Source organism: Tachyglossus aculeatus, chromosome 3 (genome assembly GCF_015852505.1).
Source record: "Tachyglossus aculeatus isolate mTacAcu1 chromosome 3, mTacAcu1.pri, whole genome shotgun sequence".
In the NCBI taxonomy this organism is placed as follows: Eukaryota; Metazoa; Chordata; class Mammalia; order Monotremata; family Tachyglossidae; genus Tachyglossus; species Tachyglossus aculeatus.
In genome coordinates, this window is record NC_052068.1 from 81233708 (window position 1) to 81305796 (window position 72089).

Genomic DNA, 72089 nt, shown 5'->3' on the forward strand with positions numbered 1-72089 from the left:
ACCACCTGGGAGGTAGTGTCACTCCCACATCAGTCTTATCTATTACATTCGCATGACTGGGTAGGATCTTCTGTCAGTAGTGTCATCTTTAAATGTGAAGGACAGTTATGTAAGGTGAGAGAAAAAGAGAGGGCCACAGTGAGACACAGAGAGATAAAGCTAGTAAGAACGGAGAGGTGGGGCAATGTGGTGAAATGGAAAGAGTATGGGCTTAGGAGTTTGAAGCAGTATGGCACAATGGAAAGAACAGGCCCGGGAATCAGAGGACCTGAAGTCCCTTGTCTGCTACATGAACTTCTCTACACCTCAGCTGCCTCATCTTCCTCATCTGCAAAATGGGGATTACATACCCGTTCCCCCCCTATTTAGACTGTAAACTCACTGTGAGCAGGAAATCTGTTTTTTGTTGTACCATTCTCTTCCAATCACTTAGTACAGTGCTCTGCATTACAATAAACACTCAATAATACAGCTGACTGACCTTCAGTACAATGAGGATCAGGGACTTTATCCAACATGATTATCTTGTATCTACCCTGGTAATTAATATAGTGTTTGACTTAGCACAAAATTAGCATTTGAGAAATAAAGCCATTATTATTGGAGGATCAGGTTGTGGTGCCAGCTTTGTCATTGCCAGCTGTGAGACCTTGTACAAGTCACTTAACCACTTTATACCTAACTTTCTTCATCTGCAAAATGGAGAGGATAGTACCCGAATTTCCCTACCTTACAGGGAAACTGTGAGGATAAAAATGAGTTAAGTAGTGTAAGAGCACTTTGGGAATACGGAATACAAACATTGTAAAAAATCCAGGTAATATTATAAATGTCCTGGGTTCTAGTTCCAGCTTGGCTCCTACACAATTGTGTGACCTTAGCCAATTCATTTAACTTCTCTGTTCTCAGTTTCCTCATTGGCAAAATTAGGATGAGCCAGATTGTGAGCTCCATGTGGGACAGGGGTTGTGTCTGATTTGATAACTTTGTACCTAATTGCTTAATGAATAACATAGTTATAATTCATAAGTATATATCATCTATAATTAGCACTTTAAATCAGTCAGTTTTAAAAACATTATATGCCACCTCAGTCCACAATATGCTTGATAGACTACTATCAGCAATTCTGATTTAAATGGCCCAGAATTCTCTGTTCCATTTGATTACTCCTAATCAATCCTTTTCCCTAAAATTTAAGCCAATATCAACATAAGGGAGAACTTTCTTGGTATGAGGCACTACTCATGGATCTCTAGGCAAGCACAGGCAGCAGGACTGTAATAAATGTGAGGTATGACTAAACATTAGCACTTGGGAAGAAAAGTGGAGAAAGTCCATTGACTCTAGCTCAAAATAGCGTGGGATTCAAGCAGCAAAGGAATTTGATCTTTGTTCTAAATGGTTTGCTAGCATGTCTGCGTAATAGTATGATATAGTTGTAGGAGAAATATACTAGGTTCTAGAACTATTCATTCTTTAGTACTTATTACGGAACACTGTCCTGGAGGCTTGGAAGAGTGTAAAGTACATGGTCCTGTAGGTTCAAGAGATTCTCGGAGGGTGGTGGGGCTTTCTGTTTTACACTGAACGAGGTCTAAAATTAGCAATAAAAACCCTCCTTATTTCCTCTGCATCTCAGAGGAAAAGAGTGGATAACTAGCATCAGTTTGTTAGCTCCACAAAAAGCCTGGTAACCAAGGCTGGAGTAGGTTCCCATACAAAATAATGTCCAATGTTTAATCGATATTACAACTGGAAATATTACAAACAGAAGGATTCAAATAAAAGTTACACACAAATGGAAATTTTCTTTGTACCTACCAGGGTTGATTAAAGGATAAAGAGGCTTGTTAACATGTGATACGTTAGACTCTCTTACCTCCAGTAGGCCTAGAACTCACAACACCATGGCTAAGCTTCAGTAAATCTGGAATAGGAGTGAACTTGTTATTTCCTTTTCCTCCCTGCAATTCCCTGGGCAGTTTTCCACCTGATCTGTTTGGAGGGTTTGAAAGCACAGCAGCTTGTTGTGGGCAGGGAATGTATCTACCAAATCTGTTGTATTGTACTCTCCCAGGTGCTTAGTACAGTCTCTGCACATAGTAAGTGCTCAATAAATATGATTGATTCATTAATTGATTCTGTCCAAGAAACTGACTGTGACCCAGCTACCTAGATAGCCTTCAATTTAATGAGGGAGACAGGTAGACACTCACTGCATGTGTACTGGAGGAGAAACCTTATGTTGAATTGGCAGCTGTGAAACTATTGAAACATGGAGTACATGAATTGATGCAATATGTAAGTATTAAGCATAAATAGGTAGACATAAGTAGAAATTTATGTTGCCTCAGTTACTCATATATAGGCTGAGGTCAGCTGAGTTCTTTAATGAAACAGGAACTACTCTTTCTATCTGGAAGGAAAACTGAAGGGACATCAAGTGATTGCTACCGCCCTTACTACTCTGGGAATAAACATCCTATACTCTCAAGTGTTTAGTACAGTATTCTACAAAAGGAAGTGCTCACTAAATATCACTGATTGATCCAGGATAAGCATGCCTCTAACTCCTTGATCACATCCGTATTTCTACTTCTACTACATAGAGAAGCAGCGTGGCTTAGTGGAAAGAGCCCGGGCTTGGGAGTCAGAGGCTGTGGGTTCTAATCCCGACTCTGCCACTTATCAGCTGTGTGATTTTGGGCAAGTCACTTCACTTCTCTGTGCCTCAGTTACCTCATCTGTCAAATAGGGATGAAGACTGTGAGCCCCACGTGGGACAACCTGGTTACCTTGTATCTACCCCAGCACTCAGAACAGTGCTTTGCACATAGTAAGCGCTTAACAAAACCCGTCATTATATTAGTGATAATAATAATAATAATTGTGGTGTTAATAATACTATGTGCCATGCATTGTACTAAGAGCATGATTAGATATAAGTTTATCAGGTTGGACACGGTCCCTGTCCCACGTGAGGCTCAGTCTCAATCCCCATTTTATAGATAAGGTAACTGAAGCACAGAGAAGTGAAGTGACTTGCTCAAGGTCACACATTAGGCAAGGGGAGGAACCAGCATTAGAACCCATGACCTTCCAACTTCCAGGCCCATGCTCAACCTCAATCTCTAATTATGTCTCGAATTCTATTGTACTCTCTTTAGTATAGAAGGTCTGCTTTTTGTAGGGGCTCAATAAATCCCACAGAGTGAATGATAGGAAATTCCTCCCAAGAATTCCAAGTTCACAGGCTCAAGACTACAGCAAGTAAAGTATGAATCTATCGATCAATCATTGGTATTTGTTGAGCACTTACTGGGCACAGAGCACTATACTGAACATGTGGGAGAGTAGAACAGAATGGGTAGACATGCTCCCTGCCCACAGCATGTTTACAGCCTGGAGGAGAGGATGGAAACTAATATACAAAAATCATTTATAATACAAAATTTATAGATATATACATAAGTGTTGTGGGGTAGAGAGGGTGGGGTGACTATTAAATGTCCAAAGGTCACAGATCCACATGCACAGATGACACAGAAGGGAGAGAGGGATCCAGGAAAAGAGGGCTTAACTGACGAAGGTCTCCTGGAGGAGATGTGAGCTTAATAAGTCTTTAAAAATGGGGGGAGTGGTGGTCTGGTGAATATGGAAGGAGAGAGAGTTTCAAGCTAGAGGGAGGATGTGGGCCAGGGGCAGCAGCAAAATAGACAAGATGGGGGATCTATACAGCCAAGCTAAGACTGCCTGGTGGTAAATGTTCATAAACAAGACCAAAAGGGGATTGGAAATTGAGACTGTGAACCCCATGTGGGTCAGGGACTGTGTCCAACCTGATTTGCTTGTATCCACCCCAGTGATTAGTACAGCTTGGCACATAATAACATTTAAAACTACCACAGTTACTACTAATATATATTTTTTTTCTCAGCACAATCCTAGGGCCCAGGGGCTGGGGACATACTGAGAATGTTGAGATAAAATAAAACTTGACATTACACTAGTATTCCAAGTCCCTCCATCATTCCCAACTCATGATAATTCTTTCATTCATTCATTCATGCATTCAGTCGTATTTATTGAGCGCTTACTGTGTGCACAGCACTGTACTAAGCGCTTGGGAAGTAAAAGTCGGCAACATATAGAGACAGTCCCTACCCAACAACGGGCTCACAGTCTAGAAGGGGGAGACAGACAACAAGACAAAACATGCGGACAGGTGTCATCAGAACAAATAGAATTAAAGCTAGATGCACATCATTAACAAAATAAATAGAATAGTAAATATGAACAAGGAAAATAAATAGAGTAATAAATCTGTACAAATATATATACAGGTGTTGTGGGGAGGGGAAGGAGGTAAGGCGGGGGGGATGGGGAGGGGCAGAGGAAAAAGAAGGCACAACAATGAAAAAGCCTGACAAGAATCCTCTGGGCACTTGTAAGATTTTTTTTTTTTTATATTACTGTCCCAGTTCATTACTTCAACCTTCTACCACCTTCTCTGCAACAGAAGTTCCTGCTCCTAGCAACAGTTCAGCTTTAACCCAAATAGAGCCATTGCAGGAAATCTTTTCCTAGGTATCAATCAATTAATGACATTTATAGAGAGCTTACTGTGTGCAGAGTACACATGTTTGAGATTCAGACAATGGCATTTCAGCATTAGGGAAACTCACCAAACATAGAAAAAACTTAGCTGTAGCTATGTTTTATAGTAATAGAAAAGCCTTAAGAAGTACCTATATTTTATAGGAATTATATTCCATGATAACTCCTAAATTTATTATTAATAAAGGCTATATTTAAGATTCCTGTGTCTACTGCTTAATAACACCCAAATTAGTCTCGATGGAATTAGCTGTAATTAAGGACATTGTGAAATATAGTGGGGGCAAACAGAATTACACTTTATTACTTTATTAATAATATTCTTTAACTACACTGTAAATTGCTATTAGGCCTGCATATTACTGCCTGGATATGGAAATAGTCTTTTGCTATGCTAATCTAACACAATTTTCTTTTAAATGTAAACAAATTATACTCTATTAATATGCTGTTCTACTTGCATAGTTAATTATTGTAACAGTAAGGAATAAAATTGTTCTGCTTTCTCTGTTTCTGGTGGAAAAAAGGGCTACATAAATAGTTTAATAGGAAACTAATTATGCAAAAAATTTAGATGCCGAAAATGTGTTTGTAATTACATTAAAATGGTCTTCTGTTCAAATATTGGAAAGCCTGCTAATTGGAGGCTAGCTGAAAATTTCAATATTGTGAATCAATGATTTTAATACAGTACATGTTTGGTACTGTTTCTGTTCATATTTGTCTTGAAAATGAAGAGAATATTTAGCAGTGTTTAATAAGAGAACTTCTGAAATTCATACCAGTGAAATTAGTCTGTGGCAGACATGAATTTTAAACACACATTCTGCAGTGTTATCCTTAATTTAGTCAAGGGGTATGAGCAACCTCTTGGCACTGTGGCACTGATAACAACCAGCATAAAATGCTCCCAGTGTAACTTGACATGAAAAATAAAAAAACTCCGACATAGACCGAATCGAAACGTACTGGAAAATGCCCCTCGGCAACTGAACAAGAGTTGATATGGCTGTAAATTACTAAATTGTTTTAGATAAATCAACACATGTAGCAGATCACCTGCCCAGCCTCCAAGGATTTTGAAGTGTATCACCTTCTCAAGTGGCAATTAAGAAGTGTTAGGGACACAGAGTCTTGTTTTAAATGATTCTTCATATTACCTAAGGTCTAGATTTGATGGAATCATACCACTCATCTAGAAAAATGGCTCCTAAAACAAACAAAAAATAAAGATATCTGGATTCTCCATTCTGCTAATGACTGTTTTGAAAAGAGAGTAGCACGTTTTTGACAGCTACACCAAGGATAACTATGTATAAAATCAGAAAGTAATTACACAGATAATTGGGTCCCAGAAATTTGAAGCTATACTGGCAACTGACTAGAGGGTATGCAGAATGTGAAAAGATGAAAATATAATTGTCCTCATGATGTAGCCACACAATTCTCAGGAACCAGTTTCGGTTTATCAGGGATTCAAATGTCAAAATTGACCAAAGTCAGAGGAATTTACATGAAAAAAACGATAAAAAGAACACCTCTTTAATCCAAAGCATTTATTAGCCTTTCCTGTTAGGAGAAGGGATATATTTCAAATAAATTACCTTATAAATAACTCCTTTGTTTAACCTACCTATGCAATGGGAAAACATAAGCTAGGTATCAAGCTGGTACTAATAAAGACTCAGAATCACGGTCCAATAGTCCAGCCTCTGAATCGGCACAACCTCTACTAGAATCCCGTGTTGCCCTCATGTCTGCAAGCTCCTTATCCTTATGCTATCAGTAGGGATACCGATAGTGTGTGTTCTCCTTACTCTTGTTTTCCAAATGGCATCATGGCCTTGGAGCAGGTGCCTTCCCCACCAGACTGAGGACTGCTGCTCAGGAGAGAAACTGTACTGTCTACCCTGTCCTGGCTGACATAAGCCCCTGTTCTGCTCCACCACAGCAGGGAGAAGAAGCAGCTTTAGACTGAGGCCTCACAAACCTTTAGAACACCAAAATGCTGTGGCTGTGGCTCTAACTGCTGTGTCTGTTACACCCTCAGCTGTGAGAAGCCTAAAACTGTTCTTTTAATCAAGTACCCTGTTGCTCATTTTGAATTTTTTGAATTTATCATTGTTTTCATTTTGTATGTTGCTAATGTGTTCTCATTGCTTTCTCTTTCATTGTGCATTTATCTTGTCCTCTCTCTCTCTTTCTCCTTTTGCCTTTTACATACAGTGATCCCCTTGGGGGCCAGAGACCATGTCTAATTCTCAAAATGATATGTCTTCCCAGAGTTTATTAGAGGAAGCTGCACAAAATAGATGCCTAGCAGATATTATTCTTACTATCGGAGTTGCCAACGAGATGTTAATTGAGCAGACTTTCAAGCACTTTGTAAACTAGTAGTGAGCTTCCCTGAGTGTCCACTGTGTGTAGAGCATTGTGTGACATTTTTGAGAATGTACAATAAAAGCAGAATGCATGAAACAGTGCTCATATCCCTTACAATCTAATGGGGTCCACAGATAGTGTACATAACACAACCCAGGTGTAACTGCTTAGTACGGTGCCTGGCACACAGTAAGTGCTTAACAAATACCATCATTGTTATTATTATTAACTAAGAAATGAATACACAAAGGAATTTAACAAGTGAGACAAAAAAATAATATCCGTGTAAGTGCTGGAGTGACTGATTATATGACATGACTGAGAACTCAAGGATGTCTAGGATGGAATAAAAGTCATTGGATATCGCAAGGAGGAGATCGTTGGTGATGTTTGAGAGGGCAGTTTCTCTGGAGTGAAGGGGTATAAATAAGAATGGAGGGTGTCATGGGTAGAATTGGAGGAACGGAACTGGAGACATGGGTGTAAACAACTCACTCAAGGACTTTGGAGAGGAATGAATGGAAGAAGATGGGGTGAAAACTAGAGGAGCCATGGAGTCAAGGGATTTTTCTGGAGTGAAGGGGTATAAATAAGAATGGAGGGTGTCATGGGTAGAATTGGAGGAAAGGAACTGGAGACATGGGTGTAAACAACTCACTCAAGAAATTTGGAGAGGAATGAATGGAAGGAGATGGGGTGAAAACTAGAGGAGCCATGGAGTCAAGGGATTTTTTTAAGGATAAGGGAGACATGCGCATGTTTGAAATCAGTTGGGAAAAGGGCATTAGAAAGTGAACAGGTGAAGATGGTGGTCAGCAACGGAAGGAAGAGGGGAAGGGAGGTAGGGTTGAAGTGCAAGTGGAGGGGTGGATTTTGAGAGAAGGCCGGAGTTCTACTCCTGAGATACTGCTGGAAAAGATGGGAGAGTTAAAGGAGCAGAAGGAGGTAGGGCTTGGAGAAGAGCAGTGGAGATTTTAGGGAGCTCATGCCTGAGGATTTCAATTCTTTCAATAAAATATGTGGCTAGATTATTAAGGGCAAGAGATGAGAGAGGCAGGAGGACAGGGTGTTTGAAGAGAGTTAAATGTTTAAAACAACTGGTAAGGGTGATGGGCATGGGAGTCAATAAGGATGGACAAATAATGTTTCTGGGCAGAGGAGAGGGCAAAGTAAAGCAGGCAAGAACGAACTTCAGGAGAACAAGGTCAGTTTGATATCGGGATTTCTGTCAACAGCACTGTGAGGTTTGTGCACAGGACAGAAGGAAGCAAAGTGTGGAGTTGATCCAGGGCTGTGGATTAATGAAATGAGATCAATGAAGGGAAAGGGGAGTGAATGAGATGAGTTGCATAGGAATATAGAATTCAAGAGTATAAATTACAAAAACACATATGGAATATTTACGGGTAACTGTAGTAGTTAAGCTGAACAGTGGGATCAGTGTCTATGGAAATTATTGGAAAATGCTTTGAAAATATGTTTTTAAATTAGTTGTGAAGGAGGGGAAGGATATAGTTTGGTAAATGGAAGGAATATGGATATTCCAAGTAAGAGCAATGATGTGTGAAATGTCAGTTGACCAGATTTCTCATTTCCTAAGGTGATGCAGTGCAGGGTTAGTTATAAGATGGTCTGAGAGTAGTGAAGGGGCAGAGAAGGAGGGAACAAAGAGAAAGGGGAGAAGAGGAAGAATGGAAAGATAGAAAGTCAAAGAGAGGGAGAAAGAGAAAAGGAGAAGGAAAGGAAATTGAGATCAAGAGAGCGGGTGACACACTCCTGCCCTGTGCTGTCATTCATTCATTCATTCCTTCAGTTGTATTTATTGAGCACTTACTGTGTGCAGAGCACTGTACTAAGCGCTTGGGAAGTACAAGTTGGCAACATATAGAGACGGTCCCTACCCAACAGTGGGCTCACAGTCTAGAAGGGGGAGACAGAGAACAAAGCAAAACATATTAACAAAATAAAATAAATAGAATAAATATGTACAAATAAAATAAATAAATAGAGTTATAAATACGTACAAACATATATACATATATACAGATGCTGTGGGGAGGGGAAGGAGGTAAGGCGGAGGGGATGGGGAGGGAGAGGAGGGGGAGAGGAAGGAGGGGGCTCATTCTGGGAAGGCCTCCTGGAGAAGGTGAGCTCTTAGTAGGGCTTTGAAGGGAGGAAGAGAGTTAGCTTGGCGGATGTGCGGAGGGAATCCATTGTCGTTCTCTGCATTTGCCACACCCTAATCAAGTGTAAGAATTAATGGTGGCATCAGCCTATCTCCCTGACCATTTTTTTTAAATGATATTTGTTAAGCACTTACTATGTGCCAGACACCGTACTAAGCATTGAGTTAGGTACAAGATAATCAGGTTGGACACAGTCCCTGGTCCCATCCTCGGCTCACAGTCTTAATCTCCATTTACAGATGAGGTAACTGAAGCACAGGAAGGTTAAGTGACTTCCCCAGGTGAAGTCATACAGCAGACAAGTCATGAGCCGGAATAGGAACCTAGGCCCTCTGACTCCCAGACATGTGCTCTTTCCAATAGGCAGCACTGAAGTGCTGGACTTCTCATCTTCCCTCCTGAACCCACTCCTCCTAACCTTCCCGTCATAGTGAAGTGCACCGCCATCTATGTTGTTGCAGAAGCTCCAACGTTTGTAGTGTCCTTGGTTCCTTCTCACATTCACTCTGTCACTAAATCCTGCTAATTTTTCCTCAACACCATTTCCTCATTTTCTGTATCCACCCCTTCCTTTCCATCCAAATGATTATCGTGACTGGTCTCTGCCCTCTCCAATCCATATTTCACGATGCTGCTTCTGCCATTTTTCTAAAATGCCATTCTACACACAGTTTTCCACTCCTCTAACACCTTCAATATGCACCCATTCTTCATTAACTCTCTCTCTTACTTGGCTTCTTTCTTCCCCTATCCCCCTATGTAGGGATGAATAGAAGAATAGTCTTCATTCTTCCCAAATTTATCTTGTAGTTAGAGAATGTTTGTATCTCTCTCATTCAACACACACATTCAATGTCACCAAATTCTGTCAGTTTTAGAACATCACTAAAATACACCCTTTCCTCTCCACTCAAACTGCTACCTACGCTGAGCCATGCACTCATCCTATCTCACCTTGACTACTGCATCAGCCTTCTCTGCGACCCCTCTTCCTCTTGACTTTCTCACTACCCTAGTCTTCATTTCACTCTGCTGCCCAAACCAGAGAAGCAGTGTGGCTTAGTGGAAAGAGCATGAGTTTAGGAGTCAGAGGTCGTGGGTTCTAATCCTGGCTCTGCCACTTGTCAGCTGTGTGACTTTGGATGTCACTTAACTTCTCTGTGCTTCAGTTACCTCTTCTGTAAAATGGAGATTAAGACTGTGAGCCTCTCCTGGGACAACTCGATAACCTTGTATCTCCCCCAGAGCTTAGAATAGTGCTTGACACATAGTAAGCACCCAACAAATACCATCATTATTATTATCAGTCCATATCTTCCCCATGCCTCAAAAAACTCCACTGATTACCTATCCACCTGTATATTAAACAGTAACTTTTCACTAGCAGCTTTCAGGCACTCAATCACCTTGCCTAGCCAATTTCCTGTAACCCAGCCCTCACACTTACCTCCTTTAATGCTAACCTACTCTCTGCACCTCCGTCTAATCTAAAGAAGAAGCACGGCATAGTGGATAGGACAAGGGCCTGAGAGTCAGAAGATCTTGGGTTCTCATCCTGGCTCTGCCACTTGTCTGTTGTGTGACTTTGGACAAGTCACTTCACTTTTCTGGGCCTCAGCTACCTCATCTGTAAAATGGGGATTGAGACTGTAAGCCCCAGATGGGACAGGGACGGTGTCCCATCTGATTTGCTTGTGTATTTAAAACAGCCTGGCACAGAGTAAGCACTTAACAAATGTCACAATTATTATTATGGTTATGATTATTATCTTGTCACTGACCCCTTACCCATATTCTTCTTCCAGCAGGGAACTCCCTCCCTCTTCAGATCTGACAGACTTGCCACTTCAAAGCCCTATCAAAATCAAAATCTCCTTCGAGAGGCCTTGCCTAAGTCCTCATTTCCCCTACTCCCTCTCCCTACTGCATTGCCTGGGCAGTTTGATCTCTTGCCTTTAGGACTTTGATGTTCATGGCACCCTCATTCCGCAGCATTTATGTACACATAGGTAATTTATTTTAATGTCTGTCTTCCCCTCTAGACTTTAGGCTTCTTTTGTGAAATGAATGTGTCTACTGATTCTGTTGTATTGTATCCTCCCAAATGTTAACTACAGTGCTCTGCACAGAGCAAGAACTCAATAAAAACCATTGCTTGATTGACAAGTAGAGTACAAGAAATGTGTGAGATACATTTGCTACAGAAGCAATTTATTTTTTTTAGTTTTTAGTTCATTCAGTTCATTTTCTCATCTAAACAATCATATTTAGAAATGTCAAATAATATAAAGTATGTGAATACCATGGTATTTTTTAAAAAATCAAGTTTTGCATGTTACTTGAAGGGAAAAATGTCTAATTGACATCCTGCCTTGGCCAACAGCACAAGATTGGCTGTCTTTTCCAGCTCTAATTTCTGTTATTCTACATTTTCTTGGTCTCTGAAGAGGAAGAATATAAATGGTGCCAATCAGACCTGAGACATTGGGGAAATTAGCAAAAGAAGAACAGCTTCCTCAACTTTCCTTTACTGACTCAATTCCTGGCACTGGGTAAATGACAGGATTTGTCTTAATGTTCCACTAAAATTTTCAGCCTGGGAAGTCTAGTAATATCATGATAAATTTTACAAATGTAAGAGATTAGAGAAATATATCTTGAAAGCTGTTATTTCAGGGATTAGAGATTTTATATGGCATCAGTTAAAAAAAAATAGCTAAAATGATTTAGAGGGATTTTTGTGCTTTGGGTAGGACTTTATGGGAAGTGTTTAAAGTTGGGCAAGCTTATGTAGGCTATATATTTGCCTATGGGCCTTGCCCTAGATTTCCATAATCCTATTATATAAGTGTTTGTTTTAAACTATGTGGATGTAGTCACAAAAAAAGTTTTACAGAAAACTCAAGCAATTTCTGATGAGGTTTTCACTCCAAATATTAGAAATTCCACAAATTATTAAACTTACATGAAAAATGGAAAGACTGATCATTGCTTACATTCACTAATGGGACATTTTGCATAAGAAAAAGAACTTCAAATGGTGCTAGTTTTTGAAATCAATAAATCACATTAGCAGGTTCAGCTCACCAAAGTCTATAAAATGATAAAATTGACTATATGATCATGTAACTATACACTATAACAATTCATGTTCAATGTTACTGACTGTGAAATACCTTTCTTAAATATAGGTGTGGATGAAAAGGTGTTTTTGTTACCAACAGGCCATTCTGCATAGTGTGTATTTCAAGATAGCTTCTTGCTGTGCTGACATATTTGCAAATACAGGGTCTGTCTCCATTTTCAGACTATCTTTTGATAGACTTGCCTTTGTAAAATCTCCGTCCAAGGAGTTTCTTGATTGGTGCTGCCCAGGCTGGTTTGTCTGGTGAGCACTGATGGTACTTATAAACATTGGATCAGGAGATACAAATGGTGTCAAATAGGTTAGCCCAAGCAAAAATTAAACAGATTAATGTAACACACTCTCAAATTTAGGGAAATAGGCAATTTCATACTATCCAGAGCTTCTCTATGTGGATTCCCTGAACCCCCTTCTTGCTCCAGAACCACTGCATTTTCTTCCCAAGTCAGTAAGAATTCCAGTACATGCCTAAGCCCTGGAATTTGGCAGCAGGAGAACTGACAGAGGGAAGCTTGGGCATAATAATAATAATGATGGGACTTGTTAAGCGCTTACTATGTGCAAAGCACTGTTCTAAGCGCTGGGGGGGATACAAGATAATCAGGTTGTCCCACTTGGGGCTCACAGTCGTCAGCCCTACTTTACAGATGAGGTAACTGAGGCACCGAGAAGTTAAGTGACTTGCCCAAGGTCACACAGCAGACGTGTGGCAGAGCCGGGATTCGAACCCATGACCTCTGACTCCAAAGCCCGGGCTCTTCCCACTGAGCCACGCTGCTTCTTCAAGCATGAATTTTAAAGTAGACAAGAAGAGCCCTACTCCATATTGATGCTGGGGAGAGACAGGCCAACTGAAAACCAAATGGTCTGCTTCAAATTGGATATTTGCTTGTGACAGATATTGTAGCTATTCTACACCTGTAGGCAAGTCAAACAACCTCAGAAATTCTTGGAAAAGAAGACAACCTTAAACTAGCCTTATGTAAGTAGAAGAGTAAAGAAGCCACTTATTTATCAAGGTGTAACCCTCCTCTTGGAAGAAAAGTGTTTATAGATTAAATGACTCCACCTGAATCACCAAGAAAAAAAGCCAGTCAGAGAGGGAATTAAGAAACAGAAGAGGGCTGAGCAAACAGGAAGAAGAGGGACAACCATGTTTTAAGAACCAGCCCCCGGGTAAGCAAGAGAGAGGGATCTGTTTTTTGTGGAGTCTTGAAGGCAGACTTCAGGTTTGAGGAACTAGAGCTTGTTGGGGGAAGCTGTACTCAACAGAACTGAGTGAACTAGGGAGACTTCAGGATATGGTGGATTCAGAAAGCTTCTTGTGGGAAAGTGCAAGGTAATTCAAGAAGGTTACTGGGGGTGAATGTGTTCTTGGAGGTGGCGGGGGGGGGGGGTTGTAAATTGAAATTGTCTTTCCTGTAGATTGTGAAGGAAATGCTACATGCATTAGTATGGGATTATATTACCTAATGTCAGTATCTTTGTGAAGGAGAAGAGTATTTGTTGTAGATGATGCTACTTTAAACTGGTGTGGACAGAGAAGGTGAGTGGTCTCTTTGTGCTCCCACAGTCCAGCCCTGTTAAAGTTGGATTGGCTGATAGCTCAATTAGCCAGTAATGTGTCTTTCAGGGGTGTGTAAAATTGTTCCTGATACTTGAAGAGCATGTTAAAAAAATAAACTTGTCCCTGCCCTTGCTGTACTTATTATCTAGTAGGAGGGATAAGACAGGTAAAATGAAATCAGTTAAAAAAAGTTTCAAGAATTATAAGGGTAAATTGTTCACAAGAAAACTGTGGCTTTGAGAGTGGGGAAAAGAGGGGTAGATGGTAGTGGGCAGAAATTGGGATTCAATGGAAAAGGAAAACTAGTCATGAATCTCAGTTGTTTCATACAGATTGTCCATCTTGCTGTTCTCATATGATTATCTTTCTGCTGAAAACAAGGCAAAAAACAAATAGCTTGTCCCTCATGGTGCTAAATATTTACTCCAGACTAATTGACCAAGGAATCAGTCTGAGATTGTTTGAGAGAGCTCCTCATTTAACAGGTGAAGAGTTTTAAAACTCTCAGAATGAGTGCCAAAAGGTATTACAGAATATAAATGTGCTTATGTAATTGAGAGATGAGCAATTATTTTAGGATACATGAAATGTGATTACTATTTGTAAAGGGAAAGCCTGACCAATTAGATTAAGCATAAAGCTAGAACCCTGTAGTCATATGTTCAGTTCCTGCCTCGAGAAGTTGTACTACCTATGTTTATTAATGTAATGTGGTGATTAGAATCATGGATCTACCAAAGAGATAGTGCAAGGATTCAGAGCGTTGAAAACCTTTTTGCAAATACAAAAGGGTTATGCACACTTTTGTACTATTTATCTTCAGTAATCTGTATTCTGTTTTTCATTACTTAAAAAAAAGTCAATTATCCATGACTTAAATAAGGGAAAGTTGAACTCGCAGAGCTAAAACAATGCATTAGGTTGGCCCTTGAGTAATAGCTTCCATAACAAATACCCTATAAAGAAAGCCTACAAAGATCTCTATATGTTGCCAACTTGTACTTCCCAAGCGCTTAGTACAGTGCTCTGCACACAGTAAGCGCTCAATAAATACGATTGATTGATTGATTACAACCAGATAGCCTATAAAAGCCCCCAGCGACTGCCTTGATAATTAATAACAGACTCTTCAAATGTCTTTGCAGAAACCTGTCAGTTCGTTCAACAGATGTCTCTACTGTATAGGGAAATATATTCATGCTCAGAATGTAAATAACTTTCCAATCCTCTTCAATATTCCCATTAACCAGAAACTAATGAAAATAAAATTTAAGAAATGTTTTAAGGGGCCCATAATGCGCAATTTAAGGGTTTCAATGTATCATAGCAAGCTGATCCAAAGAGGCTATCCATCTCACATGGCCAACATACTAAAATAAGAAGAATAGTTTGAATAAAGTTATACTCAATACTTTGCACTACTACCTTCTCTTTTCTATATTGTAAATGTTCCATAGTTGGCTATCTCACATTACCTAAACTTTAATTTATTCTAAATACAGAAACATGTATCACAGTGGGTGCACAATAAATATCAATAATGATGATGACGACGAGTTCAACAAATGTCAAAGTGTACATTGGTAAACAAGAGCACATTTCTATTTATCCCTCTATCATTACTAGCTTACAAAGTAGAGGGAAAAGATTATCCTTGGTCAATCATATAAAGGAGAAGAAATAGGCACTCTGGAGGTAATATTCTGGGTAAGGGGGAATGAAAGGCAATGGTGAATAATTAATTGGCTCTCATTTCTGTTGACCCTGACTCTCCACTGGGTGCATACGAGCAAGCTTTCATTTTTCAGTAAAGGATATGCTTCACTCACATGTGTAGGAATGGGTGAATCTCACTCCAGAAATAGATACATTCTGTACTATTTTGCACCCTACAAAGCACTGTGGGCATTTTCACCCCAAGAACTGAGCAACTAGAAAACACTGACATTTCAACGATAGGGATATTTGCTCTGTGCAGTCTCCTGTCTACTTTGTTTCCAAGCTGTTTTCAGAAGAAAACAGCAGAGCAGGCTTCTTGGCCAATTCAGGTTTAAGATTGCTTTTTAGTTAAGGATCAGCTAGGGGATAGAGTCCTTTTTCTACCCTTTGCAGATCTCATTGTTGTGTTACTCCATCCCAGGGAATACAATGATAAACAGCCAACCTGATTTCAGTCAATCAGCATGTTTATTGAGCATTTACTGTGTGCAGAGCACCGTACTATACATTTGGGAGAGTACAGTATATCAGAATTGGTAGATATGTTCCTTGACCACAGTAAGTTTACAGTCTAGAGGAAATTTCTTTCCAGTTAAACACTCCAGCTAGGGTCCACCTTAGCGTTGAGCATATTTCTCTGCAGTCTGTGGTGACTACATGACATTTGTTGATTAACTGAGTCTGCACATGACAAGGGTATTAAAGGAAAGTTCCTTGGAGGAATTTCTACTTTTGACTTAAACCTTCATAGGGGAAACCTAACATTAAGCATCTCCCCAATGTTACCTAGGATTGGGTTGGGCAGAAAAGGCTATTGTTTTGGGAATTTAGAACCCCACTTGATCCTCGGGCTAATCTCAGGAGTTACAGTGGCAGCAACTGTCCCAGCCCACCAGATCATTCCAGAAGCATTACTAATGTGAACATAGAGCTATCCTAGGCACTTAGAAGAGAATGGAGAAGTAAAAGAAAGTGTTCCTGCCACTAATAATAATAATAATAACAATAATAATGGCATTTATTAAACGCTTACTATGTGCAATGTACTGTTCTAAGCGCTGGGGAGGTTACAAGGTGATCAGGTTGCCCCACAGGGGGCTCACAGTCTTAATCTCCATTTTACAGATAAGGTAACTGAGGCACAGAGAAATTAAGTGACTTGCCCAAAGTCACAGCTGAAAATTGGTGGAGTCTGGATTTGAACCCATGACCTCTGACTCCAACGCCCGTGCTCTTTCCACTGAGCCACGCCACTTCTAAGGATCCAAAATATCATAAGGGTGAAAGCAGGCATAAATTAGCTGCATACAATGGAATAAGAGAATCAGTCAATCAACGATGTATGAATGGCTTCTGAATACCGAGCACTGTACTAAACGCTCAGGAGAATACAATATGACAGCACTGGTAGAAACATTCCCTGCCCACAGTTCAATTCAATTGTATTTATTGAGCACTTACTGTGTGCAGAGCACTGTACTAAGCACTTGGGAGAGTACAGTGTAACAATAAGCAGACCCATTCCCTGCCCACAACAAGTTTACAGTCTAGAAGGGGAGACAAACATTAATATAGGTATATATAATAATATTTATTGCTGTGGGGCTAAGGGTGGGGTGAATACCCAATGAAACAAAAGTAAACACAAAGTAAACAAATGGATAAATTAAGGAATAATTAGAATCTATCAATATGCACATATGTGCTAAGGGTACGGCCAGATCAGGGAGGAGGAAATTTCACTGGGGAATCCCTCATGCAGGGCTTTGAAAGTGAAAAGTAATGTGGTTGTGGCAGAGAGAGATTGCATTTGGACATTTTGCCCTGTCTTCTAGTACTGTCCATTTATCCCACATCCTACTGGGGGCCTTATGCCAGTCCTCAGATTCTATGTATCTCAGTCACCTCTTCTGTAAAATGGTGATTAATACTATGAGTCCCATATGGGACATGGACTATGTCCTACCTGACTAAGGTCCGTCTACTTAATACAGTGCCTGGCACATAGAAAGCGCTTAACACATACCATAAAAAAACAGATGGCTTCTGCCTCCATCTGTAAGTATTACCAGCACGGATGTATCTGGGTTGACCTTCACACTTGCTAGCAGTCTTACGGAAAAGAGGCCAAATTAAAGGTGTAGAGCAAAGTATCAATCATAATTATTGAGTGCTTACTATGTGCAGAGCACTATACTCAGCACTTGGAAGAGTACAATTCAACAGAATTAACAGACAAGTTCCCTGCCCATAACGAGTTAATAGTATCTGCCAAGGTAACCAGGCATAAGAATTACTGACAAAATTGGAAAGCAGTTAGATTAGGGCAGGACCCCCTGGCCAGGAATTCAGAAGATACAATTGTATACAATTCCGTCCCAGACAAACTGGGTGACAAATAAGATGCTTAATCCTTCTGGGAAAAAGTTTCCCCATCTTTAAAGTGAAAAAATATCTGCCCTCCTTATGTGTTATAATTTTTATAGGAAAAGGTGAGATGGCACCCTTTGGGAGAGAAAATGTGCAATTTTGAAATACAAATGCAGGGCAAAATTTTCATTTTGTTCTTCTGAAAAACAAAAAGAGAGAAAGTCAGAGACACAGAAAGTGAGGGGGATACTGTGAAGTAACCAGCAAAACTCCAGCAAATACTCTAGTTTTGTATTTTCCGTCCCAAGTGCTTAGTGCTTCAATAAATACAATAAGTTCAGTGCTTCAATAACCACAAGCTCAGTGCTTTAATAAATACAATTAATTATTACACCATGGTTCATCAACTGATGTAAATCAATGTCTACAATAGGGGTTCTTTATATATACTTTAAATATGCTTAAATTTCCCAAAACAAGGTAGTTTCAGGCTGAACATTTTTGTTATCTTGGACCTCATGAGCCTAAATGATTTCTAGAGTGAAACTCCTAAGGGGTGCTTCAAAATATATAACCAACCTGTGGACAGAGATCATGTCTACCAACTCCGTTATATTGTACTTTCCCAAGTTCTTAGTTTAGTATTCTGCACACAAAAAGTGCTCAATAAATGCCATTGATTGACTGATAATGCCTCACGGCATTTTGTGCAACTTTCAGTACTTTAGTATCTGCTTTTCAAATAAAATAAAACAGAAACCTCTTCTTCTCCGATTCCAGCAGTTATCCTACTGTGCCATCTACACTATGGTCATTAGGTTCATATGACTGCATGAGAAAATTACTACAAAAATGTAATCAGATTAATTGTCACCTTCAGGTGTTATTAATTCAGTCTTTTTTCCCATTTTGATACTCTGTGAAATAGTCAAAATTTATCTTGTTTAACGAAGGCGAATCTGAAAGATGCCAGAAACAAAATAATATATTTTCTCACTCGTTCCACTTGAGTCTCCTGTGGCATTGAATTACTAATTTAATAATTAAAAAATATTAAATAACTGTTACATTGTCACCTTCAGGTGTTATTAATTCAGTCTTTTTTCCCATTTTGATACTCTCTGAAATAGTCAAAATTTATCTTGTTTAACAAAGGCGAATCTGAAAGATGCCAGAAACAAAATAATATATTTTCTCACTTGTTCCACTTGAGTCTTCTGTGGTATTGAATTACTAATTTAATAATTAAAAAATATTAAATAACTAAACATGCAGCTAGGAATTTGGAAGCCAAGACTTGTTACCTCAATTTCCCTCTTAGAAAAGTCATTAAAGATTAATTATAAATCCCATTGTAATAATACTGGCTTTAATAATAGAACATCAACTTAACCTTAAGTATAGCAATTTAAGCAGGTTCCATTACATTGTAAGGAGAAGTCAAATTTGGAACTGATCCTGACATAAATCAAGAGTGTATACAGGAAGCAAAATGGGACTGGCCAAAATTTGTTAATATCGTTGTTTTAACCTGAAATAAATGAGGTCTAATTAGCTGAATCTACAAATCCGTGTAAATGATAAATGGACACTTGACATTTTGATATTTTTGAAGATCAGATGAATGTATTGGAAGAAAATTTATGACTAAATAATGGATTTCACTAACTGTGAAAATGTCTGTGATCCTCACTGTTCCTGGCTGTTCTTGCAAAAGAAAAAGGTGAAAATGAAGGAATCTTTTGCTCAATCTGTCTGTTTACAATTAGCTCAACTTCTTATTATGAGGGCATCCGACGGACTTTCTACAGCTGTTAGGGAACCATATGTCAATATTATTTACCAAAGTGATGCAATGATAATTATAACATAAAGTTCAGGGCAAAAGGCACACAAGCAGAATGGACATACATTCTTAATGATTGTATTCTCCAGCATTCAAAATCAGTAATAACGTGCTTGTTGCAGGAGACATGTTGAAGTATCAGCACAAGCTGTCTATGAAGAATTCAGCAATGACTGTATGTGGGATAGTATGCATTTAAAGTAAAAAATTAATTTACAAATGGTTTTCAGTGTTCCTACCAGATGGAAGAACACTAGAGTTGCAACCAGTCATCTTTGTCTTTTAACCCTTGGGTCGACAGTTTGTTATAGGAATAGCCAACTATAAAAACTAATCATCAGTGATCCCATGTACTGCTCTTTTAAATTGGTTACATTAAAACTCAAACACCTGTAGTTTTACTAGTTGCTAAGACAGCTTCTAATAGCACACACGTGAAACAGATGTGTAAGTAGAGCCATAGCCACTGGTTCAGATTATACAAACACAGGTGAATTGCAGACAGAGGAAGGAATGGGAAAACTGAGCTTTGTACACATTAAAATCTACTGTCTGAGATTTCATGTAAATCATTTTTTATTATTTTTATTCTACATTTATAGGTCTGTTTTGAAATCAGGAAATAGTCTAATGCTCTGCTTCAACTCTGACTAGATAATGACTGTGAACCCACCTAATACATATGTTACTTCAATAGTCATATTCTTTCTATTTGAATTGCCAGTTCTATGTAGGAGATTGAATAGGCTTGAGTTTAAGTGCTTTTGATCCAACCTTTAGATTTGCAAAAAAAGGCATTAAGGAAAGCTGGTAGACGCTCAATCTCTCAAACAATATGAACTAAGACAATGTCTTAGCTTTCTTGCTGCTTGACTCATAAAATTTACAGTATGGTATATCAATTCAGCAAAGACAGAATCATACTGCACACAACATAACACATGAGGGAAGTTATGTGAACCATTACAAAAATACATTTCTGTCAGGCTTTGGTTTGAGAATTGGAATTCAGAAGAACTTTAGGGGATTGTATCTAAACTAAAATGTTCCAAAATTCCGGTTTACAACAACAGCTGGGACATTTTGGATGTGGAGATTGGATATCAGTCATGGGAGTTTCCTAGAAAAGAATATGAAATATAGTCAATAGTAACAATCAACAAGGACTATCTTTCCAGAAATCCTCACCACACCTGGGTGGGGGACTGGGCGGGAGACCAGGCGGAGTCATTTCCTTTCTCAAGTCTTAGAAGGAGCAGCACAAACAAGCAGAGAGTGACTGACTTGGAGCAGATCGAGGTCTGTGTGAGAAACCTTTCTGAATTGAGAATGAAAACAGGATATGTGTTCATGGTCACATAACTCATAAGGAAAACTTGTTCCAAGTCATTCCCAGGGATGATCAGCTCCCCCAGAAGACTTTATCTTTCCTCATTTTTCCATTTTGAACATTTGCCTTAAAAAAAACAAAAAACAAATATTAAGCTTGGGAGAGGTGCAGCGACCTGCAGTTTTCTGGTGCAAGGTTCATTTTGAAGGGAGTTTGCACTGTTGGGCTGTTTAAGGGAAAACTGATTCTTAATCCATTCTGCAAACTAGGCATCTCTTTGGCATTACCTGGCTTGATATCAAGTAGAGGGATATAGAGCCTAAAATGTGAAATGCAGCTAGTCCCTTTGCAAGCTTACTTGAGGTACAATAGGGCAAATGTTCATAGAACCCATTTAAAGCAACCAAATTTGTTTGAAAGCAGGAAAGGGATATGGGGGTGGGAGGGGAGAGAGGTCAAAATTTTGACTGCCTTAAAGTCAATTATATTGGGGCCTGGAGTTAATTGTCCCAGAACCACAGGATGATACAGCTCATCCAAGAATGTGAATTGGACATTTTCAGATATGCTTTAACTGTTCAGGCCCTAAAGGATCCCCACCAAATTATTATTCCAGAATATTCTAATAGCTTTTTGGGTAAGGATAAATGTGGTATTCATATATGCTACATACACTCATACATATATAGTAATACACATAGACATCTTATATAGAAATATATCTCTCTATATAAATAATAATGATTATGGTATTTTTAAGTACTGAGCTAAACTTCTGACTTGTGTAACAAGGAACTATAACAGTGATGTGGATCAAATGAATATATGAATCAATTGTACTTATTGTATCTCTTCTCTTGGTAAAGCACAGTACTAAGGGCTTGGAAGAGTATAATAGAGGTAAAAGATTCAATCCCTGTCTTCAAGGAGTTTACAATTAGTGGGAGAGACAATCACAATTAAATTACACGTAAGAAGAGGAGGATGGAAAGATGATTATGTGATTCAATAGATAACAAAAATGGGTATGTACAAGAGAGATAGAGGAGGGATTACAGGACTAACCAGTAGGCCCAAATAACCATGCAACAATGATTTCTGGTTATTAAACCAGAATTCTGCAATAATGAACATAAACTCTAGGGCAACAAGATAAGTGGGTGTCCCTATCTCAGTGGCTTCCCCAAAGATCCCAGCAGTCCTACCACCTTGATGCTCCTCAAAATTATTAGTGTCCTGGGAAAAATCTACCTCTAGGGTGGCATTAATATTCAATTTGTATTAGACACCTGAAGAATACTGCTTTAACTACTGATAATGACCTTTATATAAATGTGACAGTTCCACTGTTCCCCACATTTAGGAGAGAGAGGAGGAAGCCAGAAGAGCCACTCACCTAGTGATGTGTCTCACTGAAAATGTAGCTGAACTAATTAGAGAGAGGGATTAGGGAAGATGGAATCCCTCCATCATCTTGAGGCAAGAGGTTAAGAAGCACAATGCCTAGGAGATCAGGACCTGGGGAGAGCTTGTGCTGGGAACACTGGATAGACAGAGGATACAGGGAAAGGATCCCTAGAGGTTTGGAGTCTAGAGGCTAAGACTCTATTTTATTTTATTTTATTTTATTTTCTTATTTTATTTTATTTTGTTAATGTGTTTGGTTTTGTTCTCTGTCTCCCCCTTTTAGACTGTGAGCCCACCATTGGGTAGGGACTGTCTCTATGTGTTGCCAACGTGTACATCCCAAGCGCTTAGTACAGTGCTCTGCACACAGTAAGTGCTCAATAAATATATTTGATTGATTGGTTGATTGATTGGAGGAGTAAGTTTCCTAGCCCTGAGGTGGAGAAGAGCCCCAGAAGACCTTTAGAAAAACACAAAGAGTCAGTCCTAGAGGGGGATATAGTAGGTTCCAGAGAAAGGTGGTTTGAACTTGGATAGAGAAGCAGGATGGTCTAGTGGAAAGAGCACGGACCTGATTGTCAGAGGACCTGGGTTCTAATCCTGCCTCCACCACTTGTCTGCTTTGTGACTTGGCCAAGTCACTTAACTTTTCTTTGTCTTTTACCTCAAATGTGAAATGGGGATTATGACTGAGACAATCAATCAAGCATATTTATTGAGCACTTGCTTTATATGTGAAGCACTGTACTAAGCACTTGTGAGAGTACTGTATAACAAAGTTGGATACATTCCTTGAACACAATGAGCTTTCAGTCTAGAGTGGGAGATAGACATTAATATATAAAAAAACCCTACAGATACATACATAAGTGCTGAGCGGCTGAGAGAGGGGAGAATAAAGGGTGCAAATCCAAGTGCAAAGTTGATGTGGAAGGGAGTGGTAGAGGAGGAAAGGGAGTCTTTATTCAAAGAAGTCTTCTTGAAGGACACATGCTTTTAATAAGGCTCTGAAGGTGGGGAGCGTGATTATCTGGCAGATATGAAGAGAGAGGAGGTTCCAGGGCCAGAAGCAGGGTATGGGAAAAAGGTCAGCAATAAGATAGATGAGATTGAAGTACAGTGAGTAGGGTGGCATTAAAGGAGTGAAGTATATATCCTGGGTTGTAGTAGGAAATCAGGGAGGTAAGTTAGGAGAGGGCAAGGTGAATGAGTACTTTAAAGCCTATGGTAAAGAGTTTCTGTTTGATGTGGAGGTGGTTGGGCAACCACTGAACCACTTTGTTAGGAGATGGATTCTGTCCAATCTAATTATTTTATGTCTACTCCATCACTTAGCATTTTTCAGCCTGGCTGTAAGTGCTTAAAAATACCATTCATTCATTCATTCAATCGCATTTATTGAGCATTTAATGTGTGAAAAGCACTATACTAAGCATTTGGGAAGTACAAGTCAGCAACATTAAAACGTTAAAGCTTGTTTTCCATTGTTGACACTAAATATTGTTGAGAGCTATGCTCTCTGGCTGTAGTAGTTGAAGGAGAATCTCTGGGTGCTGGAAGAAGTGCTGAGTAGACATATTTACCAAGGTGATGCGGGTGTAGGAAGGAGCACTTTCTCCACAGGCTTTCTGCAACCAGCCTGAGGAGGTGAGTGATAGGCTAGTGTTCAATGGCCTCTATGACTTTGGAGAGATACCTGGGCTTCAGCCATAGAGTGGTGGCAGCGATAGCGGTGCATGGACTTGGAGTGCAGTGAGGGGAACACCCCTAAAACCTTCATTTAAAATAGGAGAACCAGAGGCCTTAGAACCCAGCAGAGGACGATCACTTCTAGGTGTTCCTAAAGTAAACCTAAGGGCTCTTTTGGCCTGAATGTAGGGTTGAAACCCTCCAGTAACATCATGGAAATATTCTTGGAATTAGAGGTAGGTGATGTGGGTACAAATGGAGACCCAAGCTTAATGAGTTCATTCCACTTGAATAAGAATATTAATGTATATTTAGGGATTGTTAAATTGTAATTCCCTCAGTTGAGGTTGTATTGTGTAGTCTAACTCTACTCCTCAAACCCTATTATAGGCATTCAAAAGTCACTATTAATTGATAACAGGAAATAAATCAAAAGTAAAAGAAATGCCATTCTTTGTGGGTGTGAAAGAGAAAAAAGCAAACTATTCTTTTGCATCCATAAAATTTATTTCGAATGGAAATGAAGTTATTAGAGGTAGAAATTCATATTGTTATTATTTTAGCCAACACATATTTTCCCCATCATAAAGATAGACATTTTCCACTTCCAAAGACTTGCTAAAGAGTATAAACTCCTAAATTGGAAAGAAAGGCTGTCTGAGTTACTCATATGGGTCCTCTTATAAGGAGATTATTTTCCCTAATAGCCTTTTTAAAAAAATGTGCCTGACTATTGCTCTAATATCATTCATATTTTTTGAACATCTTAGTGATGGACATAGTTCTATAGATCTAAGAAATAAAAGTGAGAAATAACTTTTCTTGATTGATCCCAAGCAATGTGTAACTCCAAGGAGCTTTCTGTGGTCCTCCACTATGATCCATATTCTCTGTTGCTGCATTCACTATTTTATTCACCCTGAACTCCTTTTAAAACTTTAATTTTCATAATTCAATGCAGCTGCTAAGATGCTCTTTTTCTTTTGATCATTGTTATTAATGATGTGCCATAACATATGCAGTGCTAGCAATCCTAGCTACTTTTTCTTACAAAGATCATTGTGTACTCTTTTCCATTCTACTCCTACTCCCACCCTTTGCTTCCGACCCCCACACCCTCTGATGAAGCTCATATGTTTCAGGAAGTTCATTTCAGAGTTATTAGTCTAAGGCTTAAAACTATGTGGGCAGTTCCCCTCCGGTATAAAAAGTCAGAAAAGAATCTGTTGTTCTTTATTCCCTGAAGAAGCTACTTGGCCTTAATTTTGGTCTTCAGTTTGTTGTTAAATACTTTAGAGTTCAATCTTAATGTTATGCTTTGCAACGATGATATTCTGCAATGTTTTGAAATACCTCCAGTGTGTTTTGCAGTATGTATGAGTGTATGATTTTCTCTTCCAGTTTATGTAGATACAAAAAGGTAGTCCCTCATGAGCATCACTATTGATTTTGTCAAAAATTATTGGTAACTTGTCAGGTAATGGAGAGATGAAAAATATGTATTAGTGATCTCTATAAGATAATCAAGCAGTGAATACCTAGCTTCCTGTGTCATGCTAAGAAATTGACTTTTAATTTCACCACATTGCCTTCAATTGTATTGTTTCCCTTCTGGCTAATCAAGCCCAAAACTTTTAAAATAGATGAAAACTTCTGCTTAGGACAGTGATTCTTTTATGTTGCCTATCTTTTTAAAAATACTAATTCAAGATAGCTCCATCACTTTATGAATTATTTTTGGCTTAGTGATCAAGACAGCCCATTCCTTTAAAAGTGTAAATATAGTTATGGGTCAGTATTTAATAGCATGTCACTTTTAGCAATGAAGTTATTGCATTTCATTCATATGAAAAGCTGACATTTATTTTATAAACACACAAGTTATTCAGTACTCATTGCAAATAATTTCCTTTCTTTATGCAAACTCTTTGGTTTAGGAAACACAGATATTTATTGGAAGAATTTTTCTATTTTGAGAGAAATTTTTTAATGAAGGATTGAAAAGTTATGTAGTCCACTGCTAATACTTGTGATAAATATTCTAATGAATTTTAGTCTGAAATAGGAAAGTTCTTGGAATTGTTTTTTCCAGAAAAGCAAGTGAAAAATCTGTGTCAAATTTTAATCAAAAAGCTTTCAGATAAACAAGACATAAGGTAACCTTCTCCAAAGCAGCCATAACATTATCTTAGCTCTTGATTTATGTAATGTTAATACCATTTTCATGGCAGAGGAACTTGTTTGTTGAAAAAGAAGCATGTCAAAAAAAAAACAGAACATGTAAACTGTGCTTTTAGAAGGTTTTTTTGTAGCAATTTACAGACTCTGCCATGTCAGATTACTTTGTTCAATGTAGCTATTGGACTTGTGCATCTGGATTAATGCAGACTGGGAGATTCGAAGGTGTGAGAAGGGGAGGTTTTGGTAACTGTGGAGGTGGTCATAATTCACACCATTCCTCTTTAGTATTCCATATGGACAATAATATAATTCCAAGCAAACACTTCATGAAGGAGCCTAGGTGTTAGGAAGAGAGTTAAGGCAAATGGAGAATGCTGGTTTCCTAGACAAAATTATCATTAAAATGGAAGAGTGTGGAAACTAGATTCATAGGGGGAAAAAAACAACAAGCAGTTCTAGTTTTGCTTAAAAAGGCTTATTTCCTTTAAACACAAAGAGGGATCAAATGACTGATGGGAGAGATTAGTTGGACTCCTGGGTCTTCATCACTTTAACTTCTAAGATTGCTTTCCCTGGATAGTAAAGGGAGAGAAGAACACTTTGGTCTCTGGGCAATTGGGGCTCAAATAAATCCTATCCAGTTGGAAGCATGTTACAGAGTTTAGTTAATGGCTTGAAGTGCTGAATTTAGCCCCAAATTAATAATACCTACATGAAGGGATTTTAGCTTCTCTTTTCCCATCTGAAACATATATCCAATCCTATAATGACAAAAAACAAGGATATGAAGCTGCTTGAGTTCCCCTACCTGCTAATTCTTCCAAATCTAGGATCTCCAAAACTGTAGTTAAATAATGAGCATGAAAGTGTCTTCATGAGAGACCACATCATGAAAGAAGTTGTCCCAAAAGTGGTATCTCAGCTACATCTAACTCCAGGGCCTAATTAATAGTAATGGTATTTACTGAGCATGCTCTGGATGCAATGTACTACACACTAAGCTCTCAGGAAAGTACAACAGAAGCTAAAGACACGTTTCATATCCACATGGGATTCACGATCTAATCTTCATGCCTTGAACTTTGGCTGGCAACATAACTATTGGTCCAAGCCAGCAGGTTCAGTGCTTTCACCTCCAGCTAAATGTCAAAACAGAACACAGCCCAGGCCATGATTTAAGGTTAGACCAGAAACTAAGATTTTCTTTTACACTTTTCTCCCAAGAATTTTAATTTCCTGAACACTGTGCCCATGCATCAAATCACAAGGAAAGCATTACAGATAGGCAGGGGTATTATTACTCAAGGGAGTGTTTGAAGAATGGATGTGCAATATAGTCCCTTCCTCTAAACAATGGCAACCCCAACAGAAGGCATTTGCTAGGGTTCAATGACTGACTGGAAGGGACTGATGTGCTTTGGTTCATTAATTCTGGAGCTTCTTTAATCTCCCAGAAATGCCCAGCACTGCACTGATGCTTTCATCGCCATTTTTAAGCACAATTTTAAAACACAACAACCCCAAATCCCAATGGTAGAGATCAGCTTGATATGTGGTAGAGATTCAAGAGCTCCTAGAAGATTTTTGCTGAAGCGATTAGGACCTGGAATGCTTAACCAGTTATGTGACTTGGATCTGACTTATAACCATTGTCCTGTGCGTTTTAACATATTGGATGAAGAAATAGATTGATATGAACCTGGACATTTGTGAGGATTTTCAAGAATGGGGCCATTTGCAGTAGTTTTCTGCTCACATTTCCCTCCCCAAGTTTCAAAAGGACAGGAATGATACAATAATGAAAGAAAAATTCTTAACCACAATTTTTTTTAGAATTGCTCTGCCACACAGACAAAAACAGGTGCTGAAATGTGAAACTCTTCTGAGGAATGTTCTCGGCGGAACAGCTTGGTGCAAACAAGGACCTAAAGTTAGACATGATTTTATTGTCAGTATAGTACCATGGCATTACCTTTTGACAGAGGCTCCATACCACTAACTGCCAAAAAACAAAACAAAACCCAAAAAGCATGCTGTCGCTTTAAGAAAAAATAAACTAAAATATGAACTACCAAAAACCCTGCCATTTCCAGCCTGGGCTTGATTAATGATTTTTCTATCTAATAAAAGGTTCACAAACCATCTGTTTTTCTCCCTAATGCCTTGCCCAAAGGTTTTTCGTTCCTATTTCAGGCTCGGGGCCAACTGACATTCCACTCTTTTTTTTCCCAGCCTTGTAAACAAACCCTTCTCTCTTTTTAATCTTCCAGTGCTGTTTCCTACCCATCGTTATGCATATTCATTGCGAGTAAACATTTTTAGTGTCTACACTTAATCTCTTCCACTGGCAATTACTGTTCTATGCTGTTTTGTAATGCAGAAGGGCTAGCGTTTTCCCTTCTAATAACAGCTGGGTCGCAGATGGGGCCTGCAGTCATTGTAGAAAATAAAAATTTACAAGATGCCAGTGGAATTTATTTCAGTTTTATGGAGTCACAGGAGGAACCTTTCTGTTATCCGCCTTCAGTGAAATCTGCAGGCACAAGGCAAGCTTTTGACATTTAATCAAAGTGGGGGGGGGGGGAGGCGGTGGTTCAGGTAGGATCTGGAACAACACAAGGAAGAAAGCAGGTGGATCATATTAGGCAGTGCCATGGTTAATTTATTTAGAAGTGATTGGCTTAGATGTGTGCAGCCAATATTTGACATCATGTATATATCTTGTTTAGCATCCCTCTTCTAAATTGTTACCACTGTAGAGACCCTGGGCTGTCACTGCGGACCGAACCAGGTGTTAGGTTGGGTTGCTACTTAGAGGTACCGTAGCGTGCTGAATGAGTTGGCAATACGGTAACCAGAGATGAAGCATTTTGTGCGGTTTCTAAAGTTGATTCATTTTTACTTCACCACATCATTCTCTTAACTACTGTAAGTGCTTCTTCAGCAGAACCCTGGAGTGTGTGAATGGGCTTTTGAATACGGGCTGCAACCTTTAATTTAGCACTGTAGTTTAACTAGAAATTTCTGTTATGTGACTACACTATGGGAAAATGGCTTTGCTTGGAAAGCTTAAATTTCAAATTTACACTGTTCAACGGATCTGCAGTGGGATGAGGGTCCTGGTGTAGCATTTCGAGATGCCGATGTTCAGTGCTTAGGAACCAAATAGAAATCCTGAAATGAAAACGAAATTGTATCATAATGGCTCACAGACCCTACAAACCTAGGTCCAGTAGGAATACAATGCAGTCTCCCAAATACTTCACTTTAATACTTGTTAAGCCCAATCTTACAAGATACAAACCATTCCAACCAAAGACCAACTAAAAAAATTCACCTTAAGAAAAATTGCAATTAATTTATTAAATGATTCCCAGATTCTGATCTACTTGAAACCTATGCCAAAGGTGTTTATGTTTTTACATTTGGGGCCTTCTTCTGCCACACACCTTCGGTGGTTGCCTAGCAACTATAAGAGGTCTACTGAGCATGCGCACAGAGCAGCCTAATTGAAATTGCAATTCATTTTTGTATTTTTTTAAAAAAAAACCTATTAACTAAAGCAGAATGTTTTCTTTTTTGAAGAACAAGTAAGGTCTGCATCACTTTGGAAGGTTATGGCATAGCTTCCAAACTCAAATGGTTCATCAAGTTTCCTGTAAGACACAGTATGTGGATGTGCATAACAAGATTATAAAATTGAAAGATGATCACATTAGATAAAATGATGCTTTCTGTAGATTTAATTTGTCTTTTTCAGGGGAGGTGTCTTTGGGGGAAAAAAGTAACTGAATTGGAAAATAGTAAACTAAATTCTCATGTCTATTTTTGCCTTTATCAACTCAATTTAAATCTGTTTTTAGATAGAAAATTTCTATTATTCAAGCATATTCTTCTTCATTTTATTTTTCAGTATTCTCCAGGCCCAAGACTGAGAGTCCCTATTAATGAAAATTATTATGTTAGTTCACTTTATCTAAAGCCACATGCACATTGTGGGAGAGGGAAAAATATTATTGATAAAATTTTTTAATTGTTTGGTTTACATTTTCTGAAGTTTAGATTCAGAAATAAAATGTATAATTTAATTAAACCCTTTATTAAGTAGGGTACTGTTATTTCAAAGGTCATAAGTATTATTTAAACAGAAAAGAGACTTAAGGTAACAAATATGGTGCATTAAATAACTGCTATGTAATCTTAACCTGTCTGTATACAGATGGCTCACTAACATAACTGGATTTCCTGATTAATTAAAATTTCTTCCCAAATTTTTGTCATTAAAAAATTAAGCTGTGCTATCATTCCGTAATTAAAATGTGGGGAAAAAATCTGAATATTGATAGATGATGAGATTTAAAAAGCTTCTTGAACTTGATTGTTCATTCTTCATACATGCCAACTACTGGCTTTTTTCAATTATATAAAATATATTTTATGGATATGAAATTCTTATTTAAACAGCAAAATTAATTGGAAGTTCAGCCCACAGTACTTCTGTTTTAGTATCTCATCGAGTTCAGCAGATAAGGGAAAGAGAATTGGCCAGTACAGGAATTAAGGCTCTTAAACATGTGGCTGTTTAATCTGCGTCTTGTGCTCACCATGTCTTATCCTTATTTCATTCCCTAGTTAAAAAAAAAAAAGTGATTTTTAACAAACACAACTAAAATGCAATTTAATTTGAAACTTATTTGCTTGGAAGACAAAGCTTCTGATGTGTGTGTGTGTGTGTGTGTGTGTGTGTGTCTGTGTGTGTTGTGTGCGTATGTGTCCCTCTGACACTCATTAGTGCTAGTTTTTATGTATGACTTTATACTTTTACTCTGTTCCCTCAGAGATAACCAGCAGAGGGAGCAAAAATAAGCAAACAAGCCTCATTCCAAATACTGTCCAGACATAACTGAAGATGACGGCCCCCGTGTAACAAAATAATGAACTCAAACAAAAAGAATCATAGTCATTTCAGCTTTTGGCTATGAGCAAAGTCAGGAAAGGAATGTGAGAGAAAAATCAGTATATGCTAGTACAGACCGAGAAAGCTGAGAAACCCAGAAAAGTGGATTTAGTAGTGGTAGAAATGATGAATATAAAGAAATTTGTTAGAATTAAGGCACCCCTTCTTCCTGTAAAAAAAAAAAGTATAAAAATGAACAGTATGTATTTAAAAACCCCTGATAATATTAAGATACTTTAAGCACTTACTATGCTGTTTTTCAGGCATTTAACTCCATCCTCAAACCCCCATCCCTCGACTTCCAGCATTCATTGTACCTCGATCTACCCACTGTTTCTCATTCTACACTCTCTGTACCTCAATCTCATTTATCTCTCTGCCAATCTCTTGCCCACGTCCTGCCTCTGGCATGGAATATCCTCCTTTCTTCATATCTGACAGACAATTACTCTCCTCTCGTTAAAGCCTTATTGAAGACAACTCTACTTTGAGGCCTTTGCTAAGACCTCTTTTCCTTTCCTTCTGTTCCCTTCTGTGTCACCCTGACTTGCTCCTTTTATTCATCCCCTTTCCCAGCCCCACAGCACTTATGTACATATCCAAAATCAGTTTATTTATATTAAGGTCTGCCTCCCCCTCTAAAATGTAAGCTCAATGTGGGCAGGAAATATGTCTGTTATATTGTTGTATTGTACTCTCCTTCTCTGCAGTCTCACATCTCTTCATGGATGTCACACTGACACCTCAAATGTTACAGGTCTAAAACAGAATTCCTCATATTCCCACCCAAACCATGTCCTCCTACAGACTTTCCCATAGCTACAGACAGTACCACTATCGTCCCTGTCTCACAGGCCCGTAACCTTGGCATTCATTCTCTCATTCAACACACATAGTCTGTCAACAAATCAACCTTCACAAAATCACTAAAATCCACCCTTTCCTCTTCATCCATACTGCCACCACATTAATCCAAGTATTTATCCTATTACTTGGTTTCTGTATCAGCCTCCTTGCTGACCTCTATGTTTCCATTCAGTTAATCAGTCAGTGATACTTATTGAGTGCTTACTATGTATAGAGCACTTTACTAAGCACTTCGGAGAGTCCATCATAGTTAGCAGACAAGTTCTCTGCCCACAGAAAGTTTACAGTATAGAGGGAGCTTCACGACTTCAGTCCATACTTCACTCTGCTGCCTGGATCACTTTTGTAAAAGATATTTAGTCCATATTTCCCCACTCAGGGATTTCCAGTCATTGTCCATCTATCTCCACAAATGGAAACTCCTTGCCTAGTAGCAAGAATATGGGCTTGGGAGTCAAAGGATATGAGTTCTAATCATGACTCTGCCACTTGTCTGCTGTGTAACCTAGGACAAGTCACTTAACATCTCTGTGGCTCAGTTACCTCATCTGTAAAATGGGGATTAAGACTGTAAGCCCCATGTGGGACAACATGATTACCTTGCATCTATCCTAGCACTTAGAGTAGTACTTGGCACAAAGTAAGTGCTTAACAAATACCATCATTATTATTACTATTATTATTATAAGCTTTTAAGTACTCAATCCTCTTACCTTGCCTCCCTGCTTTCCTACCACAACCCAGCCTGAGTACTTCAATCCTCTAATCTCAACCTATTCACTCTAACTCGATCTCATCTATTTCGCCACCGATCCCTTATCCCCATCCTGCCTCTGGCCTAGAACTCCCTCCATCTTCATATCTGGCAGACATTTACTCTCCCCACCTTCAAAGACTTATTAAAATCACATCTTCTCCTAGAGGCCTTCCCTGTCTAAGCCCACATTTCGTCTTCTCCCTATCCCTTCTACATCACCCTTGTACCCCTTGCTCAGCCCTGTAGCACTTATGTATCTGTAATTTAAGTTACCTATATTAATGTCTATCTCCCCATCTAGACTGTAAGCTCATTGTGGGCATGGCTTGTGTCTACCAACTCTGTACTATTGTATTCTCCCAAGCACTTAGTACAGTGCTCTGCACAGAGTAAGCTCTCAGTAAATACAATTGATTGATGTGCTTAGCTCTGGGATAGGAACAAGCTTATTAGACGACACAGTTCTTATCCCATGTGGGACTCATGATATGCTTATCATTCATTCAATCGTATTTACTGAGTGCTTACTGTGTGCAGAGTACTGTACTAAGTGCTTGGAAAGTACAATCAGCAATAAAGAGAAACAATCTGGAACAATCACCTCCCTTCTCTCCTTCTACAGCCCAGCCTGCTCCCTCCGCTCCTCTGCCGCTAATCTCCTCACTGTGCCTCATTCTCGCCTGTCCCGCCGTTGATCCCCTGCCCTCGTCATCCCCCTGGCCTGGAATGCCCTCCCTCTGCACATCCGATGCCAAGCTAGCTCTTTTCCATCCTTCAAAGCCCTACTGAGAGCTCACCTCCTCCAGGAGGCATTCCCAGACTGAGCTTCCTCCTTCCTCTCCCCTCCTTCCCCTCCCCATCCCCCCGCCTTACCTCCTTCCCCACCCCACAGCACCTGTGTATATGTATATATGTTTGTACATATTTATTACTCTATTTATTTATTTTATTTGTACATATTTATTCTATATATTTTATTTTGTTAATATGTTTTGTTTTGTTGTCTGTCTCCCCCTTCTAGACTGTAAGCCCGCTGTTGGGTAGGGACTGCCTCTATATGTTGCCAACTTGTATGCCAACTTGTACTTCCCAAGCGCTTAGTACAGTGGTCTGCACACAGTAAGTGCTCAATAAATACGATTGAATTGAATGAATGAATGAACAATCCCCGTCCACAGAGGGCTTACAGTCTACATCCTTATTCTACAGATAAGAGGCTCAGAGTCGTTAATGACTTGTGTGAAGTCACACTGCAGGCCAATAGCAGACCTGGTACTAGAACCTAGGTTTCCTGACTCCTAGTGTTTCCTGACTCCTATTTCAGTGTTTTTTCCCTAGGCCATGCTTTATCTGTTGTGTTAACATTCTACAAATGTAAGTACACAAAGAAAGACATTTGACTATGAACTTTGGGGTCTTGAGATCATCCTTTAATTAATCAATCCTAACCCATAAGAGAATTCTCACATCAATTAATCATATTCATTGAGCACTTTATGCGGAACATAGTCTCTCCATTTTTCTAACACACCCAGATAGAAAATGTAAGTAGACATAGACAAAAAAGAGAGTTCTGAGTAACAAAGAATAATTCATCATTTCCTCTGCACAAGCCTTCCATTCTTTGAAATTATTAGCACTTCCTAGGAAAAATACTATTTTCAACTCCTGTTTTATTCTGACTAATTGGTGATTGACCTATAGAGGCTTATTTTCCCCAGGTTTTTTATAGATATACCTGACATCTCCACTTCTTCCCATCCAACTGAATTCCTGTTGACCTACAATCTTCACTGTGACCAATGACCTTCACTGTGTCATCAATGACCTTCTCTTTTCTGAATTTAATGGTTTCCATTTTATTCTAATCCTCAGTGTTTTCGTTGCTTTCCACACTGGTCTGTTATCTTCTCCTAGAAACACTATCTGGCCTTGGTTTCATAGACATAATTTTCTTTTGGCTCTTTTTTTGATTCTCTTTCCAATACTTCTCAGTCCCTTAGCAGCTCTTCCTTTGCTCCCTACCTGCTAACTGTAGGTGTCATTCATTCAATCATATTTATGAGCGCTTACTGTGTGCAGAACCCTGTACTAAGTGTCCCTTAATGTCCCATCATGGGTCCTCTTGTCTTCTCATTATATATTCTCATTCACTCATTCAATAAATCAATAGCATTTTTTTTTTTTTTGCTAAATCTGTCCATAGTACAGTACTAAGCTCTTGGGGTAGTACAATACAATAGAGTTAGCTGATGGACACAATTCCTGCACACAAGGAGTCTACAGAATACAGAGGGAGACAGACATTAAAATAAATTAGAGATAGGGGAAAGGCAGAGTGTAAGGATATAATAGTAATGATAATTGTGATATTTATGGTAGGCACTGGGGAGAATACAAGCAATTCAGGTTGGACACAGTCCCTGTCCCACATGGGGCTCACAGTCTTAATCCCCATTTTTCAGATGAGGTAACTGAGGCACAGAGATGTGAAGTGATTTACCCAACTCACACAGCAGACAAGTGGCAGAGCTGGGATTAGAACCTATGATCTTCATTCATTCATTATTCATTCATTCATTCAATCGTATTGAGCACTTACTGTGTGCAGAGAGCACTGTACTAAGCACTCGGGAAGTACAAGTTGGCAACATATACAGATGGTCCCTACACAATAGCAGGCTCATAGTCTAGAAGGCGGAGACAGACAACAAAACAAAGGATGTTAACAAAATAAAATAAATAGAATAGTAAATATGTACAAGTAAAATAAATAGAGTAATAAATCTGTACAAACATATATACAGGTGCTGTGGGGAGGGGAAGGAGGTAGGGTGGAGGGGATGGGGATGGGGAGGGGGAGAGGAAGGAGGGGGCTCAGTCTGGGAAGACCTCCTGGAGGAGGTGAGCTCTCAGTAGGGCTTTGAAGGGGAAAAGAGAGCTAGCTTGGCGGATGTGCAGAGGGAGGGCATTCCAGTCCAGGGGGAGGATGTGGGCTGGGGGTCGATGGCGGGACAGGCGAGAACGAGGTACAGTGAGGAGATTAGCAGCAGAGGAGCGGAGGGTGCAGCGTGGGCTGTAGAAGGAAAGAAGGGAGGTGAGGTAGGAGGGGGAGAGGTGATGGAGAGCCTTGAAGCGGAGTGTGAGGAGTTCTGCCTGATGCGTAGGTTGATTGGTAGCCACTGGAGATTTTTGAGGAGGGGAGTAACATGCCCAGACCGTTTCTGCACAAAGATGATCCAGGCAGCAGCGTGAAGTATAGATTGAAGTGGGGAGAGACAGGAGGATGGGAGATCAGAGAGGAGGCTGATGCAGTAATCCAGTTGGTATAGGATAAGAGACTGAACCAGTAGGGATCTTCTGACTCCTAGGCTTATGTTTTATCCACTAGGCCATGCTGCTATGGACATAATGCTGAGGGTGGGGTGAATCAGTTCCAGGGTTTCAACTACCACCTCTATTCTATGACTCTCAAATTACCTTCACCAGCCCTGTCCTCTGCCATTTTTTCAACCTTACATCTCCTCCTGCCTCCAGAACATATCTAATGGCCATCAGACACTTGTCATCTCCCGGCTCAACTACTGAATCAGCCTCCTCACTAGTCTTCCTGCAAACAGTCTCTCCCCTGTCCAGTCCATACTTCACTGTGCTGCCTGAATCATCTTTCTAAATTGACATTCTGCATATACTCCCTTCTCCTAAAAAGCCTTCAATCTTTGCCCATTCCTTTCCAAATTCAGCTGAAACTCTGGACCATCGTTTTTAAGGCCTTTATTCAATCATCTCATTCATACTACTGTCATTTCCATGTACATCCTAGCTCACCCCTTCTTTCACTTGAAGCTCACTGTGCCTTGTTCTTGTACCTTCCACTACTAACCTCTTGTTCATCTTCTTTAGTGCTCACCCCTTTCAAATCCAACAGAGCACTTTCCCAATATTCAAAGCTATCCTGAAATCACATGTCCACCAGGAGGCCTTCCCCAATTAATTTGTATTCTTCCTAATTCTATCCCCCTGCCACTTCAATGTCTCCTTGGTATTTGTGTACACACATGTTCCCAAATCATTTAGGTACACATCTTACTTAAGCAATAATGTGTATATATATATATATGCCCCTTCTTCCTTCATCCTCCTGTCTATAAACTATTTAAGTTCACCTCTATGTCCAACAAGCTTGAAAGATTATTGAAGACTGGAATCACATATGTTCATTCTACTGTACTTGCCCAAGAGCTTAGTACAGTGCTCCACACATAGTAGGTGATCAGCAAATACTACTTGTTTAGTGAAAGAATGATTTGATATTTCTGCCTCATCACTAGTGTATTTCTCAGGCTTCAGATGACCTGAGAACATTTGGGAGCAAAGTGAGCAGAGGTAAGCAATTTATGAAGAAAAAAAATATCAGAACACTTATTGATCATATTTTGTTACCTGGAAAGCAGTAAAAGTCTTTGTTTCCAATAACTGAGGTTACTTTTCCCATTTTCATTTAATGGGACAGGCCCTGAGATAAAAGCTCCACACGTCTGCTGTATGACTTTGGGGAAGCCAAATTACTTATCTGTGCCTCTGTTACTTCATCTTAAAAAATGTAGATTAAGAGTCCAATATGGGACAGGGACTGTGTCTAAGCTGGTTTACTTGTATCTACCCCATTGCTTAGAACAGTACTTGGCACGTAGTAAGGCTTAACAAGTACCATACTTATGATTATTATTATAACAGGTCACAAGTAGTTTTCAAGTTTTCTCAGGCCCAATTTTTCAAGTGAGAATACAATTTCTGCCAATATGCCAATATATTACTTTGCAGTTAATGCAACTATTAGTAGAGGTGTGTATCTTTCCACGTTTTCTCCTGAAGTGCTTAGTTCCATTTTTTCCCCCAACTACATAACCTGTCCCCCATATCTCCATCCCTCTCCCCCATACTTCCCTCCTCCTCCATCACCCCACCACATGCACACATTTCAAAAATTTATAGGTTGGCCATAAAAAAATTTATGTCAGTTACAACTTGGCTTAAAGCCTCCATAACACAGTCATTTCTCCTTCCCACCCCCTTGCTTCCCCCTTTTACACAACCTGACATTTTTGGCTTTTGCTCCAGAGAAAATCACACACCAAATCCATATGCAGACTATGGAGTTTTAACTGGAAGAAAAAAATTGTTTGTCTCTTTTCAATAAGAAAACTGTCCAATTATTGCTGATGACCTAGACAGTACAATATCACTGAGCTCCTTTCCAATGACCAATTTAAAAAATATATATTTATGGGGTACCGAAGGTCCAGTCCCTGTTTGTACCACATTTAGTGTTTCCAAGCACCCCTTAAAAAGTAAAATCAACTGCTTTCTAAGGTGTAATTTAGTGAGTTTCAAAGTTTCAGGTGGATTAGAATCCTTGAAATATTTAAACTAAAAAAAAGAGAGAATAATTAATGCATTTCTCTTACTTTTAAGAAAAAGACATTTATATTTGAAATGTGGATGGATGTCCATAGTTTTCCAACTAAAATTTAAATTGCAAGGCAAAGTGCTAGAACTTGGATTGATATATAGAAGCCAAGATCTTTGCTGTGTGCATCTATCTAGTTTCTTAAGTACTATGATACTGGACAGTAGTTACTTAAAAAAAAAGTTAAAACAAAATAACCAAGGCCTGAAACACAGATTATATCATTTTACCAAAAGAACATAAGTAATGCCATTACTGGGTGAGAGCAATGGCCTATTCAGTGCAGTTTTCTGCCTCCATGTGGCAACAGGATGCTGGGAGCAACTTTGTAATGTTGGTTCTCCTTGAAACCCATCCTAATGGTTAGAGGTGTATCACCAAACATACATAATCCTTTCTTCTACATCCCCAAACTTCCGGCCAGTGACCCATTACACTACTTTCCTCTAATAAATGAAGGCTACTTTCTCATACAGCCCCAAGCTAAGGAAGGCTTGCAGTATAGGAAACACTTTCACATGTGTTTACCATTATTATGATGATTATTATTATGGTATCTGTTAAGCTCTCACTATGTGCCAAGCACTGTTCTAAGCCCTGGGGTAGATACAGGACGATCAGGTTGTCCCACGTGGGGCTCAGTTTTAATCCCCATTTTCCAGATGGGGTAACTGAGGCATGGAGAAGTTAAGCGGCTTGCCCAAGGTCACACAGCAGACAAGTGGTAGAGCCGGGATTAGTACCCACGTCCTCTGAATCCCAAGCCCATGCTCTTTCCACTAAGCCATGCTGCTGTGGTTTCTTCTGACACTGGAGAGTTTTGGGTCCAAACATCCTTTTGTTATTGGCTGAATGTTACCCAGCTCCCCAACAGCATTTTAGCCAAAGCACATAGTGAAATTTGTAAGAGTGTAAACTTCTTGAAGTCATAGTCATTTCTTCTCGCTCACTGCCCTTCCCAAGTGCTTACTATGGTGTTCTCTGGACTGTCAGTGCACAACAATTGCTATTGATTGAATGAAAACATGTCTTCTGACAGGATTGGCTCATGGTTTATCAAGAATTTACCCAAACCCTCTAATCCTGCTATGGAATTTGGTGAAAAATGATTCAGTTCTGGCCACGTCCACACACTTCTCCATTTTGTAAGCATCAATAAAGTCCCCTCTCAGGTGCATCTTTCCAGACAAAAGTTTCTGAACTCTTCCAATCCTGTCCTATAAGGAAGCTTCTCCGTTCTCTACCTTGCACTCTCGATGCATACATTTTTAAAACTGATGAAACTTATAAGCAACTGCATTCAAGATATAAAAGTGGCCCTTTCAGAACTAGAGAAATTGATTCCATTAAGGGTTATTATAGGCTCAAAGTCTGTATGCCACTTGTTAGTGCATTTTGTTTTTCACAGAAACTAAAATAAAAATATTTAAATAATGCATACCTAATGTTTATTTTCTTATTAGTAATTGTTATGAAACTGGAAGACTCTGCCAGCCTTTCTAACTGCACCTGTTACAGAATATCTCCAAGAGAAGCCAACAGCAATTTTGCCTGAGCACATTGGGTATATTTCCCGTCGCTTTGATTGTACAGCCAGCAATGGGTTGTTTGCATGTAAGAGAGAAGCCACTTTATAGTCAAAGATGGAAAATGATGTCCTTGGAACTTCCACCTTAATGAAACACTGATTGGATCAGGAAGAAATCCAGGGACGGGCACCCAGAGAGAAGAGGCTCAGTGCAAAGTGGAGAAGAAAGGGTTAGGTCAGCATCAGGACTTTGGAATTCCAAAGCTTCCTAAAATATCTGTATGAAGCTATTACGTCTATATGGTAGACGGCTGCCTGACTCCTGGCCATAAAGCAGATTTGCCCAAAGCTCCAAATGCTGTGTGCTCACTTCCAATATTGCTAAGTTCCCAGAATTTTCCAATCCAAATTTCTCCAACGATGATGAGTTGAAGTTCTTTGATGAATTTTGGCAGAAGTAGCATTGCTAGCTGGTTGTTTTGGGCATCGAGTTGAACTTGTGCCTTTGGACAGCTGTACCATATAGACACCCTTATGCTAAACCTTAGTTCTCACTCCTCCCAAAATAGCGCACTTCCAGATTGGCTTAATGGAAAGAGCACGGGCTTGGGAGTTAGAGGTTGTGGATTCTAATCTCAATCCAGCCACTTTTCAGTTGTGTGACTTTGGGCAAGTCACTTAACTTCTTTGTGCCTCAGTTACCTCATCTGCAAAATGGGGATTAAGACTGTGAGCCCCACGTGGGACAACCTGATTACCTGAATCTACTCCAGTGCTTAGAACAGTACTTGGCACATAGTAAGTGCTTAACAAATAGCATCATTATCATCACTCCTGTAGAATGGTATTACACTTTCCCAACCCAGTTTCTATTTTTTAAAAGGGCATATCTGAATTCAGAAGGACATTACATGTAGAGCTTTGGTATATTCAAGTAGTAGCTCTGAGAGGGTGGCACGTTTTCTGCTGATCCAATTCACAATCCCTTGGAAATATTTCTTCCCCTAAAACTAAAGGAAAAAAAGGACTATCTTTGCCTAGAGTGGCTTCATGAGTGTACCAAACTGACGATTTACAGTGCTTGATTTCAGTTGTAAAAAGCAAAGGGTAAGTTGTTCATTTATGGATGTTTGGCTAACTTGTTTTTATTTTAAAATAGATTCTATGTTTTTCTGCAGCTGTCTCATAAGATTCCAGAGATACACATTAGAGTGATTTTTAAGATAGATGCTACTCCTTATACATCTAAACTTGCATTTATAGGCAACAAATAGCATTTTGCAATTTGGGCTCTCAAAATGACCATAGTGTTATAAACATAGTGAAAGAGTTACAGAAATAATAGCACAGGTGGACTAGCCCTCTCTTAGCTTTGGCTCTGGTGTTCTCATCTCAGGCATTGGTGCAGATATATTTTATGCCATAAAAGACAAGGGTTATATGCATATAGAATACCTGCATTATGTTTGGCACCTAGTTTTTCATGGATTTCTTGCCAGTTAAAAGTCACATTGAGTGTAAAACTGGGTAGCCTCAAAAGCCCGAAAACAGGTAACTTTTCAAGGCAAAGACCTAACTGATCTACAACAAAAGGACAACTTGCCACTACATTGTCTGAAGCAGCTGCAAGGACATGGGTAGATTTCACTCCTTTGCAGAGTATATTTCATAATTTTATTTTTAAAGGGAAGGAAAAATATATAAAACAAATGATATATGGAAGTGTCCAAACAACCCAAGGTTTCTTAAGCTACCCTTTGTTAAGAACATGACTTCCTTCCACCTCCGCATATTATCAGACGTGATCATAATATCAGACGAGGCTGGACACTTTGAAGCATCAAACTGAAGTGCTGTGAGTAATATGGAGACCACAGGATCTGCTCTTTGAAAGCAGGTGAGTTGCCAACTAGTTCAGCATATTTCATGTCAGTTCTTCATTTTTATCTTCTTTCTTCTTTATTCCTCACCTACTTCAACTGACTTAGGTCCTCTAAACCAGTAGTGGAGTGCTGAAATACAAAGACAAAGCCAGGAAAGGAGTGGTGGCAGATGATGAAAGTTACACAAATGGTTTATGGGTTCTTAAATAATGGAGCCTGGCCAACGTAGCATCTATATAGAGGAATTGATTATAGTATTAATGGCTGTGCAGCATTACCTGTACTCTTTCCTCCCTGTCAGCCATGTATCTTCTGGGGCACCAAGTGCAACAATCAAGTAGGTGGGAAGGGATGCAGCATGTTGAGAAGGGCACTTTTATTCACTCAATTGTATTTATTGAGCACTTACTGTGTGCAAAGCACTGTACTAAGCACTAAGACCCATACTAAACACATACGTAGTCTTTGTTCACATCAGTCAACTACAGGAAGAACTGCGACAAAGCTAAGGTCTTCAGAACTTCACAGCAGTCCTCTTTCTACTGGACTCATGTCTATGGTGGTGACACCAGGTAGAAATGGAGCTGAGCACTGAAAGATTCTTCCTGTGTTTTGACTTTATCCGTCTTGTCAGGGATAAAGACAAAGCAGAGTAAGCAGTTTTCAATCAACACTTACATTCCATCAATGTTTCTGGGACACTGCTGCTAAAGCTGAAACCATGGTGTTGGGATGTTAATATTAGCAGCCAGAACAAGGGAGAAGATATGCAAGTGGTCCTGTATGGCACTTACATGCAGAAAAATCTGTCAAAATTCATGGTTTATGTGCATATCTTTAAATTATGTAATATATTATTTATTATAAATTACTCATTTAATCATATTTATATCTGTCTCCCCTTGTATACTGTAAGCTCATTATGGGCTAATTCTGTTGTATTGTAGTCTCCCAAGCACATAGTATGGTGCTTTCTGCACATAAGTGTTCAATAAATACGATTGATTGATTGAGACTATTTTATATCTGCCTAGATGTGGTTGGGCCCAAGGTGCTTCAGGGCCTGGAAGCTACAAACCATTCATTCAGTCATATTTATTGAGCGCTTACTATGTCAGAGCACTGTACTAAGCAATTGGAAAGTACAATTTGACAACAGATAGAGACAATCTCTCCCCAACAACGGGCTCATGGTATAGAAGACAGGCTCATGGTTTAGATACAGAGCTGCCCAGTACAGTTAAATACAATATAGTTCTGGCCAGTAGAGAAACTAATATCAAACAGTTTTTCAAATGCTGTCCTAGGCACTTTTAAAAAAAAACAACACACCACAGATAAAAAGAGAACAAATAAGATTTTCTTCCTCCAGACAAGTTTGAGTGAATTAGCTAGAGCCAACATGTGGCAGTTACTTCTGGCACAAACAGGAGCTAGTCATTTCTAGGGAAGTCAATGACCAAAATTTTATGTTGACGTGCCATTCCAAACAGACATGATGGGAAATAGATGAACATATACTAATTCAGGAATTCCAGTTTCTAGTTGTAGCTTGAAAGTTGTCCTATCTTTCATTTCTCCAAGGCTCTATGGCATTTACTGCCACCACCCTTTGCCGTTTTCCCTCCACCTGGAGCCACTGGTCCATGATTCCACCTCCTCCCCATTGATGAGCTGCCTACTCGCTTAGAACAGTGCTCAGTGCTTAGAACAGTGTTCAGCGCTTAGAACAGTGCTTTGCACATAGTAAGCGCTTAATAAATGCCATTATTGTTATTATTATTATTACTCGAGTAGAGGTGGACAAAGAGGGCAGCAGAGTACTTGGAAGAGTGGTGATGACTCTGAAATGGCATTACAGGTGATGCAAAAAGTGACAGGGAACTCTGCTAGAATGGTAGGATGATCAATTCTCAATCAATCATATTTATTGAGTGCTTACTGTGTGCAGAGCACTTTACCACTGTGGGCATGAAATGTGTTTATTGTCCTATTACATTCTCCCAAGCACATAGTACAGTGCTTTTCACACAGTAAGTGCTCAATAAATATGATTGAATGAATGAATGCAAGCTAAGTGCTTGGAAGAGTTCAATTTAACAGTTGGTAGACATTGTTCCCTGCCCACAACGAGATTACGATATAGAGGATGATCTTATATTTACCCAGTGCCTAGTTCAATTTAACAGTTGGTAGACATTGTTCCCTGCCCACAACGAGATTACAATATAGAGGATGATCTTATATTTACCCAGTGCCTAGTAAAGTGCTAGGCACTACAATTAAATTAATTAATTAGTATGTGACATAATAATAATAGTAATTATTATTATTATGGTGTTTAAGTGCTTACTATATGCCAAGCACTGTTTTAAGTGCTGGGATAGATACAGGGTAATAAGGTTGTCCCACATGGGGCTCACAGTCTTTATCCCCATTTTCCAGATAATGTAACTGAGGCACAGAGAAGTTAAGTGACTTGCCCAAGGTCACAAAGCAGAAAAGTAGCAGAGCCGGGATTAGAACCCATGTCCTCTGACTCCCAAGCCCATGTTCTTTCCACTGAACCACACTGCTTCTCACCAGAGGCTGACAGGCCGGGCAGAATTTCCTGAAATACTACCTTCTACCCATATACCAATGGATGGGATTGTTCACCCTAGAAGCCAAAGGTGATATTTTTTACAGCAATCAGTTCATGTTATCTCAAAGCCAAGTAATTTTTTAAAAAACATAACCTCGGAAAAGCCATACTGAAAACAGAATTTGAAATCTGGAAACTTAATTTCAACAAAATATAAATGCATATCACTAGGAAGGCTTAGTTTTGAACAAGTCCTGCAAGACATAAGAGAAAGCAAGTCGCCGTTTTTCTTCCATGAGAAAACCAATTGCACATTTATCTCAAGGGACAGATTACAGATTTTATAATTCTGATAGAACAACTGTAGTACATCTCCAGGCTCCCACATGTGGGCATGTGAATGTGTGTGGGAAAAATGAGATGCACAAGTCTCATTAATAATAGCGGTTGCATGCTTAATTTCATGTGCACTGCACTGAAAAATTACCTCTTGCTATCTAAAACAAGTTCCTGGAAAAAAAAAATAGATTCAAAAAGAACTGGAAAAGCAGAAAGATTTCTAAGTTACTCTAGGGAGAAAAAAAAAACAGTCTTAGATATAAAGAGTCAGAAGAGGATCCACTGTACATGAGCTTCACTTAAAGAAAATTGATACAGAAAGCAATCTCTTCTCAAGAATACTATCCGACAAAGAAAATAGTCCTTTGCAAAGAAAGGTAGCTCTTTAGTAAGAGATTTCTCAGTCTTTCATTTTTAGAAGGAGCAAGACAACATGTACGAGATTAGGGCTGTCTATAGGGTAGGATGTATCAGAGCAATCACATCACTCAGAGCTTGAAAGGAACCTGTTCCTCCCACTTCAGTGATACTTGATCCATGAGAATAGACTGGTTTGGTGGTTCATAGGCTGACATGGGAAAGGATGTACAGGAGAAGGTGTCAGTTCTCTTTCTTATATCCATTCAATTCCTCCCTGGACTGAGTCCATGGAGCAAAGACCCCCACTGAACACCAACCGATGCATCTAGATTCCCACACCGTCAGCCCTAAATTCAACTCAATACTCAGACGTTCAGCCTGAAAGCATTGCCGTAGCTTCGGTGACAAAACGAAGATGAAAACCATAACATTATACTACTTTGGCTGTTCTGAACCAAAACACATATTAACACATAGCCATTAACTCTTTGTACTCACCCAAATACTTAGTATAGCACTCTGCACATAAAACGTGCTCAGTAAATGTGATTGGATGATGAAAAATAAAAATAAGGATGAAGTGATCTTTAGGAGACCATGATGACAACATCATACCTCTTCAAGCTCAATATCAAACATGAGATTTACAAAGCAATAATGATATTTCACCTAACACTTGTCATACACTTTAAAATCAGTTTCCAAGATAGTTTCATTTGTTTCACTACATAATCACACTTAACACTAAATCCAAGAAAATCAACTCAGAAGGCTTTGGTGTTCCATAGCTTAGTCTCATCAGGTCACTCATTTATGTTGGAGGAGGTGGGCTACGGCTTGAGTCCAGTGAAATTACCACAGTATAACTCAAAATTTGGCAAGTACAAGCAAGGGCGACAACAGAATTATTCTCAATGCATTCTGAAAGGCAACATCAATATGCCCAGTCAACTAACTAGTAAAAAGTAACAGTAATGGACAGACATGATTGTCAGTTGATATTATTTACCAAATACAGCATATGGGCAGAACTCTGTCTCAGAAGGAATCTCAAAGGAAGTCCCAGGGTGAAGTCCCTGCCCCCAATGAGCACAGATTCTAAAGAGGTAGGGAGAAAAAGCAAAAGTGAAGAAATACCAATGAAGATGCATAAAAAGACAAATAAAGTGCTATACATATCTTAATCCTGCTTTGAAAACTGACCTGAAGTTGTTCTTTTACCTTGATGAATCTTTAGGGGAAAGTCATACGAATGGTTGAAAACATTGTCCTCAGAACTTCTTTTTAAAAAAGACAAAACCTCCTTTTGAAGACAATGGAAGTGTGTCTCCTGACTAAGATGGGTACAGAGGGAGAAGAGGCAGTTTGATTCAGAAGGCACATTCAGTTTAGACCAGGTTAGTGAAATGAATGAGGAGAGAGACTCAGCCAATTCCTCTTTAACAATTCCTCAAACTTGCTGGACGAGCACTAAGCCTGCCCAGGTGTTTATTCCTTCATGTATTCGGTATGAAGTATAACTGCCACACTTCTAGGGATGCTAAACAGATGTGAGTATATTTGTAAAGATGCTTATAATGCCCAGACAAATGTGTATGTATTACAAGAGCAAATGTGATAGTAAAATAAGGGGAAATGATTTACATCTTTTCCAGCAGTCTCTACAACATAGCTATTTGTTTGTCCAAAGAGATTAGTAAGGTATTTGATTACCAACTGACATCAATGAGCTGAAGATGTGATAGTTGCCAAATAAATAAAAATAGCATAATGAAAATGTAATGAAATCAAAAGGCATAAAATAATAAAGAAACTTTATACAGGAAAGCTCCTATCAAGAATCCTAAAAAGAACTTGTAATACATTTTAGTGATATCTACCCATTCTAGATGTACAGCATGTAGTCCCAATTTCTATAAACATATGAAAACAGAAGTGGGAATTACTCCAGAAGCATTGGATATAAAACAAAAAAATGATTAAATAAGTTGTTTATCTTGCTAGGTTTTTTTGAGCCATATTTTTAGAAGATCCTTTTCAGGAACTTGTTTTGTACAGGTATGAAAATTGCTCCACAATTACTTAATTGGGGATTCAGTAGACATTTATGTCCTCAGATCCTAGGATATGTGATAATTAACATGCCTAATTGAACCTTCAAGTGGGATATAACTTATACCACAAGTAGAACCTTTGAAGCTGAAATTAACTATTAAAAGTTTGCCCTTTAAGGCCATTTATACACTAGCAAATTTAATGGGTGAATTCTACACTATTCTTATAACTTTTATATCCTAATAGTCCAAGCAGTCACTTGATGGTCATTTTATTTTAGTGCTTGTACATTCATTCATTCATTCATTCAATTGTATTTATTGCATGCTTACTGACTGCAAAATACTGTTCTCCATGAATATTATAGATGTCTAACTGCCATTATGGTTTTAAGATGGTACTTACTGAAAGTGAGATTTTTGTTGGTGTGTGTAAGTATAGTGGATAAGAATCGTTGTTAACTGATAATTCCTTCCACATTTTGGGCATGTCAAGATGGCCCTTTGTTGCACTGTAACATTTGTTATTCACAACACCTGGCACTAACTTATTAAAGGGTATTTTTGCCTGTCCCACTAGATTGTAAGCTATTTTAGGGCAAGAATTATCATGTTTATTTAATGTAATTTGTTCTTGTCAAATTCCAACTTCTCTACCTCATCAGCCTCATCTCTGACCTCCTTACATCCAGCCTCTCCCCTCTTCAGTCCATCCCTCACTCTGCTGCCTGGATTATTTTTCAAAAAAAGAAAAAGTTTGTGCCCTTGTTTCCCCACTCTGCAAAAACTTACGGTGGTTACCCATCCATCACTGCATCAAACAGAAACTCCTCTCCATCAGATTTTTACAGCGTGCTTTATACATGAGGATTAAGGTGGGTGCAAATTGGGGAATAGTTACTGTAGACTGATCTTTTAATTTTCATTCTGAAGGTGGTGATGATTATGGCATCTTTGCGATCCTATAGCACCTCCTTGATTAGCTTGTGTAAGAGCTTAAGCAATATAGTTTTTCCATACATGGAGAACTCACTAATAAAACCATTGATACAGGAAATCTACCAATTTTCATGGTTTTGACTGTCAATCAATCAGTGGGTATTTATCCAGCACTTACTGTGTGCAAAGCACCATATTACATGCTTGGGAGAGTATAGTACAACAGAGTTGGTAGCCACATTCTCTGCCTACAAGTAGCTTACAGTCTAGATGGCAAGAAAGATATTAATTATAAATGAAATTATGGATATGTACATAAATTATGTGGGTCTGAGCATGGGGTAAATAATAATTATTAATAATAACTATATTGTGTTAGTGACACAGTGACTGTCTTATTGACTTGCTCATGAGGACATGTACTATATATTTGTATGTTGCACAGTGCTTAAAACATTGCTTGGCACATAGTAAGTGCTTAACAAATGACATCATTTTTATTTTCTTTGTGCTGACCCCAACTCTGCATAATTCTTTGGCTCTGTCAGGGCTTAAGCCATCTTCATTCTTCAGATGTACTGTGAAAGATGAATGATTCTGTGCAGAGTTCTTGGCTTGGTGATGTTCAGATAGCTTTAGATCTCTTTTGCATCTGATCATTGCTAAAACATGTTCCTTAAATTGATTTGCATGGAACAATGTATTTATACTTTGTCTTGCAAGGGATTAAAGATAGTCATGGGACTTGTCAAATGAAATAAGTGGGGACTGATACCATTTATTCTACTGCATATTGTCTTTGGACATATCTTTCCAAGGTTCAGTAATCATTATACCATTAATCCCGAATGACTAACTCAAGGGATTTTATAAAGTTTTTAGTCTGCTGAGGAGCAAGAATTTCCCTAACTCATGGAATACATTCAGTTTCCTTTTTTCTTCTTGCCTGGCTAATTTTTTCAAACTAGCTGCAAACAGTATTTCAACTAAAACTGGTCCTCTTTCCGTGGCTCAGTGGAAAGAGCACGGGCTTTTGAGTCAGTGGTCATAGGTTCAAATCCCGGCTCTGCCAGTTGTCAGCTGTGTGACTTTGGGCAAGTCACTTAACTTCTCTGGGCCTCAGTTACCTCATCTGTAAAATGGAGATTGAATGTGAGCCCCCCGTGGGACAACCTGATCACCTTGTATCCCCCCCCAGCGCTTAGAACAGTGTTTTGCACATAGTAAGTGCTTAATAAGTGCCATTATTATTATTATCATCATTTTGAATATTTTCTATTATATCATTTATATAATAGAATATAATAACATTTATATTATTATTAAAAACAATGATAAAAATAACTGTGGTGCTTACTATATGGTAATCACTTAACTAAGTACTAGAGTAAATACAAGGTTATCAGATCATACATAGGCCCTGTCTACATGGGTTACAAAGTCTAATGAGACAGGAGAATGTCCCATTTTACATTACATTGTAAAATACATTACATTGTATTTTACATTACATATGCCCAGGAATCCTGGGCATATAGACTTGCCCAAGTTTACATAGCAGGCAAGTGGTCCTGTAGTGATTATAATTATGTGTCTTGCCTGCTCTAGGCTACACTGCTTCTCTATTCTAATGTTGACCAAAATTTTGCTACCAACACAAATATGATCATCTATCCCATCACACAATAGTGAAATAGTCTTAAACTTTTAAGCTTTAAAAATATAGTTGAGGAACCAATTCCACTGAAACACTCCCACTTTGTAAGTAACTTTGGAAGGCCAGTGTATGCAAGGTTAAGGTTATAATGGTCGCTCTGCATTTTTCCTGCAAATGGCAAGCTAAAAAAAAATCATGTCAGCTGTGTTGTGTCGTGTCCAATATTCTACTGTGGTTCCAAAATGTAGAATGGAGAAATCTGCCTAGAAGACAATTGTTATCTAGTTGTCCTTCCAAAATACTTTTACTGAGTGCTTTTGTATCAGAACTCAGCTGCTGGGGCCGAATTTTGTGGCTTTGGGTCTGTGCCTGAGGACAGTCCATGACAGAATTAGCTGCTGGGTGTCAACCAAGTGAGGAAAACAGAAAGGATTATTTAAATATAAGACTTGGAGGCCACTCAGGAACTAAACAGGCCTCAAATTGGATTTAATAAGAGAGTTCAGTGGGAAAAACCTAGATCTGAGAGTCAGAAGATGCAGAGAGTTAGAGAAGCTGTGTGGCCCAGTGGCAAAAGCACAGGTTTTACCTTGCATCTACCCCAGCACATAGAACAGTGCTTGGCTCATAGTAAGCGCTTAACAAATACAAAAAAAAACCTCAACTGTCCCAGACTTTAAACTTTTCCTCAAACTTTCGTTCCTCCACCTTCCCAAACTATTGCCACTAATTACTTGCTATCCCTTTCATCCATAAAATTGAAACACCATGAATGATCTCCATACAAGCACCTCTTTACCTCTGCAATCCCTCCCTCCTCCTTCCCCCTCAAATCTCCCAAATCTCCCAGCAGTATCTCGAAATCCCTTGCCTCTTCTTAAAATCTATCCCCTCCATCCCTTCACACCTTATTGAAACACCTTCCCTTTTCTTCTTCCATTCCTGACCTACATTTTCAACTGTTCAATCTCCAATGGCTCCTCTCCTACTGCTTTCAAAACACATTCATGTATCCCCATCCTAATAAAAAAAAAACCCTTGATCCCAGGACACTTTCCACTTATTACCCCATCTCCCATCTCCATCCCTTTCTAAACTCCTCAAGAGAGTTGTTTACACATAGGGACACCATTTCCTCTCTTCCAATTCTCCCCTTGACCACCCCCCAACCCCCCTGCAACCTGGCTCCTGCTCCCTCCATTCCAAGGAAACTGCTCTCCATACAGTCACCATAGACTCCACCTTGGCAAAACTACAGCCTCTACTCTATCCTAATCTTTCCTTTCCTTTAAGCTGCGTTCACATTCCCTTCTCCTGGAAACATTATATAATCTCGGCTTCACCGAAGCTTTCCTCTCCTTGTTCTCCTTCTATATCTCCAGCCACTCCTTCTCAGTCTCTTTCCCCAGACCTTCTTATAACTCCTACTCCTCAATAACAATAATAGGAGTCCCTCAAGACTCAGTGAGATTTGAGAGAGCTGGGCTTTAAGTTTGGTTCAGCCCCTGCCACCTTTCAGAAAAATTTAGACTTCTCAGAGAAATCCAAAATGGTCCTTTGGAATTCTGGGATTGCCTCAGACTCAAAGCAAACCAGCAGAGGTGATTAGAGAAAAGAATGTCTTTGCAGTGAGTCTGTCTTAATACGAATTTTCCTTATGTGTTCCATATGTTCAGAAGAAGCATTTATGTACATTCCTGTGATGTCAAGCATGGTGGTTATATTGAATCAGAGTTTCCTGGGATGAAAAGTTCAGAACTCCAATATTAGAAGAGAAATGACTCTCCACCTTTAGACCAGTATCGTGATTGTTCAGTTGTGGAGAACAATAATCAGTCAATCAATCATGTTTGCTGAGAGCTTACTGTTTGTGGAACGCTGTACTAAGCTATTGGGAGAGTAGAATATAACAGATTTGGTAGAAATGTTCTCTGCCCATAAGGACCTTACAGTCTAGTGGGGAAGATAGACATTAATATAAATATATAAATTACCTATATGTACAAAACTGCTGTAGGGCAGAGGTTGGGCTGAGTAAAGGGTGTGAATCCAAGTGCAAGGGTGATGCCAAAGGGAGTGAGAGAACCGTATTATATATGTAAGTACTCGAGATATAATTTGGGCTTGAAATGAATGAGTTCAAAATGCTACTTGTCCTCAGGATGTTTTTGAATAGGTTAATTAAAAATATCTGAAAAGCATTTTTAGAAATTCAAGCCATATAAATTCAAAATAGGGTTCTTTTTAGGCGTTTCTTCTAATGTACAGCATGAAAGAATAAAAAATTAGTTCCGTGCTCCCTGTTGAGTGACTCTCTAAATCTGAGTCTTCGAACATCCATCTGTAGAATGTGAAAATTGATTTGAATAGACTGTTCTTGTTCTATAAGATGTAAATATATGAGTTAATGAGAAGTAACATGGCCAAGTAAAAAGAACATGGGCCTGGGACCTGGGTTCTAATCCCTGTTCCACCACTTGTCTGCTGTATGACCTTGGTTAAGTCACTTAACTTCTCTGGTTTTCAATTTCCTCATCTGCAAAATGGGGATTCAATACCTGTTCTCCCTCCCACTTAGGCTGTGAGCTCCATGTGGCACTTGAATATCTTGCATCTAACTCAGCACCAAGTGCTTGACACTTAATAAGCATGTAACAAACATTTTTTTATTATTATTAGTCTCCGTCAAAGGAGAGTTCTTTTGATAAAGAACATTTACCTATTTTCTTTTTTATCTGCTGTTGATCCAGTAGAGAGAGCACTTCTCTGGGTTCTAGTCCCTGATCTGAAATAGTTAGCAGGCAAAGTCTATAGAAGCTGAGTTTTTTAATGGAATTTGTTAAGCGCTTATTATGTTCCAGATATTGTCTAACCTCCGGGACACAAGATAATCAGGTTATGAGCAGGTAACATTGCAATGAACTGCATCCCTGCCACTAACTACACTTTATGCTCCATTGAGCACATAGCTGGCAGGGGTACTATAATCCATTCCCCTCTGTGGATTCTTCATCTCAAGACAAAGGTTCATCTTTCAATTCTGATAGGAGACTCATGTGGTGTTAGAAATGAAAATGGCCCTTCTGCCTCTTGGTTTCTCTCTCTGGCTGTTGGTCACATTCACAGATCACAGAGAGAACCCGCCCACCTGTGCTGAAATGGCTGGAAAGAGTTTACTCACAACCAAAAAACAGAAAATGGCTTTTTCCACTAATCCAAAAATAATGTCAAGAAGTCATTGAAGGTTTTTTAATGAGGAAAAAAGTAAAATAATTTGGCTCTACCTCATCCCCTCAGTTACATTGCCATAAAAGATATTAAGTAATTATCAACAGCGATTTTAGAGTCTCTGAAATTTCAGAGAAATAGACAGAAAAATGTAATTTAACATGATGGAACTGTTTATCCCTTTTGCAATTCTGAAATATTTCAGGGAGAAAGCAAGCAGACCTCGACTTGAAGGCCCAAAATAGTCTATAAATAAATAATAATAATAATTAATAATAATGGTATTTGTTAAGCACTTACTATGTGTGAAGCACTGTTCTAAGTGCTGGGGAGAATACAAGGTGATCAGGTTGTCCCATGTGGGGCTCACAGCCTTTATCCCCATTTTACAGATAAGGTAACTGAGGCACAGAGAAATTAAGTGACTTGCCCAAAGTCACACAGCTGACAAGTGGTGGAGCAGGCATTAGAACCCATGACCTCTGACTCCCAAGCTCAGGAACTTCCCACTGAGACACACTGCTTCTCTGATTAAAAATGATACATGCAAGATTCCCCAGCAACAACAACAAAAAAAGTTCATGGTGGAGTTCAAAAAAAGGAAGAGAATTTAGATGATCCTTTATACTTCTCTTAGACTTCAATAATTGTGTTGTAATATCTTAAGTATCAAAACTCCTACTCCACTCTGGCATATCCATAAGAATTGAAATTTACTTTTATAGTCACCAGAAAGAACTCTTAAAGAAGCATTTAGCATCCTAGACCAAGTATATACTTTAAAAGTGTTCCATGTTTAGGAGCCTAATCTTCAACCAATAGTAGTTTAATGAGGACAAGACTTGGGTTAACCAGAGAAAAGGGAAAATTCACAAAAAATTCAAACCCTTCTTGCCTGTTCTAGACTTCTCCTACAAAGTTGGTTAAAAGTTCACTTTTCACATGGAGGGGCCAATTAAGAAGATTATTCCCAGACAGCAGCAGTATCACAGTCAGAGAGATCAAAAATGACCCAATGTAGCCACTTTTACAATTACTGTCCTCTGAAGCACATGAAACAGTCTTTCGGGAGGCTTTGCTATTTCTGGTTCCTATCTAAGAGCAGGAAATAGCTCTGTGCCTCCTGGAAAACAGTCAGTCTCCATACAGAGGAGTCTTAGTCCAATCTCCTCTTTCACATCATCCTGTTAGGCTCCAACAAGAGGTTCGAGTTGCTGTTTGCAAGACAATACAGTCCAACAACCGCTTCATTTCCATTAATTTCCTATTTCTCTGGAAAAATCTTCTAGAATTAGCTCCAGTAAATGATTTATAACAAAGTCAAGTGGAATCATAATTATCCAGACTGGGGTGGGGTGGGAGAGGAAGGAAAGAAGGGCCTAGGCATGGTGGGCATATCTCACTTGCCGTACCCCTTAGATCCAGGTAAAAGCTGACCCCAGTGGTTTTCCAAGTTGGTGGCTCAACTTTCATGAGTGCTCTCAAGTTGAGAGCACTTATGAGAGCACTCATAAGTGCTCTCAACTCATAAGTGCTCCCATTCCTGGCCACACTAGAGTTGGAGTTCCCTATTTTGTAGTTCAGAGACAGACTGAGGGCCTCCTTTTAAGCATATTGGTCTCTAGAATTTGTCCTTTCTATTATGGAGCCTCCAGAACCTGCACAGAGGCTGAGCTCATGGACAGTCCAGAGTCACACTAGTGAAATCCCACACTAGTTAGAGGTTTTTGGAGCCACCTCTGATCTTCAGACATAACTAAGGCACCAGAGATGACCTCATATGACCCACCAAACTTCTTGCTGTTCTTTCTGTCTCCCTTTCTGCTTCTTACCTCTATTCCTTCCCATTGTTCTCCTTTCTACAAATATGTGTTCCCACGAATAGTTTTTTCTATGTTTTTTGACACTTGGATGTCCCATTCCCTCAGAACCACACATCCTAGAAACTCCACCCTTTCAAAGCACATCCCACTTGGAAACCTCAACCCAAGCTTACCTCTGCACTCAAAATTGAAAAAAAAAGTTAGTATCATCTATTGTCCTGCACTATACAGACTTCATGATTGAAGTGATTAGATAATAAATGTCTCCAGAATAGGAACTGTGTCTTTTATTGAGCACTTACTATGTGTCAAGCACTGTTCTAAGCTTCAGGATAGATACAAACTAATTAGGATAGACACAGTCTCTATCTACCTTGGACTCACAGTCTTTTGGTGTTTTCAAGGACCCAGCACCATGCTCTGCACATTGATGATGACAATGATGACAACTACAAACAATGCTTTGGACACCAACACCATCCCAATGTCCTCTTGACATGTGTATCTTTTGGATCTCATGTAAATAACTGTTTACACCTCATTTTGTCTCACTGTTATTGTTCATTTCTATTCACTCAGAATGCATATTAAGCTTTTCTGGGATACTAGCATGCTGACCCTAAAGGAGGTAAGGTCGTCTAAAAATTCTAAATTCTAAAAATGCATTCCCTTAGCAATTATGTTAATGACCCCTGGAGACTCTTACCTTCGCTATGCCAGGACAAAGCCAATTTTCAGCAACCTCCAACTGACAAGAGCCTTTCAGAGAATAGATACTTCCTTTGTTTTGTTTTTTACATATTTCTGTCTATTTTGGGCATAACAATGTAACTATCACAATGATCTGGCAATATATTTTCCTTTTGATTACAGTGTTGATTGTGCATCAAATGCCCTGGTCCTGCTTCTGCTTCTCGTTGTTCTCCTCTTCTTTCTGCTCCAACACTGAAGTTGATTGCTGTGGCCACTCAATAGCTGAGGTCTGGCAGCTGCAAGACCCAGATGCCAATTTCTTTCTACCGAGGCCTCTGAGTGTCAGCTTGTTTCCTTATTTGGCATATCCTTTGACAACAAGACTGGTACTATGGAGACAGCAGAATGAAAAAGCAGTCGATACAACACAGAGAAACTGGGGAGAGGCTTGGGAGAGAAAGTCATCGGAAAGTTCATTTGAAAGTACAGCATAACTGAAAAGGAAGGATCCACCCACATGGCAACCAGCACACTAGAGGGGTTCTGCTAACAAAAGAGACTTAGTAATGTGATTGCAATTGTAGAATATTTATTCATCCTGGATGTTCTATTTGAAATGTCTTGGAATATAAAAGGAGACGTAAATAGGCTGGAGCATCATTAGAGAAAGTATGGGTGGTTTGGGTAATAGAATACCAAGTGAGAGGCTCTGAGGTTATGAGTTCTAATATTGTTCAGGACTACTGTGTGATGCTAGATAAGTTATTTAACCTTGCTTAAATCCATTAAATATGTATAGAAAAACAAATAGGATTGCTTCCAAAGGTATGGTGAATGTCAGATCTCTGAAATATATCAATAACTCACCATCTGAATAGTGAAAATGTACTTCACTAATGTAGTCCTTCTACATGAGATTGTTCAAATCATTCTTTCAATCACATTTATTGAGGGCTGACTGTGTGCAAAGCATTGTGCTAACGTCTTGGGACAGTACAATATAACAATAAACACACAAACATTCCCTGTACTGTAACAAGGCTTTGGATTTATAGGTCACATATGGCTGGGTCCACAAAGGACAAGACACATATTCACTACCTAAAGGATCCCCCACATTGGGTGGGTTGTTTTCATAATCCATCCATCAAAAGCCTTGCTGGACTCACTTCCAGAGCTTTGTTATCTTCCCATAAGCATAACTGACCAGAGACCATTTCCTTCTCCCTTGCCCTTCCACCCCACCTGGCAGCATGGTAGAGGAAAGTGGGGAGGAAGAGGGAGGTCAGGTCCACCAGACTCACCAGTTCAAACTAATCTATCAAACATCAACAAATGAGGTTCTGATCACCACAGATTCTACTACACAAAATCTTTTCGCTGCATGATGGATGTTGGAGCTAAGCCCTGTTTGAGGGTGTGTGGACACTGATCAGAGAGGACCAGAAAGTGTCTCTATCCAATTGTGGTCAGCCTGTGACAGCTATGGCCCAGAGAAAGCATAGCCTAGGGCTTAAAGCACTGGTCTGAGAGCCAGAAGGATGTGAGTTCTAATCCTGGCTCCACTACATGTCTGCTGTATGACCTTGGGTAAGTCACTTCACTTTTCTATGCCTCAGTTACTTCATTTGTAAAATGGGGAATAAGACTGTGAGCCTCATGTGGGACATAGACTGTGTCCATCCTGATTACTTTGTACCTACCCCAGCACTTAGATCAGTGTCTGGCACATAATAAGTGCTTAACAAATACCAAAACAGACAGTCCTTGTCAGATTGATGTCAGTCACCCAAATTCACCTTTGAAGTAGGAAGAATCAATCAATCAATCAATGGCGTTAACTGAGCACTTACTGTGTGCTGAGCACTGTACTAAGCACTTTGGAAAGTACAATACAGTAGAGTTGGTAGAAATGATCCATGCCTACATGGTGCTTTCAGTCAAGAAAAATTCCAGCTGTTGGAATAAGTCTAACACGGCACCTACCTCTTTTCATAGATGACAGCGTTAGTCAAATGGATATATTGACACAATCACTTGTTATGATTTTTCATTCATTTTATGTATGTGTGCTCTAGGCAACTGACAGAAAGGCAAGGCCAACACATATGTTTTTTTCCAACTACAGTAAGTAGTTTGCCTTGAAAATAGAATTCAACTGTCATTCTAATAAGGAGGAGTAAATATCTTTTTTCATCTGACCTGCCATGCAGTCAGAAGCTCATCTTTGACAGGTATTTGTGTGGTTTTTAAGATTTGGCACTTGTGGTTTCTAGTCCAGGAAGCACCATACACACCCATCTGCACCATGGACATTATTTGATAGTGATAAGCAATTAATTATTTTTCAGAGCACTGGTTGTTGTGCCATATGAAAAAATAAAATTTAAAAAAAGTGATTTTTTTTGTGTGGGGAGCAAAAGAAAAAAGCTGGAGAACTGGAAGCTAACAATTCAGCTGTTGTAGCTTTTCAACTTTGCAGATGGAAAATATCTCTCCCTATTTTATTCCATATTAAAAATATAGTGGAAGTTGTATATAGTGGAAGTTGTACACCTGATGAAAAGGTTGGCTTTCTTTTGCCTTATAAATTCACCAAATCCCCCTCCACCTCCAACCCCTACAATTGGAAGGAAAATACTATACATTAAACTTTAAAAATGATCACTTGTAGAACCAAACTCTTATCTCTTTCAGTGGAATCACAAGTGACAAACAAGTTCTTTTCCCAGAGCCCTGCTGACTTCGGTAATGATGAGGGTTTACCAGCAGGAAGTAAATGAAAAACATGATTTTGGATCTAGGAAAAACAGAGGGGTAAAAATAATTATTTTTAACCAGAAATGGAAAAATTAATTGTAAAACAAAAATTTATAGTAAAAAAAGGGGAGATGTTTTTCAAGCTGCTAAAAGGTGGGTGTCAAAACCCACAAAATACAAAACAATGAAAATGTACTCAAGTGTCTAATGAAGATGTTTATCCAAAAGGAAGAAAACAAAAGTTATGACATATAAACAAAAGTATTTTTTAATTTTTTTGGGAAAACTATTACATTGTCTGTTTTATAGTTACGTTATGTAATTAAAAAATTTTCTTTTATGTATTAAAACATTTGCTGGGAACGGCAACGGACATATTTTTGGGTTGTTTTTTCCCCAGTTGTTGTCAGCTACACCATGTCATCTTAGGTTTGGCTTGTTTCTCCTGGCCTCCATATTAATGGATTTCTACTCCATCTCACAGCCTTTTGGAGACTGATCGTGTGCATTCTTCTCCCATCTACTCAGCAAGGATGTGAGTTGATGAGCATTGCTTCGATGCTGAAAATTGCTTTCATTTGTGATCCTTCCAGGTGATTTGCTGTACGTTTAGCAGTGGATGACTGATAAATCTGCTTTAGAGGTTGAGTATGGCTGGCACCTCTGGGAGAAAATTTTTAGATGCTTACTTTATGTAAATTATTGTGCATTATACATTGTCCATTTTGTCTTCTAAACCACACATGCTCAAACTAAGCTCTCACCATCCAAACCCAAAAAACAGCTAAATACGCATTTTAACCATAGTCTTCCTAATGTTACAATCCATTTATGATGTAGGCCTTCAAAGCTAACATATAATAAAAACTTAGAAGAATGTTTAATTTTATTTATCAATTCAGTGTTCAACTAAAATGATTACTGAAATGTTAAAAAAATAATGCAGCTATCCAATAACCTTTTTGACCATCTTTTTCCACATAACCACTGAATCCAGGTGGGGCAACAATGGTAGCATAACATCCACTGTACCTTGATCTCATCTATCTCGCCACTGACCTCTCGCCCACATCCTACCTCTGCCCTGGAATGCCCTCCCTCCTCATATCAGACAGATAATTGCTCTCCCCCACTTCAAAGCCTTATTCAATGGTATTTATTGAGCCTTACTGGGTGTATTGTGGTGAATATTCCACAATAGAGTAGGTAGACATCATTGCTGCCCACAATCAATACTTGTATATGTGGGGCAATCCTCATTTGTATGAGATTGAGATTTGAGCCCCATACTGAGTTTTTTGTTAGAACTGGCTCAGAAAAACTCTTCAAAAGATCCAATTGATCTAAGCAGATTATGCCATTGTCTATCTCCACATAACCACACCGGAGAACTATTAAATCATGTATTTTAGAGTTAAAGAGTTTGAAATATTTTATATGAGTTAATTGCCCCAACACTTTATATGGGTCAGAATCACTGTGGGCAGAGAACATATCTACCAACTCTGTTGCCAACTCTGTTCTATTGTACTCTCCCAAGTGCTTAGTACAGTGCTCTGAACACGTAAGCACGTAATAAATATGATTGATTGATTGATTGACTGAAATTATCTTCCTATAAAGACTTACTTTCTTCATGTTTTGGAAGTGAGAAGGGAGTTGCTAAAAGATTTGAGCTCATAGAAAGATCAAGTTTCATTTGGATGAACTAGGTTCCTAAAAGTAGAGATCCTTTGGATAAGGAAAAAAAAAAAAGAAAATATATTTTCACTACTTGTGCTTCATGAGTGACTCATTCATTCATTCATTCAATCGTATTTATTGAGAACTTACTGTGTGCAGAGCACTGTACTATGTGCTTGGGAAATACAAATTGGTAACATATAGAGATGGTCCCTACCCAACAACGGGCTCACAGTCTAGAAGGGGGAGACAGACAACAAAACATGTAGACAGGTGTCAAAATTGTCAGAATAAATAGACTTATAGTTATATGCACATTATTAACAAAATAAATATAGTAGTAAATATGTACAAGTAAAATAAATAGAGTAATAACTCTGTACAATATATACAAGTGCTGTGGGAAGGGGAAGGAGGTAGGGCAGGGGGGGTTGGGGAGGAGGAGAAGAAAAAGGAGGCTTAGTCTGGGAAGGTCTCCTGGAGGAGGTGAACTCTCAGTAGGGCTTTGAAGGGAGGAAGAGAGCTAGTTTGGCTGATGTGTGGAGAGAGAGCATTCCAGGCCAGGGGAAGGACGTGGGCCGGGGGTCGATAGCGGGAAAGGTGAGAACAAGGCACAGTGAGGAGGTTAGCAGCAGAGGAGTGGACTGTACATGCTGGGCTGTAAAAGGAGAGAAGAGAGGTGAGGTAAGAGGGGGCGAGGTGATGGAGAGCCTTGAAGCCGAGAGTGAGGAGTTTTTGCTTTGTTCAGAGTATTTGATTCCAACTTTCCAAAATATATTCTCCCTTTTGCCCAAAATTACAGCATAACAATTTTCAGGTCAGAAGGAGTTGCCAGAAGTTTGGGCTTTTGTTTTAGAGGTTTTTTTAACAATATAAGAAAGGGAAAATAAATTAAGGCTCCAAGTGGAATAGTAGTTGCAGCTTAATTACGGAGCTGAGTCGTTGGCTCCATAATTACCATAAATGATGCACCCACGTCCTCCATCCTCCACGTTATTGAACTGGTAAATCCCTGACTTCCCCTTCACATGTTAAAACAGAGACATAAGTTTCCAACTGAACAACTGTAGGCCATATCGTTCCCTTACACAACTTCCATTGACGTCAGTCAGAGTTACACAAGCATAAGGACTGCATGATCAAAGGGAAAGGGAAAGGGTGTAATGAAATACATTGTGCATTTAAAACTGTAATGAGGAGCACGTACAAAGAGGAAAGTTAAGAAGGAAATGATGAAGTTGTAGGTGGTGAAGGAGATTGGGCTTGCGGGGAAATGAATTGTTATTCAATGGTGACATCTATTCACTCTCTTCCCCTCCTGTTACATTCTGAACTTGCTTGAGATCAGCTGAATACAAGGCAGACGAATGAGGTTTTATAGATGGATGAGAGCATGTGGAGGAGAATATAGGAAAAAAAAAGGAAGAGGGAGGTTTTTCTCAAAGCCTTGAAAAAAAAGATTGGAAAATGTTACAAGCATTCTGTTCATGTTGTATCACTTAGTGCAGTCTTGTCTCTCCAGCCCACTAGTCTGGAACAAAAGTCAGTCTCAAACATAACAACAGACACTGGGGAACCATCCAACAAAAGATCACCTCCCAAAGAACAGGATGGTGCTCTGACTGAATGCCAACCTGAGGAAGGCAGAGATATTACAGAAAAGCACCAAGGGCCTGCACTGTCTCTTCCGCCTCCTCTCCTCCCCTCCATTAAATGAACTGCTAAAACACCAAGAACTGTGGTAAGAGATAAGAAGAACTAAGGAACTTGAAGCAGGTGTTACATGGAGCAGCACTGAACACTGGGCTGACCACCTGTGGCTGCGTATATCCAGCCAAAACAATCCCCCAGTCATTTGTAGAAAGCAGGAGAGAGTCAGATTGTGATTCAGATGTGGAAGATGTGTGTGTACTGGGAGAGACCAAAGTGACTGGCAATCCCTCTTCCCTACCCACTGTGATCCTTCCAGAGTTGAGAAGAGGTGAAATTTCGTTTAGCAAAGTAGTGTGTGGAAATCTAGTCCCTGGAATTTATATAACACCTTTCTTCTTAAGAACTGAGGGTGCTTATACCTCCACAATTTCATTTCATTCTCATCACATTCTTATGTGGCAAAAGGACATTTAATCCACATTTAACAGCAAAGATATCTGAGGCACATAAGAGTTAAATGACTTGCCAATGATTCAGTGGCAAAGCCAGCTACAAATCTAGCTCTCTTGTCGCCCAGCCAGAACCTCTTTCCCCTAAACATAAGATTTCTTTTGAAACAATGAGATTACTAAAGAAGATAAGAACTTTCAAAATGTCCATCTGGGTCACACCAATACTTTCCCCCTCTTGGTGCTCTAAACCTGGAATTGACTTTAAAAAAAATCAACTTTTGGTACTGGCATATTGAAGACTGTAGGCTCCTTGTTGTGTTGTATTCTCTAAGCTGCATAGTACAGTGCTCTGAATAAGTAAGTGCTCAATAAATACCAGTGATTGATAATGACCATCCTTTTCTAGAAGATTAAAGTATTTTCTAAGTTTTCCTAGCTATGTAGAAGGTTGTACTCTTGGCTTTTCATCAGATAATAAATATAGGAAGGAAGAATCATTAAAACAAGGCCTGGAAACACAGCAGTCTACCACCATCAAAGCAATGCTCACTTCTTCCAACTCTAGCTGGATTGGAATTATTGAGAACAGTTGTCAACAGTGTACTCGACAACACAAACTGAAATAGAGAAACTGCATACAGGAAGATAGAGGAAATATTTTAAAATCACTGTCAAGTAATACCTTAAACAATATGGCAAAGTCACAGAGAGTTGGAAGACAGCAGCAGGAGACAATCCAGCTTAGTATAACGGCAATTAAAAGGGGATGATATTCAGAGCAGATGCTTCAAGAAGACCATGACACAGAGGAGAAAATGAAAAAGCCACCAGGCGCTGACGATTAACACGTGCAAACTTACCCTTTACTATTCCAAATTTTCCCCTTCACCCACCTAAATAAATTTCCCTTCTCCGACATTATGATCCTATCATCCATGAATTTATCAAAATCTTTCCAGAAACTAATGATATTGTCTTCCCACACAACGTCCTGTGGTAGCATTCCATATGCTTATACCACTCAAAGTGTGAAACAGTGATTTTTTTTGGTATGTTCAAACCTAACATCTTCTGCATTTCAATAGATGCAGTCTTAACTCGGTGTAGTGTGATCTAGTAAACAATAATCCCGGCCCTCTTGCTCCAACCTCCCTTTAGACTTCAAGCATATCCTCTTCAGCTTTCATCTTTCCCAAATGATGAGTCCTAATCTCTTCAGTCTGTCTTCATATGGAAACAGCTCAACCCCCAGGACTGTTTGGTTCCAAGACAGAAGCCCATTTCTTAAAGAGGAAACTGGAGTGGGTGGTCAGACCAGTGGGACAGACATCTAAGAATGAAATCCTAGTGGAACATAAACAGACGGCTTTATGTATGTTTCCCATCCACATGAATCAAGTTAGAAATATCCCCATACAATACCAGAAAGCATATGGAACTTCCACAAAGTCCGCTCCAAATCACTGTGGAAAGAAACTGTAAATGTATTGCTAAATTATGAAATGGCCTAAACTAACCTTACTTGACTTGTCACACCGATCACTCCAGTGACACCTCAGCCCCATGCAATTTTGAAAATAATCAGGTTTTTCGATTGTTTTTGCTCACAGCACTACGTACAACCTTATTGATATGATATCACAATATGTGGAGCTTTGGTTTATAAAAAAGTAATTGCAAAGCTTCTCAAGAGGAATATATTTTTTAGTACTAAGAGGTTTGTTTAATAAGAAGCATGTTTAATATTTAATTTGAAGTAACATTTTTCCCCATGGGTGAAATAGGCATACATTTTTTACCAGTTGGTGCTAAGCATCTGCCAATTACAAAGTGTAATGCAAAGCTTGTGACTCCAGAGTGCTCAGTCTCTTAGCCAATTATATGGAGCTAGGAGATGTGACTGCCCCTGCCTACCTTCTAGCCCACCTGCTCATTCTCTTGATTCCTGAGGTGAGAGCCAGAGTAATCAATCAATTAGTCAATGATAAAAGTTCTTAGTCCAGTATGGATTGTGTATCTCCTCAGTGTATAATCATGATACTTTATTTGAGGTGACTATTTTGGGGGAGGTCAAAGTAAAACAGGTGGTGTGACCTCCAAGGGTAAAAAGGCAGGAAAAGATGGTAGGAACAGAGGCCAATAGCGAGACAGAGAGAGAGAGAGGAACAGAGCAGAGAGGCAAAAAATAGGAAGCAATACTTAAGTACTTTTGTACTTGTTACAAAATAACAGTCAATAAACATGTTCCCTGCCCACAAGGAGCTACAGACAATATATGTGCGTGCATGTGTGTATATATACATACATATGAATATTTTTATGTATTTAGATATATACTTGTTATCCATATATGTGTGTAACATGTATTGTGATTTTAGGAGAAATGGTTTTGTGTGCATGAGGCATATGTTGTAGTGTGAGTATACAAATGCAAGCCTGTAAGCTCACTGTGAGCCGGGAATGTGTCTGTTTATTGTTGTATTTAAGTACTTACTTAGCAGTAAGTAAGGGGCCACACATACAGGCACACACACCACTCACCTAGATGCTTCCACAGTTTCTCCCACCACCATTTCTTCCTCAGCCACTTGCACTTAGTCCACTGTAGCAGGTGAAACCACAGCTGCCACTCAGACTAAGAACGGTTGCATTACCAGGCCACATCAGTCCCCATCATCAAGCAGTCTAAATCCGAGAGGTTTTTGCATGACTGAAACTGTCAGAGTGGCCGGAGTGGGGAACTCCATGAAAAGGACTGGTAAGCAGCGTAGCCTAACATAAAAAGCATGGACTCGAGAGCTGGAGGAGCTGTTTTCTAATCCTGACTCTGCCACTTATCTGCTCGGTGACCTTGGACAAGTCACAACTTCTCTGAGACTCAGTTTTCTCATCTGTAAAATGGATATTGAATAATAATAATAATGATGGCATTTGTTAAGTGCTTACTATGTGCAAAGCACTGTTGTAAGCGCTGGGGGGGGGGATACAAGGTGATCAGGTTGTCCCTCGTGGGGCTCACAGACTTAATCCCCATTTTACAGATGAGGCCCAGAGAAGTTAAGTGACTTGCCCAAGGTCAAACAGCAGACGTGTGGCGGAGCCGGGATTAGAACCCATGACCTGTGACTCCCAAGACCGTGCTCTTTCCACTGAGCCACGAATCCCAAACCCTCCTATTCTCTCTGACTCGGACTGTGAAGCCCATACTGGGACAGGGACTGTGTCTAACCTGATTATTTTGTATCTATCCTAGCACTTGCAATGCTTGTCATACAGTAAGTACTCAAAAAATTGAGAAGCAGCCATACAGTAAGTACTCAAAAAATTAGGAAGCAGCATCACCTAGTGAGTGGAGCCTGGGCCTTGGAGTCAGAAAGATCTGGGTTGTAATATCTGCTCTGTCACCTGTCTGCTGTGTGACCTTGGGCAAGTCGTTTAACTTCTCTGTCCCTCGGTTACCACATAACTAAAATGGGGATCAAGACGGTGAACGCCAAATGGGACATGGACTGTATCTAACCTGATTACCTTGTATCTACCCCAATGCTTAGAAGAATGTCATCATCATCATCATCATCATCAATCATATTTATTGAGCGCTTACTATGTGCAGAGCACTGTACTAAGCGCTTGGGAAGTACAAATTGGCAACATATAGAGACAGTCCCTACCCAACAGTGGGCTCACAGTCTAAAAGGGGGAGACAGAGAACAAAACCAAACATACTAACAAAACAAAATAAATACATACTAACAAAAAAAAAATACTTGGTCTTGCATGTACTAAGCACTTAAATATCATTTAAAAAATATAGGAAGTAGCGATTTCAATCTCATCAGTATTGGCTTAGGACAACAAGAACAAGGAAGAAGACATTGGGCAGTCTCTCTTCTGTGTGTGCTTTTGTGTCACGACAAACACCAAAACTCTCAGTTCCCTCCCACAAAAAAATGACTAATGGAGACTTTAAGAAGCTTCACTAGACTTTATGGGTGGTAATATGGGACCCCAAAATTTATGAATATTCATGTACCCACATTTATTTTATTGTATCTTTTTGGTGTATATTCAAACCTTATCGTTTTATTTCTCTTTTTCTACCTTTTTATATTCTTGTTTTCATCATTTTCTCGTTCAGTTTAGTAAAATTCTTGTTAGTAAGATCTTTGGGAGCAAAAACAATAGTTCCACTTCCCTAACAAACCTCTCCTCACCCTGATCTGCAATCAGTAAACCATGAACAAATCCCCTGATTAAGCAGTGGTGTTGAAGTATCAAAGAAAGGACAGTGACCATAGCTAACCAGTTAATGCAGACTCCATAAGCAGGAAAAGTCTATGCAGGCTGAAACAGTGTTGAAATTTCAATTTAAAGCAAAAATCCAACTTCAATTTGAGCCTAATAATCCTAAATTTGAAAATAAAATGGTTGAATCCCCCCCACCACACACATGTTTAAAGGTATTTTTTAAGTGCTTAGTCTGTGTCAAGCACTGCTTTAAGTTCTGGGTTAGATATATCAGTTAAGTCAGACACAGTCCTTGTATCATATGAGGCTCAAGACTAAGTATTAATCAATCGTATTTATTGAGCATTTACTATGTGCAGAGCACTATATTAAGAACTTTGGAAGCACATTACAACAGAATGAGCAGACACAGTCCCTGCCCACAACAAGCGTACAGTTTAGAGGGAAGACAGACATTAATATGAATTAATTTCTTAAGTAGGAGTAAGAACAGATATTGAACCTCCATTTTACAATTGAGGAAACTAAGGCACACAGAAGAGACTTGCCCAAGCTTGCAAAGCTGGCAATTCAATTCAATTTGGCAATTCAGTCAAATTGACTTTTTTTGACCATAGCGTTGTGTTTGTGACTTTGAATTTTTAGAGAAGCAGCATGGCTCAGTGGAAAGAACACGGGCTTGGGAGTCAGAGGTCATGGGTTCAAATCCCTGCTCCGCGGCTTGTCAGCTGTGTGACTCTGGGCAAGTCATTTAACTTCTCTGTGCCTCAGTTACCTCATCTGTAAAATGGGGATTAAAACTGTGAGCCCCTCATGGGACAATCTGATCAACTTGTATCCTCTCCAGTGCTTAGAACAGTGCTTTGCACATAGTAAGCGCTTAATAAATGCCATTAAAAAAAATTGGCAGAACTGAGATACAACTCAGGTCTCCTGAGTCTCAGATTCATGCTCTTTCCACTAAGCCATGCTGCTTCAAACTAGGGCATGCTGTTCATTTACACCACCAATTTCTCTTAGGGTCCCTGCTGCTCTCTTCATTGTGTTTACCTCCAGCAAATGTCCAACTCTCCCTGTGGGAGAGCTAGAGTCTTAATCATCATCAATCGTATTTATTGAGCGCTTACTATGTGCAGAGCACTGTACTAAGCGCTTGGGAAGTACAAATTGGCAACATATATGATAATGAGAACTTAATGAGAACTTAATGAGAACTTTTGGTAAAGGTTTTGGTAAAGGTTCTTGACTGTAAGCTCCTTGTGGACAAGTATCTTGTCTCCCAACTCTACTGTAGAGTACTGTATACTTCTGCTTAGTTCAGTGCTCTATGCACAGTAAGCACTAGCCCTCCCTCTGCCCATCCGCCAAGCTAGCTCTCTTCCTCCCTTCAAGGCCCTACTGAGAGCTCACCTCCTCCAGGAGGCCTTCCCAGACTGAGCCCCTTCCTTCCTCTCCCCCTCGTCCCCCTCTCCATCCCCCCCAATCTTACCTCCTTCCCTTCCCCACAGCACCTGTATATATGTATATATGTTTGTACATATTTGTTACTCTATTTATTTATTTTACTTGTACATGTCTATTCTATTTATTTTATTTTGTTAGTATGTTTGGTTTTTTTTCTCTGTCTCCACCTTTTAGACTGTGAGCCCACTGTTGGGTAGGGACTGTCTCTATATGTTGCCAACTTGTACTTCCCAAGCACTTAGTACAGTGCTCTGCACACAGTAAGCGCTCAATAAATACGATTGATGATGATGATGATGATGATGATGATTCAAGGCCTGCCTTTAACTGCTGGAGATCTAAATATCTAATAATGTCACTCCTCAGGAATGAAAGTAATATCAGGAAAAATATCAATAATCTTGCTACCTTGAACCCTCAATTACTTTAACTGACTCCAGAGTAACTTCTGGAGTATAGGAGTATTTCAGAACACTGAGGGAAAAGTGAGGTTAATGAAAGGAAGAACTTCTACCAAATCTGCCCCCTGAAATTTGTAATAAACTGGTTAAACTGGAGCAACTCCTAATGCTTACATAGCACTTTCCATCTTCAATACCATTGATTTAATAATTGATTCAAAAAGACCATAAAGGTGAATGGGCACAATTGACCTTCCTTCTGCAAAAAATTCAATCAATGAATTTATTGAGTGTTTACTAGAAATAAGCTCTGGATTTGTGAGATCCAAAGGTGTCATTCTTGACTCATTTACTGTTAAAGCATGGTGTGTTAAGATATTCAATCCCCTGAATCTAAAATTTCTTCACATCTGGGCTGTGCAGCAGTCTAGTCTCATCTGGCCAGTCCGCTTTACAGAACCGGATGCTCTTATGATCATTTTTAAATTTTGGGCCCCAAGGTTCCTTGTAAGCTCCTTCACCATGTCTCCTTACTATTGAGTTTCACAGTCCTGATGCTGCATCAGACACATGCTAACCTGCGGGAAAAACACAAAGGCACTGGAGTAATAATAATAATGATATTTATTAAGCACTTACTATGTGCAAAGTGCTGCAGAGGTTACAAGGTGATCAGGGTCTCCCACGGCGGGGCCTCACAGTCTTAATTCCCATTTTACTGATGAGGGAACTGAGGCACAGAGAAGTTAAGTGACTTGCCCAAAGTCACACAGCTAACAATTGGTGGAGCCAGGACTTGAACCCATGACCTAAGACTCCAAAGCCCATGCTCTTTCCACTGAGCCACGCTGCTTCTCTCTCTGGAGAATGGCCTTGGATCACAAGTGTCAAAGAGTAGAGTCAGAGCCAGAGCAGAGTAGTTGAAAATTCTTGGAAAAATGGTTTTTTAAGTTATTTGTTAAGCTATAATAGTAATAATGATATTGCTAAGCATTTACTATGTACCAGGCACTGCACTAAGCACTGGGGTGGATACCAGCAAATAAGGTTGGACACAGTCTCTTGTGCCATGTGGGGTTCACAGTCTCAATCCCCATTTTACTGATCAGGAAAATGAGGCCCAGAGAAGTGAAGTGATTTGGCCAAGGTCACACAGCAGGCAAGTGGTGGCGTCAGGATTAGAACCCAGGATTCACTCATTCATTCAATTGTATTTATTGAGCGCTTCCTGTGTGCAGAGCACTGTACTAATTGCTTGAGAAGTACAAATTGGCAACATATAGAGACGGTCCCTACAGGATCTTCCAGCTCCCAGGCCTGTGCTCTAGCCACTAGGCTATGGTGCTTCTCCCCTGTGTGCCAGGCACTGTACTAAACACTGGGGTATATACAAGCTTAGATACAAGGTTGGACCCGCTCCATGTCCCACATGGGATTCCAAATCTTAATCCCCATTTTACAGATGAGGTAACTGAGGCACAGAGAGACGTTAAGTGACATGCCCAAGTTTGCACAACAGACAAGTGGTAGAGCTGAAATTAGAACACAAATCCTTCTCACTTGCACATCTGTGCTCTATCCATTATGTCAAGCTGCTTCTAAAGGATTGAAGGAATGGAGCACTGACTACAAATGTCATGGTTTTGTCTACAGTTTCCAGAATGCTACTGGACTCTTCTGGGAGGTCAACGTTTCCTCCGCCAATAGTGGGAAGGCACCAATATTCACTGAGGTATGGCTAAATTGTTGTGTGCCTAGCTGCCTTTGCCCCAGAGACCAACCCCAAAGAGATTTCCATGTAACAAAGAGTCTTTCTCAGCTTAAACTATACTGTTTCCAGTAATTTCCCCAAGCAAGTTCTCAGGCAGCCATATGACTGAAATCTGCCATGCTTGTTGCCTATTTATCGGATCATCTGCTTGGCTATGGAAGCTTTGCTATTCCAGAGGCCTTAAATATTCCTAGGTTAATTTCCATTTTAGTATTTTCTACTGATCTATAACTTGTGGAACTGATTAAAAACTGACTTTGTTTCATTGAACCACTCTAAATATCGGATGGCTGACTTTGGTGCTGGTCTGGGGTTTTACACCTAAGCAGCCCAAATTTTTAACTCTTGAGGTAAAATCCTTAGACTATAACTGTGCAGTATCTGCATTTCCATAAAATGGTACCCATGACATGATCATCTTGGGCCCAATTACTGGCATAATACAGCATGTTGACCTCTTTATTTGCAATCTCCTTTCCATTCTGTCTGGATAAAAAAGAGTAATTTCCGTGTATCTGCTACTAGTATTTCTACGAAAGCAGAAAATTAGACTATTCTGTACCTACACTCTTTTTCTCCAAGTATAAAACATTTTAACATCCTAAAATTATTCAAATTTGCCAATAAACGTCATTCAGGAAGGAACAGTTCAATGTCTGCATGCACGTTTTATGGTTGAATTCGGCAAGGCTTGGCTGAAGGATCCCAGCTGCCCATTGATGTTTTCAGCACGGACTCAGAAGACTTGCATTTGATTATAGTCCCAGATTCAAAGACACATATTCATTCATTCATTCATTCAGTTATATTTATCGAGCACTTACAGTGTGCAGAGCACTGTACTAAGTGCTTGGAAAGTACAGTTCGGTAACATATAGAGATTCGGTAACATATAGAGACAATCCCTACCCAACAATGGGCTCACAGTCTAGAAGGGGGAGTCAGACAGCAAAACAGAACAAGTAGACAGGTGTCAATACCAACAAAATAAATAGAATTATGGATATATATACATTATTAGTAAAATAAATAGAGTAATAAATACGTACAAATATACACAAGTGCTATGGGGAGGGGAAGGGGATAGAGCAGAGAGAGGGAATGGGTGCGATGAGGAGAGGAGGAGGAGCAGAGGATAAGGGGGAGGGTCAGTCTGGGTAGGCCTCCTGGAGGAGGTGAGCTCTCAATAGGGCTTTGAAGGAAGGAAGAGAGCTAGTTTGATGGATGTGTGGAGGGAAGGCATTCCAGGCCCGGGGGATGACGTGGGCCGGGGGTCGATGGCGGGACAGGCGAGAACGAGGTACGGTGAGGAGATTAGCAGCAGAGGAGCGGAGGGTGCGGGCTGGGCTGCAGAAAGAGAGAAGGGTGGTGAGGTAGGAGGGGGCGAGGTGATGGAGAGCTTTGAAGACAATATTGAAGAGTTTTTGCTTCATCAGAAGGTTGATAGGCAAGCACTGGAGATTTTTGAGGAGGGAAGTAACATGCTTAGAGCATTTCTGTAGAAAGATAATCTGAGCAGCAGAGTGAAGTGTAGACTGAAGCGGGGAGAGACACGAGGATAGGAGATCAAAACGGGGGCTGATGCAGTAATCCAGTTGGGGATAGGATGAGAGATTGAACCAGCAAGGTAGAAGTTCAGCTGGAACCTATCTGAATGAATGTTTAGTCTGTTTGGAATATGGGCAAGGTATCGGCAGAAAGGGATAAAACCAGGACTATCTATCTTGACCTGTTGCAATGATGTAATAACGCAGACCCTCTGGAGAGAAAACAATAATAATGGTGTTTATTAAGTGCTTACTGTGTGCAAAGCATGGGGCTCACAGTCTTCATCCCCATTTTACAGATGAGGTCACTGAGGCACAGAAAAGATAATAATAATAATAATAATAATAATGATGGCATTTGTTAAGCGCTTACTATGTGCAGAGCACTGTTCTAAGCACTGGGGAGGATACAAGGTGATCAGGTTGTCCCAAGTGGGGCTCACAGTCTTAATCCCCATTTTACAGATGAGGGAACTGAGGCCCAGAGGAGTTAAGTGACTTGTCCAAAGTCACACAGCTGACAAGTGGC